General features: G+C 32.3%; 6 protein-coding genes across 6 annotated transcripts; 4 read left to right on the top strand and 2 right to left on the bottom strand.

The window, feature by feature from the left end:
- Positions 1 to 7,497: 7,497 nt before the first annotated feature.
- Positions 7,498 to 8,304, bottom strand: LOC125821815 (uncharacterized). Its single transcript, XM_049501179.1, has 2 exons — positions 8,213 to 8,304; positions 7,498 to 8,146 (listed from the first exon to the last, which is right to left on the bottom strand). The coding sequence occupies exons 1-2, from the start codon at positions 8,302 to 8,304 to the stop codon at positions 7,498 to 7,500; spliced, it is 741 nt and encodes a 246-aa protein (XP_049357136.1).
- Positions 8,305 to 15,321: 7,017 nt separating this feature from the next.
- LOC125822578 (uncharacterized) lies at positions 15,322 to 16,381 on the top strand. Its single transcript, XM_049501990.1, has one exon. The coding sequence runs from the start codon at positions 15,514 to 15,516 to the stop codon at positions 16,135 to 16,137; it is 624 nt and encodes a 207-aa protein (XP_049357947.1). The 5' UTR covers positions 15,322 to 15,513; the 3' UTR covers positions 16,138 to 16,381.
- Positions 16,382 to 28,218: 11,837 nt separating this feature from the next.
- LOC125822492 (uncharacterized GPI-anchored protein At1g61900-like) lies at positions 28,219 to 37,951 on the top strand. Its single transcript, XM_049501894.1, has 8 exons — positions 28,219 to 28,540; positions 30,627 to 30,806; positions 30,985 to 31,590; positions 32,749 to 32,994; positions 33,118 to 33,129; positions 33,710 to 33,853; positions 33,955 to 33,999; positions 37,426 to 37,951. The coding sequence occupies exons 1-8, from the start codon at positions 28,477 to 28,479 to the stop codon at positions 37,500 to 37,502; spliced, it is 1,374 nt and encodes a 457-aa protein (XP_049357851.1). The 5' UTR covers positions 28,219 to 28,476; the 3' UTR covers positions 37,503 to 37,951.
- A 1,474-nt stretch (positions 37,952 to 39,425) lies between these two features.
- On the top strand, positions 39,426 to 43,482 carry LOC125822595 (protein DETOXIFICATION 40-like). Its single transcript, XM_049502008.1, has 7 exons — positions 39,426 to 39,882; positions 40,246 to 40,877; positions 40,959 to 41,015; positions 41,334 to 41,572; positions 42,215 to 42,333; positions 42,531 to 42,617; positions 43,410 to 43,482. The coding sequence occupies exons 1-7, from the start codon at positions 39,565 to 39,567 to the stop codon at positions 43,479 to 43,481; spliced, it is 1,524 nt and encodes a 507-aa protein (XP_049357965.1). The 5' UTR covers positions 39,426 to 39,564; the 3' UTR covers position 43,482.
- Positions 43,483 to 49,216: 5,734 nt separating this feature from the next.
- Positions 49,217 to 53,339, top strand: LOC125822623 (protein DETOXIFICATION 40-like). The gene is made up of 7 exons (XM_049502045.1): positions 49,217 to 49,516; positions 49,735 to 50,366; positions 50,638 to 50,694; positions 50,811 to 51,049; positions 52,528 to 52,646; positions 52,761 to 52,847; positions 53,219 to 53,339. Exons 1-7 carry the CDS (start codon positions 49,217 to 49,219, stop codon positions 53,282 to 53,284), a joined length of 1,500 nt encoding a protein of 499 aa, XP_049358002.1. The 3' UTR covers positions 53,285 to 53,339.
- A 2,217-nt stretch (positions 53,340 to 55,556) lies between these two features.
- Positions 55,557 to 66,788, bottom strand: LOC125822615 (heat shock 70 kDa protein 16). The gene is made up of 9 exons (XM_049502035.1): positions 65,518 to 66,788; positions 63,746 to 63,958; positions 60,798 to 60,893; positions 60,611 to 60,679; positions 57,915 to 58,115; positions 57,253 to 57,399; positions 57,035 to 57,163; positions 56,829 to 56,959; positions 55,557 to 56,174 (listed from the first exon to the last, which is right to left on the bottom strand). The coding sequence occupies exons 1-9, from the start codon at positions 66,685 to 66,687 to the stop codon at positions 56,075 to 56,077; spliced, it is 2,256 nt and encodes a 751-aa protein (XP_049357992.1). The 5' UTR covers positions 66,688 to 66,788; the 3' UTR covers positions 55,557 to 56,074.
- Between the last annotated feature and the right edge of the window lie 5,301 nt (positions 66,789 to 72,089).

The raw sequence follows: 72,089 nt of genomic DNA, 5'->3' as shown, positions 1-72,089 counted from the left end.
TCGATATCAAATATTATATGTCATATTAGCAAAATCAAATTGGTTTCTCAATATTTGACGTTTTACAATAATAACAAGTCTTTCATTTTATTTTATTTCCAAGTCTACCATTTGCCTGATTCAATTTGTATTTAGTAGAGTGTTAATTAAGTAATTAATTTTATTTAAAAAAAAGAAAAAAGAAAGAATAGTTAGACAAATACTCATGTATTTATGGCTATTAATTTTTTTCTAAAATTAAAGAGTTCTGAAATATCTTAAACGACAAAATAATGTGGACATGAAGGAGTCTATAATCAAATTGATTTTTTATGTTGACAAATCAAAATAAGGTTCTAATGACTTGTGATTGACAAAACAAGAAAAAAGGACTTGAGATGAACAAATAAAAGAAGGAAAAAAAGGAAAACATTTGCGGTTCACATATGTAGTATCAAATAAATTCATTAACACTCAATTTGATCCTTAATCATCTTTTTGTAGTTAGACAGATGATGTTACTATATATATATATATATATACTAGACATCGGAGCCCGTGCTAGCACGGGTCCAATATGTATCATTTTGTTTTAATTTATGTGACACAGACAAAATTAAAGAGTTAATCAAACTTTAATATTGATTTAAAATAGTTTAAATTTCTAAATATTGTTAATTATGGTAAAAAAAATTTTTTTATGTCTTTTAACATTCTAAATTGCTAATTATTGTTGTATGATTTGTAATATCTTTTACACAATTTTCAAATAATAAAGGTTATTTCTTCTTTCTCAATTTATGTGGTACTAATAAAATTTTGAGATTCAATTAATTTTTTTTGTCTTTAAAATATTCTATTGTTAATTACTGTAAATTATTGTACTTTCTAAGTAGTTTTCAAATAATATATATTATTTCATTTGTCCAATTTATGTGTCACCGATAAAATTTGAAGAGTTAATAAGATCTTTTACATATTTTTATATCTTTTGAATATTTAAGTAAATAATTATTGTGATTTATAATATTTTATACAATTATTTAAAAAAAATGAAACAACAAACAAAATGAATTCATCATAGGAAAATTACCAAAGAATCCTTCAATACATCAATAATGGGTCCCACTTTTTGTTTAAAAAAATATGCATATTGGGAGGATATTTTTGTCCAAAGTGGAAATAAAATAAGTATAAAGCATTAAAGTCTTTCAAAATTTTAAATTGTTAATTCTTATTGTATGATTTATAATACTTTTACGTCATTTTCAAATAATAGAGGTCATTTCTTCTTTCTCAATTTATGTAGTACTAAAAAAATTTGAGATTCAATCAATTTTTTTTGTCTTTGAAATATTTCTAGCTGTTAATTACTGTAATTTATAGTACTTTCTAAGAAATTTTCAAATAATATATATTATTTCATTTGTCCCAATTTATGTGTCACCAGTAAAATTTGAAGAGTCAATCAGATCTTTTATATAATTTTATATATTTTAAATATTTAAGTAATTAATTATCGTGATTTATAATATTTTATACAATTATTTAGTATAGTAAAATAAATTTAAAAGAAACAAACAAAACGAATTCATCATAGGAAATTACCAAAGTGGAAATATTGTGTAAAAAATGTGTATTTATTGTGATTTTGAATGTTTTGTGGGGTAATAGGACGCACGCAAAGTTAAGGTGTCTTTTTGAAAATCTGGGACAACTTCAAGTATCACTTAATGTTTGTTCTCAAAATCTAATTTACTTTCATAAACTATGTGTCAGATGAAAATGAGATTAACAAATTCAAAAGGAATGAGTAATAAATAGCTCATACAATGACATATTTATTATTTAAAAGAAGTACTCCATTTGATTGAAAGCTAACAAAATAGTTACAATGTAAATAAATACTATAAATTTTTTTGCATTGTAGCTTATTATATATAGAATATGAAAAATTATATATAGTACTCCATGTGTAATCCATAATATCACATGGGAATCACTACTAGCTAGAGAGCTACAACAGCATTTCATGAGATTCTGTGCAAGAAATGCCAACCAAAATTTTGTCTTTCTATTTCTGGCCAAATTTTCGGGTCATTTAGCATTTCTCATTATATATATATAGGGAAAAAAAAAATTGGCTAGAAAATTTAATCAGAATGATATTTTTTCTATGTTATTTTAACTTTTTAAACATTTTTACCCTTTTAACTTAGATACATTTTAACTAAAAAATGGAAAAAAAATCTGTTTATTTAAAGTAAAAAAAATATTATAGTTTTTTTAAATTTTCTGGCCAAATTCTGGCCATATTTTCTAGTCATTTAGCATTTCTCATATATATATATATATACACTCATAAATCACAGAAAAAATGACAAATCAATGACGAAACTAAACATCCTTAGTTGGAATCATCTTTTAATTTTTTCATTATTAATAACTTAGTTGGTTGACTATTTGAAATTTCACCACTCTACTTGTGAGGGTTTGATTCCCCACATTGTTATTCTCTTCCTACCTTCGATTTGAAGGAAAAAAAAACTAAGAAATTAAGTGTTACTTATTACTAATAAGTTGTGATTTTTAGATCAAATATATGATTATATTGATTGGTGTACTTTTACTATATTTTTCTTTCTTTCTGAAAAGAAACAGAAAGAAAGATTTTTTTCAAAAGTTTCATGACCTTCAAATATAACAATCGATGGAGTCCAAATTTTCGTTAATTTTTCTTAAAATACAAAAAAGAAAGTCCATGAAAAAACTAAAAATACAAAAATTGACATATTTTGTATGTGTATGCATGATATTTCACCATATATATAATTTTCCAGTAAATAAAATTCGGATAAACTCCCTGCCCCGGCCTGGAGGAAGAGCTGGATTGTGGATGGGAAAGACGTACAACTCGATTATTATTGTCTTCCATCACTTAGGTGTAAAATTTTAATCCAACCAAAAATCATCCAACCGCACTCTTAATTTAATTACAATCTATTGTTTATTTTTCATTGGTGATCCAATATAAAAGAGATAAATAAATTGGTTAGAACATAGTTCACGTGCTTTATTCTTATAGGAAAAAGATAGACCATCAATTTTCCATATTTGAAAAATATGGTCCAAAATTCGTAGTCACGAGAGAATTTGTTGAAGCATAAATAACAATTGTCCAACGCAATGGATGATGTTAAATAAAAGGGAAAGCCATGAAAGTGAAAAACTAAATAAAAGTAGAATATCTTGTGAAATCCTCATCGACTTCATGTAAGGTTATAAAAACCAACAAATTCTGAACACCATCCATCTAATGTTGCTCCTTTAAAATAATATATTCACTTGCCTCTTTTAAAAGAGAACACGTGGAAAATAATTCATTAATTAAATCCAAGGGTGATTAAGGTTGCATTCATATCCAAAATTTTGAGTTTATAGAGTTACTTATTGTGTTGTGAATAAATTATTTATAGTATATATTAAGAATTTCCAATCATCGCTGAACAATAAATTGGAATGAGCTACTATGTAAAGATATAGTACATGAGCCTAACTTAACCTCAAAAACTAGCTCACGGGGAGGTTTGTCTAAGTCCTAATAAGAAGACCAATTTCTCATCCCTCTAGCAATGTGGGACTTTGTAACAAACTCTAACTTCGTTCTTTGTTGGAAATTAACAAGAATGCACAAGGATTTTAAAAAGAAAAAAACGAGAAGAAGAATAGGATGAAGGATTTTCTGTGTGTATTCTCTGTACAAAGTGTGTTTAAATAATACAATCAGAATCTACTTCTAACAAACTTCTACAGCTGTCCTATGCTAATTGGCTAATCTATAACAAACATGTAATTACAATTTTTCATAAAACAAAATAAGGAAAACTAATATTTAAAAATTAATATTATGGAACCTTCTGGATGGAAGAGCAGATGATGATCACATGTCTCATTTAAATCAAAGTTTCTTTCCAATTTTACTCTTCACCTTTTCTTTTCTGGTGACTGAATCTTACGGCGGGTCGTGTTCTTGTGATATTCCAACATCCCCCCTCAAATTGGAGGGGGAGGAACGAACACCCAATTTGTCCAATAGAAGACGATGAGAGGAACCAAGTAAAGGTTTCATAAAAATGTCGGCAATTTGAGAAGAGGAAGGAAGAAAAGTGAGGGAAATGAGTCATGTGAGAAACTGTTGCCGGACAAAATGGCAATCCAAATCAACATGCTTGGTCCGTTCATGAAAGATTGAATTTTTAGCAATGTGAATTGCAGCCTCACTGTCGAAATGAAGGGAGATGGGTAGAGTAGGAGGAAGAGAGAGATCAGAAAGGAGTCGGACAAGCCAAGTCAATTCTGCAACAACACATTGCATGGATCTGTACTCAGCCTCTGCAGAGAAAAGTGAAATAGAAGTTTGTTTCTTTGATTTCCAAGAAATAGGACTACCCCCAAGACTGATGTAGAAACCACTCATTGACCGACGAGAGTCGGGGCATGTAGCCCAATCAGAGTCGCAAAAAGCCAGCAAAGTGAAAGATGGGGAAAAATTGAGAAGAATTCCTAAGCCTGGCCGGAAAGGAGATAACGGAGAACATGGTGTGCAGCTGAAAGATGTGCCTGGTGATGTAGTTGCATATATTGTCTAAGGTGTTGGACAAAAAAATAAATATCTGGTCTAGTGTGAGTTAAAAAATTCAGTTGTCCAATCAAACGGCGCTAAACAGTGGCATCTGGAAGAGGAGAACCCGTATTGGCCTATAGCTTGTGAGTGGGATCTAAAGGTGAAGAAACAGGTTTGAGGCCAAGACAATTGTATTCCGACAAAAACTCTAGTACAAACTTACTTTGATTGAGTATCAAACCACGAGGCTCCCTGATGACCTTAATACCCAAAAAATAATGCAAGTCTCCTAAATCCTTGATTTTAAATTCAGAATCCAAAACACAATTTGAGGGCATCTAATCCTGCTTTGTCGTTGCCATTAAGGAGAATGTCATCCACGTAGATATCTAAAAATGAAACATAGGAATCATGGCATTTGTAGAAGAGGGAATACGCGTTTAAAAAATGAGTAAAACCCTTGAATTTGAGTTATGTTGTCAAACGAGCATACCATTGTCTCGAAGCTTGTTTCAAGCCGTAAAGAGACTTCTTTAGTCGACAAACTTTAGTAGGATTAGTGACTTCCAAACCTTCTGGAAACTTCATATAAACTTCCTCATCTAATTCACCATGAAGAAAAACATTGTTAACGTCTAATTGGTGTAAACCCTAGCCCTTCTTAATTGCAATAGCAAACACACAACGTATAGTAGTAATCTTCACAACAAGACTAAAAGTCTCGATAAAATCAACCCCTTCTTTATGAATTTCACCTCGAACAACCAAACGAGTCTTAAGTCATTCAACACTACCTGATGAGTTCAATTTAACTTTGTAAACCCATTTTGTAGGTAAGGCTTTCTTACTAGCAGGCAATGAAACCACTTCCCAAGTGTCATTAGTGATCAAGGCCTCAAGTTTTTTTGTCATAGCATCTCTCCAACCTGGGTATAAAATAGCTTGGGAACAAGAAGTAGGCTTAGTCACATGGGATAAAGAGGTGATGTAATCTTGATTGAATTGAGACAAGGCGGAAAAAGCAAAAGGAGACACATGAGTAGGAGAAGAAAAGAGAATATTAGAAACATTAAAGAGATAAACACTATTACAAACGTAATCCTCTAGGTAAGCAAGAGTCTTGACAGACTTAGTGGACTTCCTGAGAACAATAGGATTTGAAGGAGAACTGAAAGTGGAGAAGTAGGAATAAGAGATTCAGATGGGAGATCATGGATGTTAGGAGCACTGGAAAAGTTAGGATCAATAGGATGTGAATGATTGGTCAGAAAAACATAGTCATAAGATGCAGAAGTAGTAGGAGTATCAAGAGGAAAAATGGAAATAGTATGTTGAATTGTGGCAAAAAGATATATATCTTCAAAGAACTTAACATTTCTGGAAACAAAATGCTTCTGAGAAGGAAAAAACATCAACTTGTATCATTTCTTGCCAAAAGGATACCCAAGAAAGACACAAGGTTCAGCCCTGGGAGCTAACTTAGATCTACGATCTACCTTGAGTAGCAATAGAAGCAAAAACAAGACATCCGAAACATTTCAAATGAGAGTATTTAGGAGGATGCTGAAACAGTCTTTCATAAGGAGTTTTGAAAGAAAATAATTTAGTAAGACATCTGTTAATGAGATAAGTTACAATCATAAGAGCATCACCCCAAAATTTATGAGGAAGATGAGATTGAAACAAAAGAGGCCTACATAGTTCTAATAGATGTTTGTATTTTCTTTCAACTACAACAGTTTGTTGTGGTGTGGCTACACAAGAGGTTTGATGCATTATCCCTTGAGAATATAGAAATTTAGAATTTTCTTGACTGGACCCCAATTCCCAAGCATTATCTAATCTAATGACTTTAACCTTTTTGTTGAATTGTCTCTCCATCATAGCAAGAAAAGATTTGAGCATAGGAAAAACATTGCTTTTAATGGAAAGTAAAAATGTTCAGGTACCCCTACTACAATCATCTACAATGCTAAAAAAAAATACTTAAAACCATCATAAGTAGGTGCTTGAAAAGGCCCTCAAGTATCAATATAAATTAAGTCAAAAATTTGTTTAGATGCAATTTGACTGCTAGGAAAAGAGAGTTTGTGTTGCTTCGCCAAAGGACAAACCGAACAAAGAACAGAGAATTTAGAACAAAGTAAAACTGAAATTTCATTAATGTGGTGGATATTTGAAAGGGGAATATGCCCTAATCTTACATGCAATAACTTGCTCTTAATATCAGAAAAAGAAACACAAGATAAGCTGGATGTAACATCCTTTGAGGAATGAAAACTAGAGCTAGTATTTGTAGATGAAAGATCTGGAAGACTAGTCTTGAGAAGATAGAGACCATTCTGACTTTCACCAAAGAGCATTGGCCTCTTCATTGAAGGGCCTTGCATGAAACAATGAGAAGATGTGAAAATTAACATATTAGAAAACTTTTTGCATAATTTATGGGCAGACAAAAGATTGAAGTGAAAACTAGGTACAAACAACACACTGTGAATAATTAGATTAGGGGAAAGCTGGATAGATCCTGAGTAAGAAATTTGAACTTTCTGAGAATTAGAAAGATTAACATAAATAGGTTTAGGCAGAGGCTTGAAATAGAAGAAGAAATCCTTATTATAGCTCATGTGCTCTGTTGCACCTGAATCTATAATTCAAGTTTGTTTAGTGTAGCCCTTAGAATCAACATGTAAATTTAAGGAAAATGGACTAGAGCATAAAGTTATACCAACACAATTAATAGAAGCCATGACCTCAGAATTATTGGTGCCTTGATCACTATTTTTCACATGTTGAAGCATCTACATCACCTGAGCTAATTGTTCTGCAGTGAGTAACTTTGACTGATGACACTGTATCACTTATGAAAGAATCTCCAAAAATATCATTAGAGGTCACTGCATTTCCCTGAACGGAACTCTGAGAAGTTCTCTGCCTAGTGAATTTAAATTTGGTGAAAACCCATGCAACTTATAACATTTCTCAATAAGATGGCCTGGTTTCTTACGATACTTGCATACGAGAGGAGACTTCTTGTTCTCATAAGATCTTCTTTGTGCCCTAAAATCAGTAGAAAAAGACCTTGGTCCAACATTGGCTTGGTTAGCAACAACAAAAGAAGAAGATTCACCTGGAAATTTTGGTGTATTATGAACCTCTCTTTGTTTTTCTTCTTGGATTAAGAGTGCATATGAATTTGAAATAGAGGGTAAAGGTGAAATCATCTGGATATTACCTATAGGAGCACAGTAAGAGTCATTGAGACCCATTAGAAACTGAACTAAACGCTCATCTTGCTTGGCTTTAATATTCTTCTTCTTTGCTCCACATGTACAATCACAAGGACAAAAACTGAAGGTATCCAAAGTATCCAACTCATCCCAGAGTCGTTTGATTTTGGTGTAGTAACCAGCAATATCAGATGACCCTTGAACCAGGTCACTAAGTTCCTTTTGGAGCTGAAAGAGTTGTGGACCAGAACTCTGTCCAAACTTGTCCTCCAATTCTTCCCAGATGTCTTTAGCAGTAGAGTAATAGATAACACTTTCAGAAATTTCGAGAGAGAGAGAATTCAATAACTAAGAGATTACAATGTTGATAGATCTGGACCAAGATCTGTGAAGATCTGTTCCAACTTCAGGTTCTTTGGTGGATCCATCAATAAACCCAGATTTATTCTTCGCGGTTAAAGCTATCCACATGCCTCGTTTCCATCCACCTAAATCCTTGCTATCAAATACTATGTTCACCAACAAGGTACCTAGAGAATCAGAATGAGATATGAAGAAAGGTGAGCCAGATTAATTAGCTCAATGGGAGGTGCATTATCAGTTGGAAGAATGCCTTGAGTCCTAGTAGTAGTAGGTGTTGGATTATGTTTATCACCCATGAGAAATTAGAAGAAAAATGTTGAGGGTTTATATCAGTAGAGCCTATGCTCTGATACCATGAAAACAAAAAAAAATGAGAAGAAGAATAGGATGAAGGATTTTTTGTGTGTATTCTTAGTACAAAGTGTGTTTAAATAATACAATGAGAATCTACTTCTAACAAACTTCTACAGTTGTCCTATGCTAATTGGCTAATCTGTAACAAACATGTAATTACAATTTTTCATAAAACAAAATAAGGAAAACTAATATTTACAAATTAATATTATGGAACCTTCTGGATGGAAGAACAGATGATGATCACGTGTCTCATTTAAATCAAAGTTTCTTTCCAATTTTACTCTTCACCTTCTCTTTTCTGGTGACTGAATCTATCGGTGGGTCGTGTTCTTGTGATATTCCAACATGTTTGTCCTAATTTTCTACCATAGTTAAAATTAATTTTCTTCGGTGTAAAAGAACTCTTTCATATATATATGCTTTTTTGTCAGAAAAGTTTTTGACTTTAATAAATAGAAAACTTTTTCTTTCTCATACACAACACAATAGCATTCATAATGTAATCGTTAAAATAAAATTATTTAGCATCCACATTATAGTCATTAGAAAGGTTTTATTTAGGAGGAGATTGTTAATTTCTATGTCGTTTTTACATTAGTTTTCCTAACTATAAACCAATAGACCAAATCAGATTCTTATACATATTTTAGTATACTATTCTTGGTTTAATTTATCTTCATTCAAAAAATATAATTATTAACTTTTGCATGATTATGTCATATATATTATTTCAATCCCAAACACCAAAGGTGTAGCACATAGTTTAAGATGGTTAGTTGGACAACCTTTATTAAAATATTATAATATATATAAAGAGAAAATTATACGAAGCATATAGGTTAAAAATTATTTTTAAACATATATTTTAAATTTTAAATATTCTGAACGAAATTTTTGATTTCGCCACTGCCAACACGCTCGCGCACCGGGGACAATTAGTTATGAACTTTAGGACTTAGGAGGTTATGAAAATATGAAAAGATGACTTATATGAAATCACAAAAAAGAAAAAGGTGTAAATGAGGGATGGGGCCCATGTAACTAGAGCAAAGTACAGTACTTACTGGAGAAAGCACAATAAATCAAATCTACCATGTAAAAAAAAAAGGGTCCATTTTAGCACTATGAACAGTGTACAGCCCAACCCCAGCATAGGATACTTTTGTCAAGCCTAGCACCATCAAATTGGCATTTTTGAGGTATAGTAAAAAAAAAATTAAAAAAATGGGTCCACCCCCCACCCACCTTAGCTGAACCCAACAAGTTCATGTGGGTCTAGACAAGTAGTACGCTTGATGATGTTCAATCACTTTGAGCTAGGCTCCGAAAATTCTTATGAGTAAGAGAGTACTATACATATACATTTATTTGTTGAAAAATGATACATCAATCAGAGATATAAATAATCATTTGTATGTATCATTAGTAGTGTTTGAATTTATCTTTGTAACAGATCAAGAATTTAAAGATACAAAGACTTTTAAAGTGTTGAGCAAATTGAAACGCTTGAAGATGATAAAAGGTGAAAGAAATTTAAGTGCAAAAAGAACACAATTTACTTTGTTAGGAGATTTATTATTAAAAATGTTATCATATCATAATTTCGATTAGTGTAGCCACAAACATAGACCTTAAAAATTCTTTTGGATTGCAAGCTTCAATTCTTGAATATGTTATATTTCATTATTAAAATTCCTTACTTCTCCATGGTCAAAATCATGATAGCAATTATATTATTTTAAGCAATAAATATCTTAATCCAAGTCTATGTTGGCACACACATTACAAATAAGATGAAAGACTATTATTTTCTTTAAATTTATATTTTAGATCAACCTCTTTTTGCCATCAATTTCATTAACAGTAACATCAACTATAAAAAAATTATTTGAAGAGAGATGTTAACAAATAACTACCTCAAATGATCAATTGATTAGTTATGAAGAAATTAAGCTCTCAAAAGTCACATTTTTTTTTTGTAACAAATTAGGGTTCCCTATATGTTATTAGTGTTGGATGATGATGATGATAACGTTTTTTGCTTATTTCTTTAAAGACAATTTCTTTGTGGGGTTCCATTTTGTGTCCTCTATTGTATATATATATCCAAACACTTCTCAACCGTTCAATGTGCTCTTTAGTCTTTATTATGTAAGTTGTGAAGCCTTTGCTTTTATGCACTCCCTTGTTAATTTTTATTTGTTCATTTTAATTTATCTAATGAAAGAAGTTTTTTATTTTAACTTTTAATATTAATTATTTATTTTAAATTATCTTTTAGTCTATTAAAAAATCTACATCAATTAATATGAGTGTCATGATAAAATTTGCACTTTATTTGTTATTCCTTCTATCCTATTTTATTTGACACTCTTTCCGTTTTAATTTATCCCAAAAAGAATGTCATCTTATTATATTTTAATACAATTTAACTTTAAAATTTTCTTTTTAGCCTTAATGAAATGATTCTCCATCATAGAAAATATTTAAGAATTGTTTTAGACCACAAGTTTCAAATTTTTTCTTTTTTTTCTTTCAAAGGTGTCACATAAAATGAGACAAAGATCATATTTCTTATATATTTTCAATTTATTTTTCTAATTTTGATTTACTATGAAGTTTAAGAAAATAATTTGAGAATAAATTATTGTGAATTAATCTAAAGATATATAAAATGCACCAAAATATCATCTAATCTTCATAGTTTTATATATATAATGTGAAAAGTTAAAGTCAAAGAAGAAAAAACATTTTTTTTAAATAGAATGAAATAAAATAAAATAAACAATTGAAACCGAGGAAATTAAATATTAAATTGGTGATTCATTGTTTGGTATTTGGTTCAGAAATCAAAGAGTCCAAATTTTAGGGAAACCTTATCATACTTGAGGGCAAAAATTAATTTCTTGAAAGTGAAATGTACGAGACTTTTAAGTTTTGCTTACAACTTCTCACTAAATGAATGACATAACTTGTCCCAATATTATTGTCGTTTATAAGATTTTTACACACTGGATAAGAAAAAAAAAAAAATTCTTTTTGCCAGAAATTTTGACCAGAATGCTAAAATAACATATTTCACAGTTCACACTATGTTATAGTACTTTTTTTAATATTTTTATCATTTTTAACTTTAATATCTTTTAATTAAAAAATAAAAAAAAGATCAATTTATTTTAAAATAAAAAAGATATTACAAACTTTTTAAATTTCTAATCAAATTCTAACCAAATTTTCTGGTCATTTAACATTACCCTAAGAAAAAAAATATTAAAGTTATTAGAAACCTTTCAATATACAATTTGGGCTTCATGTACCAGATATTTAATAATAATAGATTTTTATTTTACTGATAATATTTATTGTCAGAGGCAATTGATTTAATGTCATTATATTCACAGTCGATAACGTTTTTAGCAGTATTTATATAAAGTATTGATTATAAATAATCATATTAACTATTATCGCTAAATATCAAACGTTGCAAAATCTTTTATTTCGTTGTAGTGATGTTATATACCAAATGCAGAAGAAGATGTGGTAGTATGTAATCGATGAGTTAGGTAGGACGATAAAGAACATATTGAAAAAGGTTGAAATTATCATATTCAAATTTGAATCATCTCCAACAAATTAAATATAACGTATAGAACTTATATATACATGTAACAAAAAATAATGCACAGGCAAAATAATTGTACGATTATAACATCAAATCAATCACCTTGCTCTCATACAATAATTTGCCCCCAAGCTAATTAAACACATTTTAAATGATTAGAGAAGGCAGACCGGCCGAGGATGACTATGAGCCTGTTTTAATTGACTTAAAAGTTGATGAAATATACTTTTAATTTACTTATAGTTTCTGAAAGTATTTGATAAAGTTAAAAATAATTTAAAATAAGTTAAAAATTACTTTTAAAAAGTTAAAAAACAAAAATAAGTCTCCCTCTACTTTTTATTATTTTTAACTTAAAAGCTATTTAAAAAATAAAAATAAGTCTAAACAATCTCTATATCAATCATAAGGACTAGCTATATGGTGTCTCCACGATTTTTGAGCTCTTGCTCTAATTTGTTTAAACATGAAATTAAATAATGAAGGATTATTATGTTTGAGTTCAAATACATTTTTGTACCAATATATATATATATATATATATATATATATACACACACACACTGACGGTAAATATTTTTATAATTGAAGAAATAACAAATTAAGGATTAGTCAGATGTAAAATAATTCTCTTGGTATAACTTGTCACCACTCACCATATGTAGCAGTACTTTCTCCCTTTCAAAATAACAAAGGGTTTTGGAGTACATACAAGAGTTTGAATCTTATTATTTTTTAATTTCATTTTGGATATCAAATTATTTATTTCTAAAAAATATACAAAATACATCATTAGAAATTAGATGAAAAGAACCACTCCAAAATTGACTTTTAATACACAAATAATTTTTTTAATGATTTAGAAATTTTTTTTATGGTAAAGCAAATTTTTCGCTCTCAAACTAATATATGTCATGTATAATATAATAAAATGGGGAAAGTATACATAATAACGAGCAACAAATGAATGCCATTTAGGTAAAAAATTATCCACAATCGATCGATACTTACTCTAGAATAATGAGTCATAACATATGTTAAATTAATATTGAACAAATAAAAATGAACGAAAAATAATAATGACAAATACTCCTTAAGTTATCAAAGAGTTATCTTAACATAGCTATCAACTTATCAATTATCACTAATCAATGTCCTTCAAAATATTTGCAATGTACACCAAATTTGGTATTATTGCACTAGTGCCTCATTAATGAATCCTCTAGGGATTAGGTGGCATAAGTACTACCTTAGGAACTCTAGACATGAAGAAAATTAAACCAAACATAATATAATCCAGAAATGTACGTACTAGCAAACAGATACTCCCTCCGTCCCTATTTAGTTGTCCACTTTAGAAATGACACACAGATTAAGGCAACAATGATTATCACAGTGAATTTATAATTTTACCCTTATAGTACAATTTACAATTCCAAAATAAATTAACTCAAGATAACTAATTAATGTTGGGAAGTTCATAAGTTTATTTACTTTATTTATGACAATTTTATTTAAATAAGGGTATAATAGGAAAAAATTTGTTGTCCTTTCTTGATTTGTCAAAATGGACAACTAAATAGGGACAACTAAAAATGGAAATATGGACAACTAAATAGGGACGGAGGGAGTATTATTAATGGAGTTAATATTAGTTATCCAGATCTTCATCTTAAAATAAACAGATGTGACCTTTTTAGTGTTAAGGTAAAAGATAACTTTTTCATTTGACATTTGCAAAAAGTGAACTTTATTTTTACTTTTACTGCAAAGTTTAGCACTGACAATCAGAATCCAACACTCTCAAATACTCATTAATCATTCCAATCTGACAAGACAGTTTTCCTTCAAGTAGTTGGCACGTGTACTCCACTCTCCTTCTTATGCGCGTGTATGTCACCACTCCCACAATCACTTCAGCCAATATTTTATTTTGCTCAAATTCTTTTTTAAAAAACTGTATAAATAATGTTTATAACTTTATATCATTGTGTCATTTTCGTATGTTATTTTAAATATTTTTTTAAAAAATACTTGTAAATTTTAATTTAAATGATCCTTTTTGAGCTTATTAGTTTACCTTCTTCACCTAAATGATTGAACTTACATCGAAGAAAGAACTGGCAATAGACCTAAAGTGGCAAAACTATTCATTTGGGCATTTAAATTCATAAGAGTGTCCAATTATCGTAATGAGATAAATAAAAATATTTTATAAATTGAGACATGACTTGTGATTAACTAATTTACTTTTTATAATACTCCTATGGAATGCTCATTCCTCAATACTTATAATCAAACACCAAAAAAAAAAAAAAAAAAAAAACATCTCAAAAACCTTATTCGGCTGACCAAACAATTCCTTAAATAATTATAGCCTATAGGTGAACTTTTGTTAAGCTTTAATAGGTACTCTTTCTATCTTATTTTAAGTGATGACACATTTCTTTTTCTTTGGGGTCAAAAAGAAATGAAACCTTTTCTATTTTTTAATTAAATTAAATGATTATAGCCATAAAAATAGCTAGACATATTCTAGACCATAATTTCAACTATTTTTTTTCTTCTTAAATTATGAAGATATTCGAACTAATTAACCTCAGAAAAAAGAAGTTTTCATTCACTAATAGATCGTTATCACATTTCTACAATTTTTAACACAATAAGATTTTAGTCTTTACAAAGGACATAAGAATATGATGAATAAATATAGAAATTCATACATCGAAAAGGAGTGGGAGAATAGATGATTTTACGCACAATCTTTCTCTTCTTATTAATTAATTTTGATTAGCTATATTGAAATCAGAAGCAAATTATTTAAAAAAACTTCTAAGTCTATGAAAATTGTTCGAACAGCATATTACATAATTTAATATTAAAGTAAATAAATTAGTCTAACCTGCTATCACAAAATAATATAGATTGGGTAAACACTTAAAATTCGCATATTCTTCTTTTTGGTTTTAAGTTTCGTGCTCATCATCAATTCTCTCCATACACTTTTTGTCGTTATTAATTCATTGATGAAATGCACACAAAATGAACTCCACATTCACATGAAATGTAAACCAATTTCTCAATCTCCCAATCATATCTATTATATATACTCTTCCTTCCTTCCAAGTTGTGTCTCCGTTAATTATAGCCCTTTTTTTTTCCCTACCATGGAGCTATAACAATAAATCACAATAATACAGTTTTATTTTATTTTTCTAAAAAATAACTTATTTGGGTCGCCGGAAAATCAAGATTCCGGTAACCCACAGTAATCATTTTGTTTATACATATAATTCTTTCTTTCCTGTCGCCGGGAGATAAAAAAAAGGTGATGATAAATGGCGAAGGGTCGGAAACTTGCCACTAGTCGCAGTGAAATGTTATTAGGAAACTACCCCAGCTATAGAAATGGAACTGCAACACTCAACGGTTCCTCAGAACTAGGAGAAGATGATATCTGGTCAACGGTTGATGACATGGATGATCACGATTCAAGGGGCGAGTGGAGTCCACGCGCCGCCGCTGAGAGTAATAACGGATATGTGAACCGTAAGCTGCCGGTCCAACAATCCGACCACCACCACAGCCACCGCGGGCGCCAGGTTGGGGGACTGTCATTGGCTTTTGATGATTCAGGTAAAACGGCATCTCCTCGGATCTTGCACCAGTTTCGCGGACAAGACGCGCCATCCACACGTGTGGCACACATGGCCACGTCAGCACCTGTGAATGTCCCTGATTGGTCTAAAATATATCGAGTTAACTCGGTTGAGTCATTGCATGACTCGGATGATGGTGTTGATGATCATGACTCGGAGATGGTTCCACCGCACGAATACATTGCTAGGAGCAGGAACTCGAACGCTCGCTCGGTGTTCGAAGGTGTGGGCCGTACGTTAAAGGGTCGGGACTTGAGCCGGGTTCGAGATGCTGTGTGGAGTCAGACCGGGTTCGATGGTTGAGTTCATCAAATGAACTAGCTATCGTTTTGTTAGAATTAAAGATTTTATAACTATTTTAGCTGTTTGGAGAATTAAAGAGGCAATTGATGATAATTATTTATTTTGCTAGATAAATTTTTGGTCTTGGGCAATTATTCAGGTTGAATGAATACAAACTCAGTGAGTCAACCAGCTCCTATGGAGCCTAAGTTTAATCTTTTTCGTTTTTCTATTAATATATTTTCACATATTTTATGAGTAAGTATGTACTTTTACTATGGTGGATTTTAGCAAAGTGTTCTTTTGTCATTTTCAGTTATCAATAATGGTGAAATTTTGGGTGCAAAGAATGTAGTCCCACTAAATAGTGTCTGGATAAAACTAGTACATTCAGTAGTCCCACAAAATTGTTGCAATCGTTGATGGAACTATTCAACTATCAACAATTGTTTCATAATTACCATTTATCAAAAATAATTTTTTATCCTATAAAAATGATGTAAATTTTGCATACATTCTATTATTCTCATATGTTATTTATAAGATTGTATTAATATGTTGTTGTTATTGTTATTATTATTATTATTATTATTATTATTATTACTTTTTCATAATAATCATATCTTAAAACTATTTTTCTCACAAGAAGCTTGATGAAAAAAAAATACTACCATGAAGGAAGAAAGACTCGTACATTTTCTTTTATAATTATGAAATATAGTTTTAAATTTTTTAAAGGAAATTTATTAATATGCTATTACTTGTCAAATGTTTGTGATCACCTTATTCACCTATTTATTAAAAGACATATCTACTTAAATTATATGCTAGTATTAGTAGTATATATAGGTAGAACGTCCTCATCATTTGGTTTAGATGTTGACTCAAGATTCCAAGTCATTTGGAGGGAACACTTGAATTTTTTAATTTTTAACACTTGATGGAATTTTCCCATGCCTGGATTGCTACTTTTTTAATTTTTATCTTGAGTGTTATCTTTATTCATGTTTAGTATGTCCAAGATATTATTAAAAAACAATTTTCATTTACATAAGGAAAATTAGTTGACCCCACCACTACCTCTAAACTTGTTGATCATATTATCAGCAAGAGCGATGGTCGAACATAAAACTAATTAATTAGTCTATGATGAACAAATTTGGATGTGTAATTAGTATCGAATAAGTTTTTTTTTAATCATATAAGAAGGTGTAATAATTGTAGAAGTTAGTTATCCTGGAATAAAAGAATGAAAATGACAAAAATATGGTTGAGATCCCTCAAACCTTATTCTACTGATTGATAAGAAAGAGAGTATTTTTGTAAACAAATAAGTTCTTCTGGAAACTATGTAATGCATGTTATTTTTAAAACAACAATTCAAACAGTTAATAAGAAATAATATCATAATAACTTATTTCAACACTATTAATCCCAATATAACTTGTCTTCATATCAAACGACTCCAAAAAAACAAAATGAAATAATTATAGAGTTTAAGGTTTACACAAGTGAACGTTCTTGCCAAATAAGACACATGTTTATGAAATAAATTGTGTGATTGTTTGATGTTTTATATATCAAATAAAAAATAATGTGAACGTAGTTTATTAGAGTTGGACTCAAAGAAAACTAAGACTATGTTTCCTCTATCATGATTAGAGATGTACAAAACATTTTCAAAGCATTAAAATCACAAAATCTCTAGTTTTTGCTAGACAAACATATATTGAAAATCTTATATAGGCATTTCCCATATCATAAGAAGATCGGAGAAGTTCTTTTTTTTTTAATTAAAAAATAAAAGAAAGAATATCAGGACATATGAATAAATTGGATCCACAAATATATTATTTATTTTTAAAAATAATTTTAGAGGCTAGAATATCTTAAATTAAGATATGAAAAGAGTAATAGAGACATTTAATGTGGAGGGGTCCAAATCCAAAGCCCAGAATATTAGGATCCAATTACTTTTTAGAGAAGATGATAGGTAGGATTCTAGCTACGTCATTATTTTTTTTAATATATATAAAAAGAATTTAGATAACAAACAAATAAGAGATTTAAAATTCATTCAAATAATTATATTAGATATGTAATTGCGTGTATATGTAACAAGAAAAAAATATGAATTTGCGACTGCATATTTATATATTTTCTAGTCTGGTCCTTGATTTCTTTTATATTTTTCTGTACATTATTCAATTTATGATATTCGCAATAATATTAAGAATTGTACTATTGAAAAACACAAATGGAGAAAAAAGGAAAAAAAAAACAAGTGAAAAGATACCCTATTGCTATATAGTACCTTTTTATAGAAAGGAACACGAGTCAATTCAATGGGCTCATGAATTCTGTGAGCCACTGGTTTTTTTCTTCCTTTCTATTCTGTCAACAACGCAAAAGATTGATTTTTTTTATACGGTAAAGGGTCAAATATACCTCTGTACTATAGGAAATAGTTTATATATGTTCTTCGTTATATTTTTGGGCCAAATATACCCCTTCCATTATACTTTGGGCCAAATATACCCCTAATTTTAACGGGAGGACACTTGTTAACATAGAATCAAATAACTCACCTCCAATTTTAAATACCCAATTCCCTTAAGAAACCCACCCATTTAACCTATTCCCAACCCGTTTTCATAGTCATCTTCTCCACTTGAGATTTTCATTAAAATCAACACTTAATCACTACGGAAACTTCAACACTTAACTGTGTGCTGGACCTTTCGTAGTTGAGTATTGATTTTAATGGAAGCTTTAGCTAGAGAAGATGATTATGAAATGGGTTTGGTTCAAATTGGGTATTTACAATTGTGGGTGGGTTATTTGATTCCTATGTTGATTAGTGTCCTTCCGTTAAAATTAGGGGTATATTTGGCTCAAAGTATAACAGGAGGGGTATATTTGGCCCAAAAATATAACGAAGGGCATATATAAACTATTTCCTATAGTACGGAATATATTTGACCCTTTTCACTTGGGACCCATATCTTAAGATAAATATTTCCAATAATAATTTTAAACCAATGAGAATCATTGATAAGATTTTAACTTCTTGTAAATTTGGCAATATAATTTTTTAATTGTATCTTTCGTCTTAAGCATTTCGTGTTTACAGGTTCATATACAAAGAAAATGTGAGATGTAGGTAATTAATTAATATATCCTGACATAGATATTAGTTATTGATTTCACAATAAAATGTGTATCGATAAGTTATATATAATAATTTGATCGTCACTCAAGAGACCTGATATATTGATGATTGGTATAAAAATAATTATATTATATTGAGTGTTTAAACATTGAATTCCTCAAAATATGCTCACCTAACCATATGCTATATTGAAATAATAAAAAATTGGGTAGGAGTTACTTCATCACTCACCTTGGTCTGAGAGACTATTAATAGCGGATGAAGAAGTTAGTTCTTCGATATGGATCGAAATGAATATAAGAACTAAGAAATTCATATACCATTTTGACTAGTTTAAGATAAAAATATATTTTATGGACAAAAACTTAATATCAATATAGTTTAAAGGGAAAAGGTCTAAAATTACTCCGGAAATACACGAAATGATACATTTTTACCTTCCATTATATTATAGTCGGGGGGAATAGAATATACATAAAATTAACTCGTGGCATCAATTTATTTCTTTAATAGTTCTATTAAGTTGAATTTGAAAATAAGTATAAATCATAAATATATGACATGTTGTAACGATGAGGGTGCATATGATCTCAATTATTCACGAAGAGCTAGTAAAAGTATATCATTTCTTATAGTTCAGAAACAATTTTTGACACAGTGAGCCTAATAATATAAACTACATTATAGTATACGAAGGTTGATATAAATACTTACCTAAAGATCAAAACAAAAAAAGAAGCTAAGCAATTGATTAGAGTAATTGACACTATACAATAATGTTAGTGGATGTATAAAAATAAGATAAAATAGTACTAATAGTAGTAGTTACGATTGTGGTGGATATTGCAGCAGATGGAGGAATCGTCCATTTTGGTGAAGCTGGTGCATTCAAACCCCACTATCCTTTATTTTTGTTTGTTTTCCACTCAATTTTTGGTATTCATTTTTTAGGTATGATTAATTTGAATTTGTGCTAAAAAGTGTCATTCAGGATAAAAATACTTTTTATCAACTTTCAACATTAACTTCATACCTAAAACTCAAATTTGAAACCTCTCAAGTCGGAAGAGTGCTTACCACACTAGCATTACCTTAGGTGGTACTCCCACTATCCATTATTACTATGAATGGATGAGCAACTTAATTTCCATCACAACTTTTCTCTAAATAAATGCAAAAGCTAAAAGATAAATTAAAAAATTGGCACGTCCTTGATAATATGGTTGAAAAAGTACTGCAGTTCCTTTATTGTAAAAGATAAAATTTACTAGTATATAAGAGGAAATGCACTTCATTTATTCAATTGTTGGAGGCATGTGACACGTAACGTATTAAGAGAAGAAAAAAAAAGTTGTGACCACAAAGTTGAGTACATGAGAGTTCACCATCAAGGTATTTGTTTGAGATAGTGATTTTTTTTTTTTTTGGATGAATCTAACAATAATTGTGATTGTGCTTCTGAGATTTATAGTAGCTCAATTGATTGATTAGTTAAATTTTTTATGAGAATTTAATGCTCGATCACTATGTAATAAAAGAATTTTTTTGTCTTATATCTATTTGACTGAACCTCCACAATTAATAACCTCTGATTTTGAGAATAATTGAGAAACCACCATTAAAGAATCATTTGAAGTTTCAATTCGAATTTTGAAAATTCTTGCTGGTTATTTTTCGATTTGATGTGGTTGGAATTCGTTGGAAACACATGAACAAAGTAATATACAAAATTTGTGGAAGATAGGAAGTTGGGTGTGGTTTGAGTTCAAAGTTCAAAATTGGAATCAACCTAAAAACATTAGTGTTACAATGTATAACAAGTGTATATATTTAAATTATATCGTATCATATCATATTTTATATATGTCAGATTTTCATGGATGTACACATGAGTTACACGGACACACATGAGAAATAGAGAGTAGAGACATATATATATAGGTGGAATATTATTTTTGCACTTAGTTACTGTATATAAAAATGGAATATAGCTAAACAGATAGATAACTAATAATTAGAACAAATTGATAGTAATTTTATTTGTGCTGACAAAGAGTGGTACTTGGAGTATCTTGTTGGAGAAAATTTGAGAAATAGCAAACATAATAAGGCTTTATAGCTATAGTTTCGATAATTATTATAGTTGTAGCTTCGTTTGCTACGGACGTTGCGGTTTGTATATTTCTATCCGTTTGTATATTTTGCTTGCGAATATACAAATATGGTATGTATATACAAATTCTATATTTTTACATTTTAAGAAATTTTTCAGAACTTTGTTTGTATATTTCGCTTGCCAAAATACAAAGAGGGTAATTTATTATGAATTTTCATAAATCGTATACAAATAGCTAGAGTTGTCAATATGGGCTAGCCCACCCCATCCGGACAACCATATAGACTTTGAAATTTGACGGGTCAGGCCGGGCTATCCCATTTTTGTGTGGGCCAGAAAATGGTTGGCCCAACCCACAAGTACGTGGGCTACGGGATTTGCCAGGTCAGCCCTCTTTTCTTAAAAGTACATTTTTTAATAATATTTTAAAGTAAATTATAATTTTAAAATATTATCATAAATATCGACAAGACAATATTACATGGTGTTTGTGTTACTAGTTGTTAATCAAATACACAAATAAAATTATCTTTTTAATATTTGTTAAGTTTGATTTCAAGTAAAAGCATAAATAGGTAAATAGAAATATTAACCTAATTATTTTCCAATGATCATAATAAAACACAAAAACTATGACAATATTCCATAGGCTATGGCCTATGTAGTGATTCCTTAGAAATTTTAGGGAATTTTTATTTTATGTGGTACATATTTGATAAACATAATTTGTATTTAAATTGTAATATTTCAAACTTTAAATAGATTTTGAGTTTAGACTCTTATTATATTTAATAATCTATTTTATTTTTAATTTTTAATTGGCCCACGGGCCAGCCCTATCCATATTTCTCAAGCCCCACAAATTGGCTGGCTTATTCAGGCCGGGCTAAAAAGCATTTTCTTAAATGGGCTCCAAAAATCATAGCTCAGCCCTATCAAATCACGGGTTAGGCTAGGTTGGCCCAACGAGCCTAACCCATATTGACGGCTTTAAAATAGTTAGGGTATGTATATACAAAATTCTGAATTTATACAATCGGTATTGAATTATACAAATTCTGAATTTATACAATCAGACGAATTATATAAATCAAGTGAATAACAAGAATTAATAAAACTGTAGCCACAAATCATAATTTTCTTAAACTATAGCTACAGTACCTAATATAGGCTAAATGTTTGCTATTCTACGTAATTTTCCATCTTGTTTGGCTTTACGAAATGATATCATATTTAATTATGGGAAAATTGTATATAATAGCAAACTATTAAATCAAATTAAATGCTATAACTATAGTTTGATTTAATTGTACCCCATAGCAAACTGTTGTTATTTTGCCTCTCTCCCTGGTGAATCTCGTTCTCGCTGGGCAGTCTCCCTCGCCTCTCTCACTTTTATACAAACACAAATGTATAAAATGTGTTTGTGTTTGTATAAAGTGAGAGAAAATTGTATATATACATATATTTTCGTTCCCCTCTCTCCTCTCCCAGATCTAGCTCGCCATTCTCACTCGCCTCTCTTACTTTATACGAATACAAATATATACATTGCGTTTGTGTTTGTATAAAACGAGAGGAAATTGTATATACAAATACAAATGCATATATTTCCATTCTATACACTTATGATTATACAAATACGATCTTCCCCTGCCCAGTTTTCTTTTGTCTTTCTCTCTTTCTCGCTTTCTACAAACACATATTATACAATTGATTCTTTTGTATATGTATACCGAAACAGATTATACAACTGCTTTCTTTTGTATATATATAGCGAAATATACATATAAAGTTTGCTATAGAGCGTAATTATGCAAACTATAGCTATAAAATACAAATATGATTTTTATGTTTGCTATCTTTGAAAGTTACTCTTTAATTATTTATGTGGGTTCTTATGAAAGGCCCAAGAAAAGTAAGACTCTTGTTTGGGTCCCAAATAAACCCAATAAAACTTCTATGCATTTGGACCGACCTACTTTGGACCCTTACTAGAACCCATAATAATAAATCTTGCTGTTATGAAATAATAATAATAATAATAATAATAATAATAATAATAATAATAAAAAAATAAAATAATAATATTAAGACACAAGAGGCATAGTCAAAGAAGTGAGAGGGAGAAAAATCATTTTCTCTTCAAATTGATATACACATGAACTGAATGGAGTTTTTATTAATTAAAAAAAGAAAGTCGCGAGGTTTTTTAGACAATGCAGACTAACCGTTTACTTTAGCTACTTAGAAGTTGTCTGCTTGATTCCAAATCTGAGAAAACTATTTCAATATTTTTCTGACAAACTGCCTGCCCAAATTACTTTGCAAGATGGTTGCTTGGTTTCAAATTTATTGAAATTGAGCAACTAAAATTTAGACATACACATTCACAATACGATATATTTATAACATTTTCTATTTATAAATGGCATGGATTTCTTTCCCAGGTTTACCCTGTCAATATTTTACTCGTAATGCTCTGTTTTCAATGGCTTCGGCAGTTGGACAACCTCTTGATGTGGATCGAGCTACCTATGATAAAACACGACCTAGTACTACAAGGGTAACAGTCGAGGTGAATCTTTTAAGGATTCTTCCAAATAGAATTAGACTTCAATTCAACGATTTAGTCACTGGCGAAATTACAAACGTATGGCAAAAAATCAGGTATGATTATGTACCATATTATTGTAAGAGATGTAAGCATCAGGGGCATAGAGAAGCTGATTGTCGAACTCTCACCGATGGTCAAGTTGATGCCATGGTCAGTGAAAATCATATTGAAGGAGAAAAATTTCAAGGAGATCTTCGTGATCATCTCAATGCTAAAAAAACTAATTTAAATAGGCTGGAAATTGGTGAAACGGATGAAAACTGTTAAAGATTTAGATGTAGGGGCTGAAAATAGTGGTGTTCAAGATCAAAATTTGGTGCGCCAATATTCTGGCCAGCGCCTAAGCAAAGCAATGTTGGATGACTATTCTTCAGGGAATCAAATGTTATCCTTAATTCCTCAAACTGGTGAGTCTTTGTGGCAAAGTTGTAATTCAATTGATCGTGTTGGAGTTGAAGAGCAACCCGTTGTGCATTTAAATCAGCAAAAACAACAAATCCAAGGATACACAATTTGCACAAAAAATTAATGAGGTAAAAGATAATGAAATGGTTGCTGAAAATTCAAGTATGAGGCAAAGTGATAAGCTCACTCTTGGGGAACTTCATGATGCTATACAAGCGATAAAATCTGATGTGCAACTTGAGAATTTGGCAATTGATGGAAAGGAAAAAAATGCAAAATCTGAGTGTGGTAATTTGAAACCTTTGGAAATATCGATTTGCAAGTTGAAATTTCGAGTTGTGATGAGAATGCAACTGGGAATTGGAACACAATTGCACAAAAAAAATATTAATTTCTATGTGTATTGGTTCCTCGACAAGTCGAAATAAATCTCCACGTCTTGAAAATAAGTAACAAGTAACTACTAATCTAATAGTGCAATCTAATGGATCAAAGGACATTGTTTGTACAAATCCGTTTGAAGTACTCGGAGTGGAGAAAGAATTTGAGTTAATTGATTCTAATCCCTCAAAGGAGAAAAATTTTGTTCGAGTCGATCCTGATAGTAATATACAATTAGTTAGCACACCAGTTGGAGTATGTAGCATGCAGACTGAAAAATATGGTAATGTTATGAGTCCTACAATAGCTAAGGCTATTCAAGAAAGTCAGGCTGCCATGTTACTCAAACCCAATTCAGCGATCAAGTCACCCATGGTCACATTGAGCATCTTTGCTCAGGAGGTCGCTCCCCAAAATTTGGATTCACCTGATGAACATCATGGTAAATTTGGACATCTTTTATCATCCACAAGGAATGATAAAATTTTAGCGAAAGGTATGTCACCACTCTCTCAAGCTAATTTTACAAATGATTTGTTAATTTCGAAAGAAAAACAACAAGGGGAAATGAGTACTCATAAGTGGGTTGATTTGGTTGATGAAGAAGAGCATGTTTCACCTCCTCTTTTGAATAGAAAATTGAGTTCACAAGCTCTAGAGTTTGTACCTAAAAGTACAATTGCAAAGAAGAATGAACAAGAGGCCTTAACATCAGGATTTAGTCCAATTAATGCTTATGCTAGTGATTTGGGCGATGATTCTTTTGATGAGGATGAGGATGAGGATATGTTGGACATATGCTTTGATACAGTGGCTAGAAATGGGGATATCTCACCTAGGCATCAAAGAAGTGGAAGCAACAAAAACAAAAAGAAGACACATGAAAGACAACACAGTTGGGATGGTAAAGTGACAAGAGAGTTTGTTCCAAGGCACCTGCCGATGCAACTGGCAAAGCAAAATCATATGACAGTGTCAATAGCTTCAACAAGATCCAATACATTTAAAAAACAATGATGAAGTATCAAATTTTGTTTGACATATTTGAAGAAGAAGACAAGAAGAAAATATTTCAGGTTACTTTAGATGAACTATCTATCATTTTAAATTCACACATTTGTAAAAGTAAGTTTGAGATTGATAACTCAATTTTCTTCTTGGATTTTATATTTGTGCATTATTTAAGCATTCTCATTTGTAATATCATCATAAAGTGTATTACGAATTCTGTGATGATCATAAAATATCTAGTTCTCTCTAGCTCTTATTTTCTTCATGTTTGTTAATTAGTAGAGATCTGTTACCTCGTAGGATTGACAAGGTAAGGTCTAGCCCCCCTTGCTTGTACTTATTTCTGTTGAGGATTTTCGTTTTAATAAAAAACTGCTAGACACTCTGTCTAGTGGTATAAATTTTAAAAAAATAAAATAATAAAAAGTTATAACATTTTCTATTAATTTATTTTTCCTCCCTAACATTGTACTGAATGTCTAAATTCTAAATTGAACTCGACAGTATACTATACTGAAAAGATTGTCTAAATTGCTAACTAGTATGCTACCAAAGTTGGGCCTTAATTTACAAAGCAACGCCTGTCCTTAAATCGAACTATTTGCACCATATAACCATTTCGAGAAAACTTTAAATCATGTCCCTATTGTTTGTATTTTAAATTATAGAAACAAGATATCACAAGGGACAATTTTGAGACTTTTTATCTCCTACTTAACAAAATATTTAAGAAATGACTAAATAAAAAGCAGTATGTTGCACTGATTTAAGAAATGGGTCAAAAATAACCTTAATAAAGTTTATTGGAAAAAGTTTTTGTTATATATCAGGTAAAGTTTTTTTTCTCATATTGGGCACATAAATTAATTTTGCCTATAAGGTAGAAGCTCAATACATTCAATAAGTTACAGGTAACAAAAACGCTTTAATGTATTATCTATTGGACATGAGTTTTAGTTATATTAACTGACTTGCTTTTTTGTAAAAAGAATTGATTGATTAAAATTGATCAAATTTAATTGTATTTTCCAATAATAATTTGACATCCGCGTTTAGTTTGGAGATTCATAATATTATTTTGTGACCTATTAGAATTACTCTTATAATTTGGAGGAAAAAGTTGTAAAATATTGAAGAGTATAAATAATTTCCGTATCATAACTTATGATCAAGTTAACACACTACGTAGAATAAATAGTAATAAGTCTTGCTAGATCGTCATGATTTTTTAATAACACATGAAATTTTTGCGGTTGTAACATAACTTATAGACTATTAAACATGTTATTATCTATGATATGTTAAAATATTGCAAAGTTCTCCCTAGATAGAGAAATCACTTGTGATTATATGCCCAATAGACGATATAAATTTTGCTCATGGAGGTCACTCTTATGATTTGTGAATCATCCCTATAATTTAGTACGTTAAAATTCACAATTGAAGTAGTTGGACCACTTCCTTTGTTGCAGGAAATTTTTTAGCTAAGGGCAACAAAATTTCAATAGTGATGACATCACTGAAGACAAGTTGTGCAAATTAATATCTTAAAAAGTATTTATATATTAGGGATGGAGCCTGCGAGAATAGGGATGATAATAGGGCGGTGCAGGAAAAGGCGGGTTGAGCTTAACTTGCAAATTTTTTAATTCGCCCCGTCTTGTATAACATTTTTTTTTTCATTTTTAACCCTCCCCGCCTCGCCCCACATAGACCCGCTATGCATGAATCCACCCCGCGTAATTTTTTTAATATTTTTTTTCTAAATAAAATCATTTTTTAATTAAGTTGTATTAATTTAATAGGATAGTGACTTAAGTTTTATTTTTTAGAGGTCAATTGGGAAACATGTAAGAAATTGAATTATTTTTTATTGAACCATTATTTACTATCTTGAATATTTTAGAAGCTTTAAAGAAATTATCTTGATAAATAATGTTCTATAACTCTTATAATATGTAATAATTAAAATTAAGTTTAAACCCACATAAAATCACATGTACCCGCAAACCGCCCCGTCCCACATTAGTTTTAAAAAAACTCACTTCAATCCACCCACACAACCTTAAACACTCCCCGCTCCATTGTCATTCCTATACAAAATGAAATTAAAAATGACATATATTTGAAAATGAGGCACTTTTAACAAGATTTTTTTTATGTCAAGGTATAAATCAAATACCTCTAATTAAAATAAAACAATTTCATCACTGTACCATTATTCATGTTCAATAAGAATTGCTAGAGTATTTTCTAACATCGGAAGTAATAGAGAAAAAAAAAAAAGGAAAGGCGGTTGATGGATTTTAATGCTCAATATCTCAGTTTTCACACACAAATTTTCTTTACAATGTGAAATTAAATACAAGTAGGGTCATTTGTCCAGCTATACCTTTATTTACTGCTTTTTGTCCCCACACAACTAAGCAACCTCATTCATGGCTGCCCCAGTTCTCCACTCTCCCACTACTATACTTCTCTCTTTCTTCACATTAATTAACTAACAACCATCATCATTTCTCACCTTAAAGACTTTCACAATTTTTATTCTCTTTCTACTTCTACTTCTACTTCTACTTCTTTTGGGGGTTTTCTTGAATCTACTGACTCATTACACATTTGGGTCTATTTCGGTTTTTGGTTCAAAAACTGGCAAGGATGAGAGGTGGGGTTTCTCAAAGTTTCAAGCTTTACCTTCTCCATGTGTTTCTACTGCTGCTTTGTAAGTATTCTTGCTATTTTTTCACTTGATTTCTTGTTTTTTGGATGATTTGTAGCTATTGTAATTATTATTGCTCAATTTTGATAAAAATCTATTTGGGTTTTGTGTTAATTTTTCTACTTTATGTGGGTGTTGGGTAATTTCTGTTTATTATTTTTAGTAAGAAAATGCTGTTAGTTGGAGCTAAAAATACAATTTTTATTCGAGTTCACTGATTACTGTAATGTGAAATTGGGACTTTCCAGTAGAGGGAATTGTTATCTTGCTGCTATGTCAGTGCTTTTTTTGTGTAAAGGGATGGAAGATGTATGGACTCTAAGAACTGCACTTCTTTAGGTCTGCTCTAGGGTTTGAGTTGATACGCTGGAGGTTAAATTCTTTTTTATGTATTTTCAATTTGAATGCTCGTCTGTGGAATTGTTACCAAATGAAATGTTTTCAGCTCCTCGGTTAATGTTTCGAAGCAGCTGATTTTCTTTTTCAGCTGATCAAATATATTTAGGTGATCTACAACAATGTATTTAGGCTATCATACATAATTGTCATATAATTCTAGTCTACTCTTCCACAAAAGCCATAAGTAAGTACATGCACCTTCCAAACAAATACATTAATCTTTCTAATTCATGAACTAAGGAAATGAAATTCATGTACTTTAGATGAATTAAGTGTATGAACTCTCTTCTTTTTTTTTCGTGATAAGTGAATTAAGTCTAAGTTGTTTTGGGTGTGGTTATCTGATATGAGTGCGGATTTAGAGGTAGGTTCCTTAATGATCTAAATTTTAAGATATGGGGACACAGATCCAGATTAGGATACAAGCGCATTTCTTTTTAGTGTAACATCTTCGAGGTCTTTGTGATACTAGAGTGTTCAGTGTTTCACATCTCACTATGATTATATTATTTTGCTCGTCCCGATCCGTGGTTTTTCCTTAGTCCAGAAGGGAGTTTCATGTAGAAAATCTTGGTGTTCTTATTTCTTTTTTTACTCGTTATTCTACCATGATAATTTCTGTGGATATTTCATGGTTCCCAACATTTTTTCGGATAATTGGCATTGAAATTGAGAAGGAGTGACGAGGCATAGAAAACACGATTAAAAATAAAAAAAATCCTATTCTCTGTTGTTACATTCAGATGTTTTGCAGACAATGAAGTTTCTGCATTGCATTTAGGTTGCTAAGAGTTAAGATCACTATTATAAATGTACCAAAGCCTACATTACTTATTGATTATCAAAAAGCAATCCGGGGACCACTCTTCATAGATGAATGCCGACTCAATCCGCTCCTATTGTGCAGGAGTATGAGGGGATTGATGTTGGGCATGCTTTGGAGTAATTTGTCCATCAAGCTATTCTGGGGGTAGGGAAGCAATCTAGTAGTTGTTCTGGTTGTTGTTTTCAGGGAATGTGACACCCCACAAATCGACTAATGATGAGCCAACAGATTTCCTTTTGGGATGATGCTAATCTTCCATAGGCTTCCACTTCAGTAAGACGAGAATCCCTTTCCTCTCTTTGTATTTAAATCAATTAAAGACTTGTGAATCACAACAATATTAGGAAAGGGATTATTTAAAAATTAAAACTAGGAATTTCAACCCCTACATTCCATGGTGGAAATCTTTAATGAATGAGAGCATATAATGTGGCTAAAAGCAAGTATAGAATGGTTTGATGGGTTAAATTTTGACAAAGTGAAATGTGAGGCAGTTTCTGTTGCGGACAGTAAGATTTAGCCAGCTCAGTGACACAAAGTGAAACATGAAGTTCTGGAAATACTGGTTTCTCTAGGTATAGAACTTTTCTAAATCTTCAAGATCCCATTTGACATTGAAGATGTCAAGTTACATCACTACTGTTTCCTTTGGGTGACTATTATCTGAGATTCTAGTGGTTTCTTGTTGCCATTTAACTTGTTTTCCATTTGGTGCATGGGAGCACAAGCCCCAATGGTGCTTGTAGCTTTGATCCATATGTAACTGTATTTATGCCTTCGCTGGCTGTAAGTGTTTTTAGTTGGTCATCTCCTAAAAGGAATCAATGCTATTTCTTATTTCTGATGGAATTTCTGATTGTCCAGACCTCCAGGACTCCAGTTGCAGTTCAGTGAATTCTCTCAAGGGTTCTTTAAACATGGACAGAAAGGAGGACACTTTGTTGCCTGAGATCTCCCCAACTGCTTCTCCTCAGCCCTTTCTCCCTCTTCTGGCACCTTCTCCGTGGGCACCTTTTACAAACAGCACTTTACCAAAATTATCGGGTCTGGTTCAGTATTTAATTAAAATGATAATCTCTTAGGTCTGAGCAAGATCAAAATTTTAAAATTTGGGGCTACTTCAAATTTTAGAGCAATTTAGAGTTGATAAACTAAATACAGCTCAGATAGATCTTGATTTGCTGTCACCTCAGTCAGTGACTCTTCCTTTCATACTCTTCAGGACTCTGTACGCTGAAATTTGATGCTGTGGAAAGAATGATGGGTGTGACATCAATTGATTGTGTTGCTCCATTTGCGCAGTATCTGGCTAATGTCATGTGTTGCCCACAACTGGAAGCAACTCTTGTTATTCTTATTGGGCAGTCTAGTAAATTCACAAATATGCTTGCTTTAAATGGCACACTTGCAAAGCATTGCCTTTCAGATTTTCAGCAAATTCTGGTGAGCCAGGGTGCCAATGATACTTTACAGCACATATGCTCTCTCCATCCATCAAATCTGACAGAAGGTTCTTGCCCAGTCAAAGATGTTCATGAGTTTGAAACCACAGTGGACTCATCTAGCCTACTTGCTGCCTGTGGGAAGATTGACCTTGTGAATGAATGTTGTGAGCAAACTTGCCAAAATGCTATATCAGAAGCTGCTAAAAAACTTGCACTAAAAGCATATGATCTTCTGAGCACGGAAGGTGCTGAGGTGCTGACTGACCACTCAACTAGGGTTAATGATTGCAGAAGTATTGTACACCGTTGGCTGGCAAGTAAACTTGACCCTAATGGTGCAAAAGATGTTCTTAGAGGACTATCTAATTGCAAAAATAATAAAGGTGAGGAATACATACAAGTCCTTTTTCTTATGCTCATTGCTTATTCATTCTTCATTATATATGTTAAGTTTTTCATTGATGATGAAAAGGATCATATGAGGAAGCATGTACAGTAGCTTGAGATGGTTTTCTATTTTCTACTGACCTTTTGCTATGAATGTGCTAACAGGAGAATAGGCATATTTTTCACGTGTTGGAAACATAATTAGTAAATAAAGGGTGTCTCTTGAATAGCTTAAACTTTTAGTTGAGATGATCACACACTTCAACATGTTATCAATAGTACCAGAGCAGATAGACGTCCTCGGTTTGAGTCTCACCACCATCCATTATTGAAAAAAGAATTTCCACATGTAAAAGAATCAGGCTCACACATGAAGTGGTGTATTGTAAACATAACTAAATAGCCACTCCAGCTAATTTGGGTTGAGGTATAGTTGATTGAACATGGTTTCAATTTTCAAAACGGGGCTATGGTGGACATCTGTTTTTATCAATTTAGTTGGGATGGTTTCAAAGGGGAATATGCTGGACATCTGTTTTTATCAATTTAGTTGGGAGCTTTTTCTAAGAAAATAACCTTCTTAGGATGTCTATAATATGTAGTCTAGAATTGGTATTTGTTATAAATCAATGGAATTACACTTTCCTATTAACGACTATAAATCTTTTTATCATTAATTTTCTTTGGTAATTAATGGTGAATAGTTCTTCAGTAGTTTGGGCTCTAGGAGAGAGAGAGAGCGAATGCCGCTGACTGTGTACTTCCTAGTCAAATGTTAATTGCCCTTCATGCTGTTTGAAGGAGAAAAAATGGAGAAGGAAGGCATATTTTTGCTTTCCTGTCATTTCTTACTTGGAATGTTCTCTAAGTTAGTTTTAAGCCACTCCATTTTAATCCTAAACCAGGTTGGACAAGTACCTGTTCATTTAGTTAATCTCTTCATGTCCTTCAAGTGTCCCACCAACCAAGCATGTTTGTACTTATATGATTATCCTTGTAATCACTTGTGTTAGCTACTCATCTTACCAAAATTGTCATGGACTCATGCCTCATGCTTACTAAAGGGACTAGAATCTCTTGTATTGTTTTTTGTCATTTTCTATCCTGGGTATAATATAGTTATAAAATTAGCAATCTGTTTTCCTCCCCTTCAGTGTGCCCTCTGGTATTCCCAAATACAAGCCATGTTACAAAAGCTTGTGGAGATGGGATGAATAACCAAACAGCATGCTGTAGTACCATTGAGAGCTATGTCTCTCACTTACAAAGACAGAGTTTTGTAACCAACTTGCAAGCTTTGGATTGTGCTGCTTCACTTGGACTCAAGTTACAGAAAGCCAATGTTAGCAAAAATATATACAAACTTTGTCACATTAGCCTCAAGGACTTTTCTGTGCAAGGTAAGTTATTATTTAAATGCCACTTTTTGAGCATTTTGCTGCCTTCAAATCTACCAAGCTAACTTGGGATTTCTCTTTTGTCATATCCATCCGTTCTGGGTTCTCTTCATATGACTGGAACAGTCGCACCCGAAGGTAATTTACGTACTTGTGTATTTTTTTATTCATCTCCATGCCCTGTGTTTTCTTCCGTCCTTTATTTATCACTAGAATTCCAAGCATCTGCTATACCGAAAGAGATATAATTTTGAAACTCCCCCACCTCCTGCTTCCTCTAAATGACTTGTGTTGAAGTAACAGGTATTCAATTATGGGACGTGGAAAAAAGTTGGTTAAGAATTAAGATATTCAATTACATGATAATGGATTAAAATAATACTATTAGTTAATATTGCACTGGATGTATTTTATTGAAGATCAATGTCTTGGACAAAGGAGGCAACTTTTGAACGTAAAGTAGTCCACAGTGACTGTGTCTATTGGGTTTGGAAATTACAATACTGTCGTTTCATGCCTGAGAGAAGAAATCTACATTTTTTCTTGGAAAACATTGTTTTTGTCATATTACTACATGCATCAAACTGTCAAATTAGTACATGGTAATTTTCCTCCTTTGGATGAGGTTCCTTGTGTGTATCATGTATTTTGCCTATGTCAGTTTCTTTGTGATGGTCTTAATTAATTAGTTTTTTTCTTGCTCTTCTTGTGGGAGTAGTTTCTGGGTGTCTTTTGCCTAGTCTACCATCAGATGCTGTACTTGACCAAAGTTCGGGGATCAGCTTCGTCTGTGATTTAAACGATAACATTCCAGCCCCTTGGCCATCTCTCTCTCACTTACCAGTTTCGTCATGCAATAAAAGTATGTCAGATCTCTTGCTTTTTCTTATATCTAGTGACCAAAGTTTATCTTCTTACATAACTAACTGCTGATCTTTATTACGATTTTCTCTGCTATTGCAGCTATGAAAATTCCTGCGCTTCCTGCGGCAGCATCTGGCCAGATATGTAAGACTATCTTACCTGTCTCATTTACAGTTTCATAGTATGCTGGTTTCTTTTTGTGCTTCTATTAATAATAATAATAATAAGTTTAGACTTCTCCAGATATGAACATGAGGGGTTAAAGAAAATTTGGAAGCTAAAATAGTTTTCAGTTTCACATCATATTTCTTGATGGATTCATTTATCATTGTTAAGTCCCTCATTGGCTGTGGAATGAATTGTGGTCTCCTTATATGACTTTTGACAATCCTTTTCTTATGAGCTTGCTTTGGGATTAGGTTAGGCCAGTTACCATATCTTGACATGGTATGAGAGCCAGATCCATCGATCCTTGTTGTGTTTCTCAATGTTGTGCCTCCGTGATCCATGTTCTACTTGAATCTTGAGCTTGTAGGGGAGTGTTAGCTCCCATATCGGTTGAGAGAATGAGTTGTTGTCTCCTTATATTGTTTGGGGCAATCCTCCCTTCATGAAATAGTTTTTGGGGTTGAGTTATATGTGTAGTTGTATAAGATACAAGGATCGTGATTGGGCAATATTTTTGAGTATTAGAAGTTGCAACTATAGCTAAATGTTGATTGAAGCAAGTGATTGGAGTAAGAATTGGAATATTTGTAAAGAAAAGTGAACTTATGCTCACAAGTTACGGGACACTAGAATATTTTTTCCACATAATATTTCTGGCTATACAAGTGGAAAATCATTATCTTGCATATTTTAGTTGAAAGAAACATGAAGATTTACTCTCCGTTTCAATTTATTTGTTTTACTTTCCTTTTTAGTCCCTTTTTTTAAAAGAATGTCTCTTTTCCTTTTTGGCACTCTTCAATTCTAACTATCCACGTGGCATTTTTAAGACCTTAAGATTGCAGGGTATTTTAGTACATTCAACATATCTTTACTTTAAGACCACAATATTCAAAAGCTTCTTTAATTTCATAAACTATTGTCAAGTCAAAACCAGAAAAACTAATAGAAATGGAGGGAGTAACTTCTTTGAAATACCCTGGTGTGAGATCAAGAATTTCGTTGGCCAATGGTAATTAATATGTTTACATGGATGCATAAGGGAAGAAGGATGGATATGTAGAACATCATGAAGCATCATTTTATTAGTGAAGATACACCAGGCCTCCACTCCCATTGAGTTACTTTTTACTCCCTCTGTCCCTAATTATTTGTCCACTTTTGAATTGGTACACTTATTAAGAAAACAATGATTGGTGTAGTGAGTTTACCATTTTATCCCTATTAATTATGAAGTGGATGAATTAAAAAGTTAAGATTTTCAAGAAGTTCTACCTTTTCATAATTAATTAATTGAGGGTATAATAGGTAAATTTATTTTATCATTTGTTGATTTGTCAAAATGGACAAGTAAAAAGAGAAAATTGGACAAGTAATTAGGGACAGAAGGATACCATTTTTTAATATGTACTCCCTCCGTCCCATATTAGATGTGCATCTTACTAAAGTCTAAAAGTATTTGTCCCATATTACTTGACCACTTACTAAATTAAGATAGAATTAATTAATTTTTTTCCATTTTACCCCTACAATTACTATGGCCTTGGGAAGCTTATACTAATTTTGAAGGTCAAGAATTTCTTTTTTCAAGAGGCTAATTAATATGAACAAAGGGTAAAATAGTAAAGTTGATCAATCTATTAATTACCATGTAAAATGGAAAGTGCCCATCTAATATGGGACAGAGGGAGTACTATTTATAAATAAATAAAAAAACTATTTATAGTACGTCCTGAGCAAGGAAGAGAGACCTACACATGGTATTCATTGACCTCGAAAAGGCCTATGACAAAGTACCGAGGAAGGTCCTCTGGAGGTGCTTGGAGGCTAAAGGTGTCCCGATGATTTATATTAGGGCGATAAAGGACATGTATGGTGGAGCCAAGACTCGGGTTAGGACGGTTGGAGGAGACTCGGAACACTTTCCAGTTGAGATGGGGTTGCATCAGGGATCAGTCCTTAGCCCTTTTCTATTTGCTGTGGTGATGGATGAGTTGACGCGGTCTATTCAGGAGAAGGTACCATGGTGTATGTTATTTGCGGATGACATAGTACTGATTGATGAGACGCGGGACAGAGTTAATGCGAGGCTGGAGGTGTGGAGACAAACGCTGGAGTCCAAAGGGTTCAGGTTGAGTAGGACCAAAACTGAATATTTGGGATGCAAATTCAGTGATGCGGTGGATGAGGCAGATGGGGAAGTGAGACTGGACACACAGATTATTCCCAAGAAAGAAAGTTTTAAGTATCTTGGGGCTGTAATCCAAAGAAGTGGTGACATAGACGGTGATGTCACACATCGCATTGGGGCGGCTTGGTTGAAATGGAGGCTTGCCTCTGGAGTCTTGTGTGATAAGAAAGTTCCACCGAAACTTAAAGGTAAGTTCTACAGAGTGGTAGTTAGACCGGCCTTGTTGTATGGAGCGGAGTGTTGGCCAGTCAGGAACTCACATGTTCAAAAACTGCATGTTGCGGAGATGAGGATGTTGAGATGGATGTGTGGGCACACTAGGAGCGATAAGATTAGGAATGAGGTTATCCGAGAGAAGGTGGGAGTGGCCTCTGTGGTGGACAAGCTGAGGGAAGTGAGACTGAGATGGTTTGGGCATGTGAAGAGACGGTGCACAGACGCCCCAGTGAGGAGGTGCGAGGGGTTGGTTGTAGAGGGTACGTGGAGGGGTAGAGGTAGGCCTAAGAAGTATTGGGGAGAGGTGATTAGACAGGACTTAGCTCAGCTTCGCATTACCGAGGACATGACTCTAGATAGGAAGGAGTGGAGGTCGTGTATTAAGGTTGAAGGTTAGTAGGGCTAGCGTGTTGTCTTCCCGTGCGAGGGTTTTGGTTGGTAAAGTTTGTAGTAGTCCTAGCCTTGATCTTGTAGTTCTTGTCTGTGATCATATAGTCTTGTGTCGTTTACTGAGTTTCACCTCTCACTTTATTTTCTTGATGTTATTGTCTCCGTTGTTGACTATGCACTTCTCTCTTATTGGGTACTATGTCATATATAATGTTTCCTCTTATTTTTCTTGGGTTGTTGTACTTGAGCTGAGGGTCCTCCGGAAACAGCCTCTCTACCTCCACGAGGTAGTGGTAAGGTCTGCGTACACTCTACCCTCCCCAGACCCCACTTAGTGGGATTTCACTGGGTATGTTGTTGTTGTTGTTGTTGTATAGTACGTCCTGAGCACTGTTGTCTTAAAGCAAAATTAAAGCTACTTTGGAGGATCAAGGAAAAGGTTTGACAAACAAATAAGACTTCAAATGGCACCTATCTCTACTCTAAATGAATCTGTACTTAGTTGCAGATTCACTTGAATTTGTCAGTTGGAAAAGGCATCATTGTTTTATCTTTTTATTAAGGTTGATGTACTTCTCATTGATATGTTCTTGCTAATTTGTCAGGTCTGAACAGCTTAAGCATCGGGTCTCATCTGCGTCTCTTGGCCTTGACGGCTCTTGGAAGCCTCTTTTATACTTAATGCTGCCATTCCTGCTCAATTAAACCTTTATTGCGAGCAAATCTCATGAAATGATGATACAAGTAACGAATATCTTTAAGTTAATAGTGCTGAAGGTTCTGATTTTCCTCTAGTACTCTAATATGTACAAAAGCAGCTGGAAAATCATGATCCGGAGTAAGAATCCCACTCGGAGAAGATTCCAAGTTTGAGTTTTCCGACCCTATTTGTTCCTCATTCTTGCGTAATGAGGAAATTTTGTAAAAGTAATTCAGGAGGAGGTTGAATTCCATGTAATTATTTATTTCCACTTAGAAAAAACCTGTCTTGTATTGTATATGTCTGAAATTCAAAGTCCTGAGAAATTATTGTGTCATTAGCTAATGCATTAGGTAGGTCTCTAGGGGTTGGGATGTTTTGTTTGTCATTTTTCTTTTGTTTTCAGTTATGCATCAGAACTAATACAATATATCACAATTGTACCATCTATTTCTGTTCAGTAGATAAAGGTATTGCAAATTGCAGCACCTTCCAAGTGATAATGCAAGTGCTCTTCTTATTTAATTGCCTAGACAGAGTTGCCAATGTGAGATCTATTACACTATCTTTGTAAATTATCTTGTAATAAAGTGTCAATTACTACCATTTTCTTGAGATAGTTAACTATGCTAATGTGGATATTTACTTGTGTTTTACCTTATAAATGATCTTAATGTAGGTATATGAGATAAGGGTAAGGTTTGCATAGACTCTACCGTCTACACTGAGAATGTTGTTGTAGTATTACTTTGTACAAGTTTTAATGATTTAGTTTTAATAAGAAAATGCTCTGATGCTTTATTTTTTAATCTCGATATTGCATTGGTAATCTACAAGGAATAAGAATCTTTGTTTTACTTTTACAATGCAACAAGAGTGCATGACAATGTTCTTTTTACAGTAATGCACATTTAATTTAGGGAGTCCGAATTTTATTTCTCATATTTTATTGATCAAAATAATTGTCACTTGGTTAAGATCAGTAGTGTACAGTGCATCTTTTTATATTTATTTGTTCATTCTATCCCGGATTATATTGCGCATACTTAGGGTTGCTGATTGATTTCTTATTTAATTATATTTAACAGAATTCCAATGACACGAGTCAAATTTCTGCAGCTAGTTTTTTTTAAAAAACAAATGGCTGCAGCATAGTAGGTTGATTTTGTTTGGGTGACAAATGAGCGAGTTGGATTAAATTTTCGTCCAAATCTTCTTCTTTTCGACCAAAAAAAGTGCCATTGCTCTGCTCAGCTAGAATTGCTGCATGTTGAAATAGAGAACCCAATAATTAACGGGTACTATTCCTCTGTTCAATTTCCTTTCAAAATGATTCATATAGTCAATTTCAAAATAATATTAAACTTTTATCCCTTTTCCCTGAATAAATATTAATGGTGTTTTACTTTACTTTCTTCTTTTGTGTATTCACCTTCTAAGGGAAATGCGCCTTTAGTCTTTGCTGTGATACACAATTTTTCTACATTCATAATCATTTTAATAATTTATTGCATTCATATTCTCTTCCTTTGAATTTTCTTTCCCTACTTACAAGGAAGGAGAAGATAATATATTTCGAAATTTAAAAAGTGTAATGGCATACTATTATTATTACTTGCAATTAAAGTGATTGAGGCAGGGCAAATATATTACTAGTAATTGAAGTGAGACAAACTATTAATATGTCATGATTGTCGCTATTCTTTTGGTACATACATATCCCATTCCTTTCATCGGTACGTGCTATTAAAATAATAAAATAGTACTAATATGTGTAATAAGCTCAGTGCATATAAAAAGTAAAATAAATAAATTAATTTAAGAAAGATTTTAAACTTTTGACCGTATAGTTCAATGATTTACCTTTAGACTTTAATGTAAAACTATTTGTTATGTCAAATCAGATAACGCCTAACAGTCTAGTGAAGTTGTTAGTGGGTCGCTTCGAGCAAGAGATTGCTTAGACCAACGGATTTCATCGTTTAGTTTTTCACCTATTGAGTTGGTAGATAAGCATCTTGATTCGTATTGATTTATTGAAAACATGGATGAGTGTTTTCAAGATAAGGGGCCAAGTGAACCTTTACTAGAACAGAAAGAAGCAGCAGTGGAACATGTAAGCTCTGAGCTTGAAGACATATTGTCCGACACAAGATTGTCGCATTTTCAGCGGCTTGGACGGGCATCTGCCGTTGAATTCAGAAATCTGTTTCGACTAGCAGCTCCAGCAATCATTGTTTATTTGCTCAATAATGTTACTTCTATGTCTACTCAAATATTCTGTGGTCATCTTGGTAATCTTGAACTTGCTGCTGCTTCACTTGGCAATGAAGGTATTCAACTCTTGGCCTATGGCGTCATGGTAAGATTTGTGTCAACTTTATACTTTACATGGTACTTGCTGTACTATTTTTACTAACTTGTACAAATTGCAGTAGGATTACCTTTTCTGGTACATATGAGCAGAGCTTCTTTGGATTGCTCGAATTTCATATACTCAATTTATGTCATATATATATTGTTCAGATTTTTGAGATTGACAATGAATTCGTACATAGAATCTTTGGTTTCTCGAATAAAATTCACATAACTACATAAAAAGTATCTAAGCAAAACTGTTTGAAAGTTAACCCACAAATTGGGATGGATAGAGTTATAGTTTTCAATTTTAATTTACTGAATGTAAGACGTAATGATGTGTTATTTATCAATTTTGTTGGAGCAGTTAGGGATGGGGAGTGCAGTGGAGACACTATGTGGACAAGCATATGGAGCTCACAAGTATGAAACATTGGGAATATATCTTCAAAGATCGACAATTCTGCTTATGTTATCTGGAATACCGATTATGGTGGCTTACTTATTTTCAAAGCCAATTTTAATCTTACTAGGAGAATCAGAGAAAGTTGCATCAGCAGCTGCATTATTCGTTTATGGTTTAATTCCTCAAATATTTGCTTACGCTGCCAATTTCCCCATACAAAAGTTCTTGCAAGCCCAGAGCATCGTGAATCCTAGTGCATATATAGCAGCAGCCGCATTAGTCCTACATCTTTTCCTAACATGGATTGTACTTTATGTATTCAAGTGGGGATTATTCGGAGGAGCAATGGTTCTAAGTATTTCATGGTGGATAGTAGTCGTTGCGCAATTTATGTACATATTGCAGAGCGATAAATGTAAGAAAACGTGGAATGGATTTAGTTCGCAAGCGTTTTCAGGGCTGTGGGATTTTTATAAGTTGTCAGCTGCTTCATCTGTGATGTTGTGCTTGGAGACTTGGTACTTTCAGATTTTAGTTTTAGTTGCTGGTTTGCTTCCAAATCCTGAAGTGGCATTAGACTCTCTAGCTGTTTGGTTAGTGAATATCTTGTTATCAATTAATTTTATTTTCCTCTCTTGGATTAATGTCCTGATGAAATGGAATTTGTTTTGCAGTAATACAATTCTTGGATGGGTGTTCATGATAGCTGCTGGGTTCAATGCGGCAGCAAGGTTAGTTATCTATTACTGAACTACTGCATAATCATCGGCGGATTCAGGAATTTTGCTTTATGAGTTTAACTTTCGAGATATTTGTATTAAATCCATTATATTTTTAAAGTTATGCGTTCATACCTATTATTTATTGCAATTTCGTTATTTTTAGCATTGAACTTGTTAGCTTTAAACTGCATCCGCCCCTGTGATAAAAAGGCATTCAAAATCATAGTTAGGCCTTTTTTCTCCTTTTCAATTACATTAGGTCCACCACAGTATTCCAAGAGTGATGAGGCGAATTTGGTTAAATTTATAAATTTTTAAAAATTGCAGTGTGAGGGTGAGCAATGAGTTGGGAGCAGGGCATCCGAAATCGGCCTCATTTTCAGTTTTGGTGGTGACATTAAGCTCATTTGTGATTGCTGTAGTGGCAGCCATAATAGTGATGATGTTTCGCGATGTGATGAGTTATGCATTCACTGGAGGCGAAACTATTGCTAAAGCAACTTCAGAACTTGCACCACTCTTGGCTGCCTCTATAATTCTTAATGGCATTCAGCCTGTTTTATCTGGTCAGTCCTTCATCAACCTTTTCTTCTGTTTTCGGCATTAATTTCAAGTCTCAAGAATAGTACTAATTTAATTTTTATTTTACTACATCAGAGTCACTAAACTACTTTTCGTTACATAAAAAATATTTCAACTTTGTTAGACTATTAATTGGAATATCCTCATTTATAGTAATTAAGAAATCATGTTTTAGGCCAAAAAATATGTACTCTCTACTTTTTTTGTGAAAACAACTCAACGAAATAGAGGTTGCACAGTTTTTTTGCAAAATTTCAAACAAAAACTACTGTAGATATATTGGACGCAGACATGTAAGGACAAACAACACGTATTCAATAGAAAGAAGAAAGAACACTGCATGTGCCTTTTGTTTGGATATATATGCTAAACACAACAGATTTTAAAAAATTGATTTGACAAGGAGAACAGGACAAATATTTTATGGAAGACGGTACCCTGTGTAGTATTTTTTTTAAATTAAAACTATTTAGAACTAGACAAATAATAGAGAGGAGGGAAAGATTTAGTTGAAATTAATTAGAAAAACGAATTTTTGAATAGAAGGTGAAAAATGGTATTAGAGATGAATTTCATTTGATTCTGACTTAGTTCGAGCGTCTAAACAAAATATTTTCACACCGAAGGGGTGGCTGTTGGGTGTGGATGGCAAGGTTTTGTGGCATACGTTAACGTGGGATGTTACTACGTAGTTGGTATTCCATTGGGTGCTCTTCTTGGGTTTCACTTCAAACTCGAAGCTAAGGTATGTCTATTCTTCTCCTCACTATACTTTCTTTTTTGTTTTCGTAGAAATATTTTATTTATCTGATATTCGATATTAGCTTATTTCGTAAAATCATTTGAAAAAACGTGGACAAATGAATAAAAGGTTATTCAGAATTTAGTTTCCATTATTGAAATTAAAACAAATTTGTTTAATTAACTTGGGCAAATATGTAGGGATTATGGCTGGGCATGTTTGGTGGAACAGCAATGCAAACTCTTATCTTAGTATGGGCCACTTGTACAACCAATTGGGAAGAAGAGGTGCGTTTTTCACAAGACTTTTTTTTATTTGAGATTCAAACTTGAGATAGTTGATTAAGTTAACATTCTCGAAACAAAAAAAATTCAAATACTTAATACTTATTAATTAATAATATACAACATTTCATACATAAAAGAAATACTAGTATAAAATTATTAGGCAATTAAGGCCGGTGTTCCCTTTTACTTCAAGTATCTTCTGAATATTGTTGTGGTAAAAGCTTGATTTTATTATGAATTACTGTAATTTAAATGTATGCAAGTTTTATTTTTAAAGTTATTAAGAAATTGATTTTTTAAAATTTACTTATAAAATTAAATGTTTGGAGTCATTTATTAATGTTTGGGATAAGGGTCTGAAAAATACCTCAACTTTGGTTGAATTTGTTGTTGCGATACTAAACTTTCATGAGGACCTATTACCTCCCTAGACTATTTAATACCGTATTTTAAACATATATATTTGCCCACGTGGACATAAAAAATAATGCAAAATTATAAATAGTAATGAGTCCACGTGGGCACATATATACATTTAAAATACACTATTAAATAGTTCAGGGGGTAAAAAATACGGTAATAACTAGTCTAAGGAGATAATAGGTCCTTATGAAAGTTTAGTATCGCAACAGCAAATCCGACCAAAGTTGGGGTATTTTTCAGACCCTTGTCCCTTAATGTTTAGAACATTGAACAGTTTTCTGTTAAAATCAGCCTCATTTTGTTTTCCTTGTTATGTTTTAGCTCAATTTCTATTAATACTGCATAACTGAGCAATCCTTTTTTTTTCAGGTGGAGAAAGCAAAAAATCGATTAGTTAAGTGGCAAGACAGCAGTAAAAAACCATTATTAAATGAATCATAAGAAAAAATCCATACGAATTATACATTACCGGATTTTATTTTATTTTCCAATTCATATTCATGCAAGTTCTACTCCCTTCGTCCATTTTTACTAGTACATATTTGACTTGACGCGCTCCTTAAGAAATAATAAATAAAATGATAATTATACAAGTAAAGATCGATAGAGGGAGTGAATTATAATACATGTATCGTAGATATACAACTTCAGGCATTGGTTTTATAAAAGCTTTCTTTCGATTAATTACGGCTACTTCCGTTGGCCTTAATTATTACTGTACTTGTTTATAATCACTAATAATAAATAACATATGAATAATTAGGTTCTCTATTGCTTGTTGTAACTTACAAAATTCAACATTTTTTTTATTTTATTTGATTTGAGAATCCACCTCAAACAACAGCTAAGTTGAATAATTTTTCCACACATATATATAAACTGATGTCGATATTGTTGATCAAAATTGTAAACCAGGTGACTAAGTTAGTGGAGCAAAAATGCAAAAAATATGCTTTATCTTCAAGCAAAGAAAGAATCAATCAGTAAAAGATAAACTAGCAGTGTCCAAGAAAAAGATTATGCGCAGAATAAGTTTCAAAGTTTCAAGATTGGAACCCTAGGAGAACCGGCACTTGTTATCCTTGGAACATGTACGTGTAAATTCTCTCTTATACAATATATAGCTTATAAATCGCGCAAAAAATTAAACCACACTAAATAAGTTGTGCAACGAAAATAGATTTGACAGGGAATCGAACACTGATAACTGGAAAAAGGAGAATGAAGAATCGAAGGGATAAAATTATATTGATGCGCATCTACTTAATTTCCAATGATCACATAGCACTGAAAGATGGCTATTAAAATCTTTTGGAGTAATAAGAATATAAATGAGTTATACCCAATTAATCGACACAATCTTTGATCAATCTAACAAACCACCAAAAAGAAAAGATTCCAGCTTCAATATATATGTATGGTATGGAGGATATTTTTAAGTCAAAAATATTATGTTAGAAAATGTTTTTCTGAAAACGTATGTAATTTTTCTTTATTTATTTTTTAGTGTTTGATTAGTATGAATAAATTACTCCCTGAGAATTTATACATAATTAATTAATATAGAAATTTAAACGTTAGGGTGTGAGGATGGGTTAGGAGGTGGGGTTCATGGTCCGAGTGAGGGGTGGAGATAATACTATCAGACTATCAGTGTGGAATGTCATTTGTGAAATATGTGCATTTTCACTTGTGAAACTTGCTTTCTTAGAAAAAAAATATTTAAAACATTTTAACTGACCAATTTTTTTATTTTTCTAAGAAAGTAAAAATATATATTTTCCTTTCCCACCAAACACATTGTTAAGCAATATGTACACTGTTGGGCAATGTAAGTTGGGCTTTGTTTCCAATCGTTAACACATCAAGGATATGAAGTGAATTGGACGATCCCCTCTCAAAGAAAAATGGGACAAGCCCATTAAGCCCATCTGGTTATATGGTAGAGAAAATAATTTCATTAATTTAGGAGCTAATTACTTAGATACAATATGGTTTGCAATATTACAAATATTATAAGATTTTGGTGAGTCTCTAGATATGTCCAATATCTTGGGTTACATGAGACAAAATTAGGTGAAATTTATTCTAAATACATTATATCCAAGTGGATTTGCATGTATCTGGAATACATAGACAAGTCGCGCTCGCCACTCTCATATGTATCTGATATCCCAAATACATGTAAATTATACCAAATAAGAGTCTGAGATACATAACTATCTCCCTCTCCATCTCGTTTGCCTCTCTCCCTATTATTTTAGTGTATCTGATAGCAAAGATAATCTCATCCAATGTAGTTTTCTTGGTTGTAAAGCTTCTTACCCAAAGATAATCTTCTCAATTACTCATAATTTATTTATTCAATTGATGTCATAATTGGATTTGTAGTCTAAATTATATAGGAATAATATGTTTTTAAAATTTTGAATAGTCATGATAAGAGAATTTCAGAAATCTTTAAGAAATGTGTTGAGATCTTAGTAGACTATTTTTTGGATTTTTGTATCCTTCCAATTTCATCAACCAATAGTAAAATAATCGACTAGATTTGGAAAAGCAATGGCTCAAAGAATTCAAGTATTGCGGTACACATAACAAGCAAAATTGGCAAATATAATAGAGGAGTGTGGGATCTCTGCATTCATTCATTATGGCCAATTATGGTAGGTAATAAAACTGAAAGTACCATATATTAGGAGCATTTATTCCGACTCAACTACTCAAGGGACCATATATAAGATTTTTAAGTGTTATTTATCAATTAAATCTTACGAGATACCCCCTACTCATCATTGTTAAACCTATAAAAACGTGTATGAAAAAGATTGAAGATTTGTGAATGATTTATTTTCAATCTTTTTCACTTTGGTTTTGTAAAAACAAGTACTAAATATTGAGAAATAAAATAATCTGATTATGGAAGTCCCATTGAGATGTATAAATGCTGCTTGGCCAATTACTCGGCTAACATAATATGGTGCAATGGATGAAATTGCGTGAGAAATCAAAAAAGACGTGAACGTTTCATTGGGCAGTTCATTAGATCAATCAAAATGTTTTCTTGGAAAGCTGTTTTCTTTTTCTTTTTTTGGGGGGGGCAAAATATTTTCTTGAATTATATCTCCACACAGTCCCTTTCCTCTCCACAAACATTTGCAGGAGGGTGGGGTTATATTAAGTGGAAAAAAAAAACAAAGCAATTTATGAGAAACGATGGCTGAGTTTTTAGAGCAACCAATCACAATTCAAAAAAAAAAAAGTTCATAAAATGCATTTATTATTGACAATTTTTATATCAATTATTTATTGATTAAGCGTCAATAATAATAATAATGGAGAAATATAGATGTATAGATAAATAATAAGAAACAAAGAAAAAAGAAATTAAAAAGTAGTTCGTCGTGACGCCTTAGGGATTATTTATTTCATTTTAAAGTAGTTCAGACTCCACTACTTTAAGGTGCATTTGACTATTTTTTTGGTCTTAATTATAAAGAGATATTATTTTTGGCTCAAATTAAAAGGAAATTATATTTTCGTCGTGACGCCTTAGGGAGCATCTGATATGTTACTTCATTTGATAATGTGTAATAATATAGTATTTATTTTCCAAAAGATGTTATCTGCAATTATTAATTACTTAATTATTTTGCTTTATCTCGTGAGGCTTTAGCATGAGACAATGACCCAAATACAAATAATTCAGGCTTAAGATAGATATTTATGACTCAGATCCCATGATGAATATTCTTAACAAGTTTTCTTTTTAATCAAATAATATTATAGAACCTTAGTTTGTCATTCTTTAATTTGGCAGCTGATTGAGGATTGCGTTATTAACTTTTTTCCCTTTTCAATCCCAAGTATTAAAATAAGGGAAATTTGTATAATTTTACATATTAATACACTACAAAAAATAATTGAGTAGTAATAAAGGGGTAAAACACCAATTATATATAGTAAAAAATAATAAAAAATGAACACCAAATATAGTTTTAAAAAAAGTCGAAAAGAGTTTATGCAGATACACTACTTGGGAATGGACGTTTGATACTTTGTGCAACAATGAATTATTGACATTAATCGATCTTTTGACTTTTTTTTTTTTTTTTTTAACCTTTTCCCCACTCCTATACATTCCGAGGCGGAGCTAGGTGGGGGTTCATGGGTTCGGACGAACCCACTAGCTTTTTCGTAGATCATATATTTGTATTAGAAAATTAAATAAATATATGTATATTAACATGTGAACCCTCAAATAAAATTGATTTAGAACCCCCAAACTCCTAATATTGGCTTCGCCTCTGTAATAAATAATACAGTCCATTTTTGCTCCTTTAATTTGGATTTGATTTAGTGTTATTGCTACTTTAATTTCTCATTCAAGTAGTGGCTCCAAAAGTAGGTATCAAAAGCATGTGTTGTGCATGGAAAGTTTATATTTACTACTAGCAACCAATCTGTCAAACTAGGCAGTAAATACATATAGCATGAACCATTCTTTTGTATTAAGCTTTTTTCACTTAAACTTGATGAAGCAAGATGTTATTTGCGCATAGTGTTGAATAAAAATTTATGCATATAAAGGTTGTGTTTGGTAAGGAATTTTTTTTAGTTTGATCGTAATATTTTCTCTAAAAAACTAATTTCGTTATAAATCGAGAAATTTCTTCAGAAAAATATCTTGAAGAAATTTCTGATTTCGCCGCTGATTTTGGAGAATATATTTCTGTCAATAATTATCACTGTGGAATGTGATTCTTCAATATGAGGGCCAGTAACTTCACTTTTTCTTTGAAGATTACAGGTTCCTTCTAGCTAAATTGGAGACCAAACCTGAAAAGTGTTGCTTTCGTGATTAAAAAAGATACTGATATTTATGTCTTTTAATATTTGGTGTATACCTATAGCCTTTTGTTGTTTACTGCGTTTCACTTCTCTCATTGTTTTATTGATGTTACTGTCTCCTTTGTTGATTATATACTATCTTTCTTATTGGCTGTTATGTTTTATACACTGTTTTCCTCGCCTTCTACTTGGTTTTGATGTACTTGAGCTGAGGGTCTCTCGGAAACAGCCTCTCTACCTCTACGAGGTAGTGGCAAGGTCTGCGTACACTCTACCCTCCCCAGACCCCACCTAGTGGGATTTCACTGGGTATGTTGTTGTTGTTGTTGTTTGTAATACTTGGTGTATACAAGTAGACATTTAAATTTGTATAAAGTTGAACAAGTAAACACACATTATCTATGTGGCATAAGACACATAGGACATCAAATTGCCACGTAGGACGTACGTGTCTACTTGTTCAACTCTATATAACTTATAAGTTTAACTTCCTACCTATCCACACCCAAAGTTGATGGGCATAGATGCCAACAAAAACGTTTATATATTATGCCTTTAAAAAGAACACTTTACAAGCATTGCCTGAACCCCATAATCGAAAACTCAAAACGTGAATGTAGTGTTTTCACAAATATTTATCTCTTATTTATATTTAGTTTCTTAAACTTTATATTGAGTCAAATACACTAAAATAAAATGGAAAGAATGAAGCAGTATTTAGCGGAAAGGAAGTTAGAAAAAAAAAAGGGGTAAATAATTTCATAATTGAGTTAATTATTCATTTCTTATCTTCCTCTTAATAAAGTGCATCTGATCTCTGTGATATATATCAACAAGTCCTGTACAAATAGTTATCTTTAATGATTCCATCTAACAACTCCAACAATACTGATTAAGACATGCCATGCATTTATTTATATTATATGCCAAAACGATACGATATTTTTATTCTACATGCTCATTAGGGTATGGTATTGATTCTACAGCTGATCTAAAAACAGTCGATTGATTAATTAAAAGGCGTTTCACTGTATTAGTGCATTATACGTCCAAGATTTTCTTAGTTTAATTTGTAGCAGATGATAAGAGAAAAAGGATGTAATTTTTAGTAATCCATTTGTTCTGTTTTGATATAAGTACTGCAAAAGACAGATTCCATCTAACAACTCCAACTATCTACTGATTGTTACATACTATGTATTAGTTACATTCTTTCACAAAATGACAATACATTATATACCTTTCATTAAACGTCGAGACGACAGCTTCATCTATTATTTATATGGGTAGAAGCTACTCTCATTTCATTCAACTTGCTCATTAGTATGGGAAAAGTCCTGGAGTCTGAAGCTGAGCAGCCTTTGTTGCCTGCTCATGGGGCTAGCTCTGAGCTCGAGGAGGTGCTATCCGATTTCCAATTACCTTACTTTCAACGCCTTAGGTCCGCCTTTTGGATCGAATTCCAGTTACTTTTTCGACTTGCAGCACCTGCAGTAGCTGTGTACATGATCAATAATGCTATGTCCATGTCTACTCGAATCTTTTCGGGTCAACTTGGGAACCTTCAGCTTGCTGCAGCCTCTCTTGGCAATCAAGGCATCCAATTATGTGCTTATGGACTTATGGTATATTTTTATCATCTGACCTGAACATCAATTAAATGCTTGTGGCAATATGTTGGTTATATTTGTTCATTATGGTTGAGGAATTTTTTAAATTTTCCCCTTTTTAGTTAGTTGAGAACTTGAGGATGCTAAACAGGGGAAACAGAGGACTTTTTTATGACAAAAAAATATCACGTGTATAACTTTTCAAGCCTTTTTTTTTCCTTTTTTGATTGCAGCTAGGAATGGGAAGTGCAGTGGAAACTCTTTGTGGACAAGCATATGGAGCTAACAGATATGACATGCTAGGAGTCTACCTACAAAGATCAACAATAGTACTTTCCATAACAGGCATCCCACTAGCTGTAGTATATTTATTTTCCAAGAACATACTGCTCGCGCTTGGTGAATCGAAACAAGTTGCATCAGAAGCAGCAGTATTTGTGTATGGTCTAATCCCTCAAATATTCGCTTACGCGGTGAACTTCCCTATACAGAAGTTCTTGCAATCTCAGAGTATTGTAGCCCCTAGTGCCTATATTTCACTAGGGACTTTGTTTGTACACTTATTGCTGAGTTGGATTGTTGTATACAAAATTGGACTGGGATTGATAGGGGCATCACTGGTGCTGAGTCTTTCTTGGTGGATTATTGTGTTAGCACAGTTTATATACATATTGAGAAGTGAAAGATGTAAGACTACTTGGACAGGTTTTCGATGGGAGGCCTTTAGTGGATTATGGGAATTCGTGAAGTTATCAGCTGCTTCAGCTGTTATGTTGTGTTTGGAGACATGGTATTTTCAAATTCTAGTGTTGCTTTCAGGTTTACTCAAGAATCCTGAGCTTGCATTGGATTCTATCTCAGTTTGGTGAGATTTTGTACTTGCTGTTTATTTGTGTGCTACCAAAAAACTACATTCTATTCATATTATTAATACCACTCTAAAAAGTTTAGGTTTTTAAATTACTATGACTTCGTCGTGGATTCTCACCTGTTGTCTTATACTCCAACTATATATTATTATATACAGAGTCTTGATCCTTAATTCGTCATTAAGGAGAAATAATTGCAATTGTACTCTACACGGATCCACTTCTGTTGTCCTGAAAAGTTAATGTTTTTTATATTTATTTTTGTAGCATGGCAGTGAATGGGCTGATGTTCATGGTTTCAGTGGGATTCAATGCTGCTGCTAGGTACAATTTTACCTGTTATAATAGATTACTAATTATCAAGTTACCAAACCATATATACTTGTAGCAAGACATTTTTATACTGTCGTCGGTTTATAAAAGTTAAACTCTTTGATCAGTGTGAGAGTGAGCAATGAGCTAGGAGCAGCACATCCAAAGTCAGCAGCATTCTCAGTGTTTGTGGTGACATTAATTTCATTTCTCATAGCTGTGGTGGAAGCTATAATTGTGCTATGTTTGCGCAATGTTATCAGCTATGCATTCACTGAGGGTGAAATTGTGGCCAATGCAGTTTCTGATTTGTGCCCTTTTTTAGCTGTCACACTTATTCTTAATGGCGTTCAACCAGTCTTGTCTGGTAAGATATTTCTCGTCATTATTCTCCTTAATTATAGGATATATACATATTGCTATATACGCTGAAAAGATAAATTATTTTTTATACTACCTGTATAATCTAACATGTTATAGCAAGTTATTCGTCTTATTCTCCATGTACTAATCATGTTTGTTATGAGTTGTCTTCGATTACGATGTCACAATATAAAAGTTAAAACTCAAAAGTCATTAAATGTCTGAAGAATAACTTTTTTGTTGTTTGTTCTCAAGAGGTTGATATCACATCCTTGTTTGAGAGACGAATCGGAGAAAAAGAGACCCCATAATAACCTATCATGCGCATGCACGTGTCACTCTTAGATAGTCCCATTTGGAAAGACAAAAAAAAGTTGTTTTCTTCTTATATTTTTTTGTATAGCCATCGTATTGTAAATTAATTTTCAAAGTTAGAGTTACGTTTCTGAGGCCTACTTTCTTTAAGAGTTGAGTACCGTCAAAATTTGTGATGTGGTATAGTGATAGTAAGTACCTTTTTTTCTTATCCAAAGATTTTGAGTTTAAGCTTTCAAAATTAAGTCACTTTTGATCAGAAACATTTTTATCTCCAACATGACACTCCATCGTAAATCCAAATAAGTTAAACCTAAAATGGGTACTAAACAAAGAGTGGGAAACTCATCACTCATATTGAGTTAAATTTAAGATCCATTTTCTGATTACAGAAAATGGATCAAAGACATAGCCAAAGGCAATCTTGCCTGATTAATGAGAATAATAAAAGTGATGCCATGAAGGGACGTATAACCCTCTATCTCATCATTATGAAGTGCATTAATTATTATCGTGTCCCTCTAATACAAGCTTTTTTTCATTCTAACTTGTTCTCCTTTGGCTATCAACTTTAACAGTTTATTTGACTTCCATAACAAACAAAGTCAATGCTATGATTTGAAGTATATGAATTTTAAATATGATATTGAATCTATAGCTTGTTTTAGTTATTGCGTTCACAATTAAATATAAGATTTAAATAAAAGTTATTGAGTTCATCTAAACTCATACCTAGCATGGTACCTCAAGGAGCGGATCTAGAGGATTTGTAATGAATTCATGACATGAACTTAATAGTTTTTGTCTAGATCTAATATTTTTTTTATAAATTTAATTATTATTATTATTATTATAATATTTACTTAAAATTATAAATTTTAAATCTCGCATCCACCTGTCTATAACAAACCTAATCACCATCTTGCATGTGGAAAATGTTTCACCTACGTCCTAATTGTTAGTACTAGGGGTGTTAGGTGCAGTCCATATTGTGCACATGTCCTTAGATACCCCTACCAATTAATATTTTCCTTTTGACAAGTTCATTTGAACATATTTTATTCTTTGTAGATAAATTAAAGTGGTAGTAATTAATTACCATATTTACTTCACACAAAAAATCTGTAAAAGCTTATACAATAATTTTGTTTCTTTGTGAATTTTCAGGTGTTGCTGTTGGTTGTGGATGGCAGGCATTTGTTGCATACGTGAATGTAGGGTGTTATTATGGTGTAGGAATTCCATTGGGATGTCTTCTTGGCTTCAAATATGACCTTGGTGCTAAGGTTTTTCAATTACACACAACCTTATATATCTCTAAATATTTTATAACACACACACACACACACATATATATATATATATATACGTGTATTAATTAATTGGATATAAATTGGCAGGGAATATGGACTGGGATGATTGGAGGGACTGTATTGCAAACCTTCATTCTGATTTGGTTCACATTCCGTGCAGATTGGAACAAAGAGGTGCCTAACTCACTTCTTTTCAACTACTCCCTTTCTGTGACTCCGTCCATTTTTACTTGTCCAGTATTAACTTGACATACCCCTAAGGAATAATAAATAGAATGACAATTTTACTTTATCACTCTTGAAATATAATAAATTCAACATTGAGAAATAACTATAGTTAATAACAAGAGTAAATTAGGAAATAAGTGGTAAATTATCTCTTGATTTTTAAATTGAACAATTAATAGTGGACATCTGTTTTTAATATGATGGACAGATGAAAGTGGACGACGGAGTACTATAACTTCTAAAGTTATAAGTCAATAGTTCTTGGGATGCAAAAAGAAGTTTGTAAATTAATTTGGATTCTTTTTTAAAATTTTCAGGTAGAGAAAGCTAAAAAACATTTGGACAAATGGGAAAATGTAAAAGAAACTCTAAGCAAGGAATGAAGATGGCGAAGAAGTCATCAACAGTTCACATCAAGGGTTTTCTGGCGTATCTACCAAAAGAGAGTCGAAACCCATTATGAAATAACTTGCTATTTCTGAATTTCGAAAAAACAGATAAAAATAATTTCAGATATTATGTGATTTATTAGTATTCTATTTTAGCTGGTATTCAAAATATTCGATTCAAGTAGACAGAGATGGTTGAAAAAAATTGGTTTGAGGTTTACTTTCAATGAATCATATCACATATGTAAAAGGATAAACTACCTTATTAGACATACATCACTGCTATATATACTAATATTATCTTTACTTTCAAATAATTACATATATTACCACTTTTAATATTTTATACCATATATTAATATATTATTTGAAGATACAATTAGATTATTAGATACCCACATACCTTAAAATTAGGATTGATTAATTATCTGCTTAATTAACTCTTTCACTCCAAATCAATCACTATCTCTTAATTCTCCCCTCCCATATTTATCACTCAATTATGTCTCCTCCTTTATGATTCAGGAATTTCATCATACAATTTCATTCCAACAATAGTTAATCTACTCTCTTCTTCTCAAGATATCATCACCATGACCGACAAATTCTCCTGAACCCAAATATTATTCTGTATTGTTCATTTATAACTAGATCAAATCAAAGCAACTGCTACAGAGAAAACTTTAATTCAGAGCGAGTCTTGATTGTTTGTCTCCGGAAGAAATGGATCTTAGTTTTGATTATGTTATGCCACAACGCAAAAGGATCAAAGGGAGTATTGTAGAGAGTTTTTGTTTGCTGGTGTTCTTCTAAGGCTTTCTTTGATTACCGTGACATGAATTTGGTAGTATCAATATTACTTTGATATAGCCCTTGAAACATGTGTATCCAATAAGTAGTAATCTTAATTAAGATCTGAATTGTATTTTTAGTAATGGAGTGTCTGACCATGTATATGTATCCACCATTAAATTTCGGATACATGATTTTTAACAACACGATGATATTAATGATACGACAGATACTCTACAGTCGTGATTTGTTCCTAAATTCATGTGATTCAACTACATTTCATATTTAGATACACATAATTAAATGTATATGCTTATTATGTATTCGAGATACATGTTTTTGGATATAATGTATGAAATTTAAATACACATAATTAGATGTATATGCTTCTTATTTTTGTATATTTCATATTTAGATACACATAATTAGATGTATATGCTTACTATGTATTCGAGATACATGTTTTTGGATATAACATATGCAATTGATACTTGATACATCAAATTAGTACTAGATACATATAAAAGACACATGAAATTAATATAATATATATATATATATAAATAGATACATAAAATTAATACTAGATACCTATAACAAATACATGAAATTAATGCTAGATACTTCTATGATACATATGAATGTACTTGCAGGACACTCATGTATCCAAGTGTTTAGTTTGTTGGATACATCATATATTGATATAGATACATCTAATGAATTTATTATTTTAAGAGTAATAATTTGAAATTAATCAAATTGCATTACCAAGATATACATGTTTTTATCTTATATTAATAATATTAATGAATTTACTATTTCAAAGAATAATAAAATGAAATTAATTATCTATGTATTTTGAAAATCCTCAATTACTCCTCTAATTAAGAAAATCAGTTCCAACCAATTAATTTAAATAAATAAATTTTGTATCTCAATTTTAAAATTCGGCAGATACTGCATGTATCTCATGGATTCAAACTCATGTATCCTAAGCATAAAATATGGTATAGGAAGTAATATTTGAAACTATTGAGAATCTTAATAATTAAGACCTAAACTAGTGGGATTTATGTGGTTTAGTAAAAAACCATCGTTTGTATCTGCACGTTTCTTGGTTGATTGTGTTATAAAGGGTGATGTCAACTTCAATTCTGCAATTACGCAAACAATGTGCAATCAAATTGATACGATAAGTATCTGAGAAAAAATGAGAGCATAATAGGAGAATAAAAATAGCAACTGCATTTGCATATGCTAAAGGGTCATGCGTTTGGTTACCAGAATTAGAAAAGCATTGCCTAATATAAACTTTGGTATTATTTTATCATGCGTTTGGCTAGCATTTTACTCCCAATATACCTAAAAGATAGTATAATTTATACAGCAATTCCAGTACTATTTATATACCAGGTCCAACAAGGGATAACTTGTAAGGAACTTATCTTTACGGGTATAAAACAACTCAGATAACTTGCCAAAAATTATGAATACGTATGCACCAGATAATCAAATGATTATTTATCCATGTGTTACAATTGTTGCAATACAATTCCTATCTAACTTTATCCGCAACCAAAACAACCACTAAGGCTATTGCGCTACTCACAATAGAAAACAATCAGAACAAAACGGATGAAAAATCTTTAGTTTTTTCTTAATATCCAAGTACAGAATGTTTCCAGCATGTGTTGCCTCCTATATAAGCAGTCAAAAACTACAATAGCAGCAGAAACTCTGCACATAATCAATTTATATTTTTGAGGCCACAAGATAACACAATGACCTGAGGAAGTGAATCCACATTATGAGAAACGTGAAATTTGCATAGATAATAAATGATTCTACCCAAAATAGAGAATGTGATTTGATTTAAGTACCGGAGATAACTCGCAATAAGCCTCTAGTGGCTGGTGTTTCCTCAGCCTCAATAACAACTAATCTGATCATTTGTCATGCCTGCTATCATACTTGTCTCTGATGCAGTTTAATCTACATCCATCCCATCTTCCCTTTTATTTCTGGGGTTTGAACCTGAGCCATCCTCAGTCTTTGGGGAGATGACTTGTGCCTCATTACATGCTTACACATCCTGAAATGTGTTACACAAAATTGTTGCCCATCAGGCAAAGAAAAAGTTGATGCTCGAAAACACGAGATGCAGCAAAACTAATAAGCTGCAGTTCTCTCAAGAGACACTTATTAGGATCTTCTAATTTTGGTCTTAACCATAATTCAATAACCAATCAGTAGTAAATTCTAACTACTTTGTTAAGGAGTAAGGCTAGAATTGCTTTGCTTTCAGGGAAGTGATGCCTCTTCTATGTGTATGTGTAAGTGTAGGCAGTTTAAAATGAGGAATATGTTCTCTAAGTCTGAAAAACATGTGGAATTATATACGTGTGTGTGGATGGGTGTGTATACCTATGTAATACTCACACGCACACACATATCTACGATTACAACCTTTATCATGTAAAACTACTAACAGGAATTTTGGTTGAGTGTTTTTACACCGAAATTAGAGATAAATTCAAAAGTCACTCGCATCTAGTTCTTTAGGGATTGAAATGGATGTTGAAGGGATTCAGACTTAGTAGTTCTTGTATAATTTTGTAGACAGTGCAAAAATCTAATTTTGTGGGTGAGTGAAGTACAGAAAACATGCAACCATAAGATGTCTAACAACCGTGTGGGGAAACAAGATTCATGTTAATTAGGCAGGTTTTTAAGATGACGAACATACGCTTCAAAAGCCTCAGTCTTTCTCTTGATTTCAGTAGACCACAATACTGGATCAGCACTTCTGGGCAATGTCTCCTGCTGGTGGGATTTATCTCGAAGCCACTGCTCTGCTTTATGGCATTCATTAATGACCTGCAAAGAAAAAATTTCAGGTTAATCACAATGTCACAAGGACCTGTAGCATGTTATATATAGACAAGGTCATACAGCTTCTTTCTCACTGGCTGGAAGTGATCCTGCAGCCATTCGATGTTCCACAATGGTGTTTAATAGATGCCGTGTTGCTTGTGCCCGCGCCTCTTCTTCCTTATATCGATGCTCCACAGGGTCCACCATCTAATAACATAAGGTTGATTGCGTCACTTTCAAAATAAGCATTGGAAAAGAAAAACTAAATTCTGCAACTAATACCAAATGACAAGAACCTTTTTAAGATCCTCTAGCTTCTCTGCATAAACCTGTTCAGACTCATCATCTCCATCTTCATAGAGCCATTCTTCAGTCTGTTGTAGATTACAAGAGATACCCTCCCTCTCCGAATCCGTAGCAAAGCTCCGGTAGGTATTCAAAAGCTATTCAAATAGATGCATAAAGTAAAGGAAATGGGGCAGATACTGATAACAATAACTAAACCAAAACCAAAACCAAAATTTAAGAAATGGTGTATTTGAAACTATCTGGAAAAGGACACAAACTTCCGTAACAAAATGACAAGGTACCAAATAATGATAAAGAAGTACTATCAACTCCAACATGCGTTTAAAAGTTATGAGTGTCACATAGTGGTATTTGCAAAACAAAATTACTCAGAAGGACGACTTAAAAATGCAAGTGATACTGCCAAATTCAACAGTCCACCGAAACCTGAAAGAACGTGACTTGTAAAGGAAAGGATAATGAGAAAGCAAAATTTCACATTGATGCATTCATCACTCCTAAACCTTCTGCTTCAGTTTGAAATTTTATATTTTAAAGATTAAAATGTTATATCCTCAAAAGATGTATTCTTAACTTAAAAGTGTGAAACAAATCAGTTGAATTGAAGTCTTTCAAGCAAAGACAATTATGAGAATTAAAATTGTCATACCTTATTACGAGTTTCATAGACGTATGCCTCCAGGGTGTTTTTCTTGTCTTTAGTTCGCTCCACCTTTATGTCTTGCTCAGCTAACTGGCATTCCTTTTCCTGAGCTTGGGATAGCTCCACGAGGGTCATTCCACCATCAACACTTTCACTGACAGGAATATCCTGTCTCTTAACGGCCTTACTTTTCCTTATATCATCTCCCTGCATAAAGAACCACAGGATTCCATTCACAAGTAGCCAAGTACACATTTGAAATAGGCAAAAGGCTTTTAACCAAAGAACAATAGCACACAAATGGAATAACAACTCATTGATGTCCTAGTGTAGGGTCCTAGTTTATGACCAAGTTATAATCAGCTGACATCGGATAAGTATATTCAAGGAAAATAAATAATCAATTACCCTAGAGTATGCCCTAACTAAAGTAATGGCAACACTGCAACATCAATAAGAAAGAGAAGGAGTGAATATGCAGTTTCACCACTTCCATAAATGCAGATTCCATACATGATTCCTCCATGGTCTTCCGGACCAGCACAAAAGCTCTCGGAAACTTTTTCCACTCCATCATTAATCTTGCCTAGTTGTTCAAAGTCCAAGCCCATTTAATTACTAGAGATGAGAAGAAGCAACATGAACCACACTGATCCCTTAGTTCTAAATAATTTAAAAACAGAATCTGTCAAGCTACCGTGACAAAAAGTAAAAACAAAGTGTGTACTGTGTAAATAATTCAGTCATAAAAGTTCAAAACCTCTATCTAAAACATGGTTACTGATTGAGTACGATGGTCAATCATCAAAATAACTATATATATTTTTCAAAATGCACTAGCCTGAATCCTTTTGTTTTTATATTTGAAAATCATTATCTTCGTTAAAAAAAATTGTATTGTTTTTTAAAAGTTTTTTGTTTTTTTGAGAAAGTAAAAAAAAAAATTGTATGTATTGCCCAAAAATATAAAAATGTCAAGAAGAGCACTTAAATTGATCAGCATCTTGTATCTTGTTGAACGAATCACAAAAACATATACTCTACTAGCACTAATGACTTCAAATTTATAAGTATGCGACCTTTGGGGATCTTATTTCTTGATAGAGCCTTTCTAAAACAGTCTCTGAGTTAGGAACGTTTCCTACTTGGTATCAGTGTCTTTTAATAATACTTACCTTGATACAGATACTTTGATTTATTTCAATTTTAGGCCTGGTTATTTTCTGACAAACTTTGAGTAAAACAAATTGAGTTATGGTCTTCATTAAATATTTTCTGAAAAAAATAATAAGGTTATCGCACAACTTTCAGATACCTACCACCCCCATCCACCTAGTCCTCCGTTCCATTCTAAATCTTAACTTAGCCCATCCAATCTTGAGGACTCTTTCTTTTAACAGAAAAGTCTACAACCTCCAAAGAGACAAACTAACAACTATATACTAGTTTATATTAATTATTTTGAATACGAAGTGCTATTCTTTGAGTTATATGACTATCTAATCTAAAAGTTTAAAAGGATGGTTTTATTTATTAGTTTATTTAGGTCTACAACACGCCACCTCACATGCAGATCTGATTCTTTTATGTGAGTCGAGCACATGGAAATATTTTCCTTAAGGGGTGGCAGTGCGACTCCAATGTATGATACTATGATTTCAGCCTGCTCTAATGGCATGTTGAATTATGCAAACCGCCTCATTTAAAAGCTTAAGCAATTAGAGAGGTGATGCTTTATTTATTAATTTATTTAGGTCTACGGCTATATGGTTTCTTCAAAATTTTCTACCAATTATCTAAAGATTCTTTAGCAAATTCAAGTATAGAAGTATAGTCAGGTATTAGACTGAGGTTGATCGAGCCACTTGTTGCTATCTTTGAGGATTTGTTCCCTGGGTCCTGATTGTTGTCGACCATTTGAAGTCACACAAGCCTAACGTCCTAGAGGAGGACTACTTTTTTTTGATAAAGGTAACTTTATATTCACGTCAAAACTCATCAGCAGAGCATGATGAGGAGGACTACTTCGTTTGGCTAGGAAAAACAAAGAACAAGATGAATCTATCTTTTATACGCTACTTCTGACGATGGTGCTGAAACCAGCTTCACACCTCGACTAAATCACAGAACAACCTATGATAGCCTACAAGCATAATTGTAGGGTAGTCCTGCTCAGTGCTCACACAGGCTAGAACAGATGGGCTCATGTTGAGTGTTACAGCTTGAATCCGAATCTAGAATATTCAGGTTGTTACTCTTATGCCTTAACAACTCAACCAACAATCTCCATGGGACAAAGTGCAAGATTAATCTCTTTTAAATAAAATTATATATTTAAAAAGTACATAAATAGTATTATGATCTACAATTTTTATAGTTAAAAAATATTTTAAATGTTTGACAAAATTGTAACAAAAGAAAGAAATGCTCAAGTCCCAAATAGTAATTGTGTCATTCTTTTTAGAGAGAAGGAACTAGTAACTTTGAGTGCCCAACAAACAACAAGAAGAAAACCACCAGTCCTCTTAAGTCTTAAAACTGAGGTCCAAACAGAACCCAAAAAAGGACGCAAATTAAGCAGTGATTTCAAGAAGTACCAGAAGATACTATAAGTTCTAACTAATCAGTAATCATACAGCAAAATGTGCAGAGTAACTATCATCAGTACTATGCATGACACCAGAAGCTTCATGAGTGCTTACCTCCATATTTTCTGCATGAGTATCAATATTATTTTCTGACGTAGAATGACTTGATTGATCTTTGATCAGCTGAAGAGATGACAAAATGCAGTAACAACATTGGGTTACATCTTCAAGTAAGTTTGATCAGCTGAAGGGATGACAAAATGCAGTGATGAATTTCCATACTATGAAAATTGGCACTTACCCAGGCCGATTCTACTGTAACAACACCATGGAGGTTTAATTGAATTTTGACTTTGACCTTTGCTTTTTCAGAATGAGGAACCTGGAATGGGCCAATCTGAAAAAAGAAAGAAGTACAGAGTGAGATTAACTGACAAATTGATGGAGTCAACTTGGTATTAAAGATGAGAGCATTAATTTCAAATTCTTAAGACACTTAGCAACGGCATATCTCTGGCATTAAATCGAGTTTCTAGAACTGCTGAAATTAAATTATTTTAGCACTCTCCTCAAACTGTTGCACATTGAGATTCAGCAAGGAAGCAGAAGGTGGATAACCTGCCTTCTAAAGCAAGGAAAGAAATAAAGTTAATGCTACAAATATCCTCAACTTCTAGACTCACCGACCAGAGAGATTCAAAAAGACACAGACATTGGATAACTCCTTTTACAGCATAAGATTAGATCCCGGTAGATGCTTGACAGCATAATAAGACCAAATAAAAGGCGTCCTTTGATCATTTACAAACATGAGAATAACATTTAACATGCAACACGTTAGTGTGCTTTCAGGGAAATAGGCTAGCGGAAAGCCATCTTCCTGTCCTTCAATTGAAAATTTTGAAACCTTTATAACAATTATGGTCTCTTTTCTTTTGTTATTGTTGTTTTTTCTGTGTAGAAAAATAATATAACTAAATAACTAAAAATATGTTTTCCTAAACAACTTAAGCTTTTAAACAATAAGGTCACACAATTCAACCTGGTATAGACTCATCTCTACTCCTGGTTTACCTAGTGTTGGACCCCTATATTATGTTGATCACGCTCCAAATGTCCAAGACAGTGTGCAAAGGGACTTTAAGGCATCCCACATTGGTTGAGAGAACTGGTTGTCTCATTATATGGCTTTAGGCAGTCCTCACCATAAGAATCAAAAATAATCCTCACCTCATGAGCTATCTTTGGGAACGAGTTAGACCCAAGAGCATTTTCTTAGCATGCTTAAAAGACTATCACAAACATTGACTGTAACTTGCCAGTTCTCATGTAACACTAACAAAAATCAATAAGAACTCGGTATTAGACAGTCTCTCAGACGTCCAGAAACTTTCCTGAAAGCAAAAGGCCCAAATGACCTTATCTAAAACCCTGAATGCCACTTCCCTTCTCTTATTTTAAACCTTGAAACTATCCAAGTTAGACAACGAGAGAATCTAACTGATATTTGAAAGGGTATATAAGGGCAACCAAAAAGGGTGTTTCGCAACTTTATCACTTTTTATAATGTACAGTAATAAATTTTATGAACATTTTGGCAGAAAAGGGTGTTTCACAAGTTTTCATTGTGAGCCCACGAAATTGCAAGGGCAGAACAATAGGCCTTGAGAACATATTTCAATTATAGGATAAGTATAATATTTGAAGGTAGTAAACCAATAACGCTCATGGTCAAAGAGTTAATAGTGAAACTTACAAAAGCCAAATATTTAAGAAAATAGGGAGGTTGCATCACTGCTACAATTAACACCAATACATCCTTTTGCATCGTCCCTCAATACCATGTTAATTTAAACACTGCTCACAATATTCCATCAAAATTATGATTTCCAATTTACTGCACTTTTCTTTAATGTCACAGAAACCACCTAAATGTGTTTTTTTCTGGGATACAAAAGTCATTCTTGGACAGATGTACACATACGTTTGTTTGCATAATAAATCATGATACAACATTTTCTGGTATTTGAGCAACTATATATTATTCAACCAATTAGAAAAGTGAATGTACTACCAGAACTTAATCCTCCAAAATATCAAAAGATAATTTTTTTCTCGTTTAATGATAAATCATCACAGCTGCAGATATTCAGTCACAGTAAAGGTTATCAAAATTATATTTCCTTCATACCAATGACATCTCTTTTTTCTTTACCTTCTCATGCATGATACTTAGATAATAACAGCAGATATGAAAGTTCCTTTCAAGTAAACAGGAGAAATTGAAACCCAGAAAATTATCGTTGACTCTGTAGCTCATCTGCAATGAAAAAGACTGAAGTAGCAGTCCAAACTGTGCAACAGATCAGAGGTTTACGTAGTGTCTCACCAGCAATGTCTAGTTTTGAAAATCTTGAATCTCAAAATTGGTTGATGTACATTAGCTATGAACACATGTGGTCTAGTGTTATACCATAGATTGCCCAAATATAGCAGAGATATTAAGTTCAATTTTTTCTGTCCTATTTATAGGGCACACATTGGAGGGCAAAAGTCTACCAGAAACAATCTGTGTACACATTACCCTGCCAGACCCCACTCGTGAGATTACACTGGGTATGTTGTTGTACGTTGGAAGGTAAAACTGCTACTGGGAGTGGTTCAGGGAGGACCTTCTCAAGCGGGCTTATTCGATAGAGAAGATCACCAAGATTTTGCAACATAAAATATGCAAAGCTATTGGGTAGTGCATGTAGCTATTTAAACATACAATGAAATAGTACAATATCTAATACTCCCTGTAGACATAGTTGACTTATTGAATTTTTCCTTCTCTTTTGATGTCTACTTACCTTTTCGGAAATATGATATACAGACAAATTGAGATATCCATCAAGAGAAAACTTCTCTTTCAAGGGATGGATTACTGGAAACAAGCCAAAAAGAAAAGTGGGCAACTAGTTGGGTTAGAAGAACAAGTATGTGACAAATGATACAACTGTATGCTGTAGTAAGTTCTCAAAGGTGGTTCCATGGGCTACGACAAACTCAAATGCGTAGAGATCTTAAGTCGTAATCTCAACAACTAAAACTTTAGTTATGACTAGTTAGAGTAATCCAATTATCAAGAATCATTCCTAACATAATCAAGAAAATTAGATCAAATGTGATATAATACATCTAGAAATCCCAAACAAAACTTGAGGATAGAAGTTCTCATATTAGTTAAAAGGGACAAATGAACTGTACCGTAGATTTGCTTATTTTATCGGATACACCAGGTGGCAACTCATTCTGGTTAGTGTAGAATGCTTCCAAGTGGAAACTGTTGCTCCTTTGCAATGTGAGCACTTTCATGCTCGGAAAACTATGGCCCTTTGGAAACAATACGCCATTTGATAGGGTGCAAACTGGGCCCTCATCGGATGCAAACCCAATGGAGAAAGGAAATGAATCCTGAATCTGCAAATAAAAGATTTTCGAACTCAATATAATGATGAAAACAACAACCACACCTCAATAAAACGTCATGCACTAAACAATGTTCATGCCAGAGTTAGGACTTGGTATACTTATGTTCTGTTCCTATTATCCTCTGGACATTGTTTTGTAGTGTTTTTTTTTTTTTTTATGAAGTAGATTCATTTAAAGGCATCAAGAAGATGCAAGCTTTACAAGAATAGATCAGTTAAGCTCACAAAAACATTGTTTTGTATTGTTTCTTTTCAAGTTAGTGGTTGTGAGATAAATTTTAGGCTTTGGGTGCATGCCAACTATTTAAGCAGTAAAACTGTAAAAGGCATAATTTTGACACAGATGTACTAAGCTATCCCAACGCACAATAATTCTTTCTCATGTTTGTACAACAACAGCAACATGAGCAGCCTTGCCCCTACCCGAAAAATCCTCTTTGTACTTCTTTCAAATGTACTTCTAGTTTATGACAAGAAAGAAACACTAAAATTAGCAACAGAATGATTGTAGTGAAGTAAAAGAGGGTTAACACATAGTAAAGAGTGTAGTCTATTATTTCGATATCAACAGGTTTCGCTCATATGGTTGATCTAGCTATTCATTTTTCCTTTTCAAAGACTTCTGTGGTCAACCTGCCTGGCTCCAACTTCGAAAGAATGACCAAGTCAAAAAAATTTGCTAGGTCATGTCCTCATTTCATGCAATTTAATCTCTCTAGAATGCTCTCTGCCACGATGAATATTGCAAACTCTGATTTATCAATTATTAACATGTACGGTTCTCATAACTCAATAAATTATTTCTTTTGATTTTATACATCTTTTAACACTCAACTATGTTGCTCCCCGGAGTAATATTTGGGCTTTCTAAAGTAGTGTATTAGCATCATGATCTGGTGGAGTGGTCATTGCAATAGAAAAGTTTCTTAATTTCTCCATGGTCTTCGAAGTCTAATGAATTTTGCAATGCTTCATGTCTTCTGAAGTAGTTTATTAGCATCATGATCTTCATCTGCTGAAGTGGCCATTTCAATAGTAAAGTCACTTAATTTCTCCATGGTCTTTTAGTCTAATGAACTTTTCATTTATTCATGTTTTCATTCATTACTCGAGGTTGTTTTTCTGATATTTGTTCTATTAACTGCAGGAATTCTATTTCAGCAACGAATATTCTAGAATGGTCTATAGCCATAGAAGAGATTGTTTTTACAAATAGAGTTTTTACATCATAGAACTTCAAACTCACGATAAAAAGAGAAGTAAATTGAAAAACAAAGAGAGGAAAAAGAGAGAAAAACTTGAGTCATTTAACATCATAACCATATTCACAATAATTGAGAAAGTAAAGTAAAACCAGCCAATGAGAGCATAGAAGGCCTTGTATCTCGGGCACTAAAACTAAACACCCCATAGAAGAAGGAATAAACCTATCCATATTGGACTTTGAATCTAATTTTGGTAAATTAAATGAAAATAGGACTAAGAAATAGAAAGAAATTCACAGCCATATTGATCACAAGTATTACTGTAGTAGTTCACATCACAAACCTCGTACTCTCTAACACGAAATATAGGGCTGAGCATCGCACATTGAAGAGCACATCCACGTGCAACACACTCACTAGCATTTATTGTCCTCCCCGGTTCTTTTCTGAAAACAGAATTTAAAATTCTTCCCATAGCTGGAATTCGAGAGCCTGATCCTACAAGCTCAAGAGTATGAATCCTTTCAGCAGTCAAACCAGAATCAAGTAAAGCTTTACGACAAGGAATGCTTATCTTCTCCAACAAATCTGATGAAAGCTTCTCAAAGTCCTCTCTTTTGATGAAACCTTTTACATCTTTCTCATCCATTAAGCACTCAATATTAAGTGGAGCCTCTGGATTTGCACTTAAAACTTTCTTCAGTTTCTCACATGCAGCCCTCAATCTTATAGAAGCCCGAGCATTTGAATAAACATCAATATTGTACTGTTCCTTGAAATTTGCAGCAAAATGTCTGAATAAAACTTCATCAAAGTCTCTCCCGCCCAAGTCGCTATCAAAAGCATGAGACAATATCTTCATATGACCAGGTTCAAATGACGCTACAACAACTTGAGTATCACAATGACCAACATCAACAAACACAACATTTGTTGGACCCCCAGCTGAAAAATCAGTCTTGTATATACCATAACCCAGTGCAGTTGCAGTGCCATCATGCATCAATCGCAATGGCTTCAACCCAGCGATTTCTGCTGCATACAAATAAGCACGTCTCTGTAAATCTGTGAAGTACGAAGGTATGCCAATAACACAATCTGAAACATCCGTTTCAAGATTCTTCTCAGCAATTTGCTTCAAATGTGCAAATAGCATCGCCATAATTTGAACAGGAGTGAAACTCTGCTTCTCATCCATGTAGTGCAAATTAATCAAAATGCCACCATCCTGTCCCTCAGAGGTCGCAAACGGAAGCAATTTCATGTCCTTCTGAACAGCAGGCTCCCTATATTTCCTACCAATCAACCTCTTTACCTGTGAAATAGTTGATTTCGGGTTCATAGTAGCCGATGCAGCTCCAGCCGCACCAATGAACCTTTGTTTATCACCAAACGACACCACTGCTGGTGTCTCTCGATTCGATTCATCATTTAATATTACATCAATTCCTCGTTGCTTTGCAACTCCTATAACACAGTTCTCATTTCCCACATCAAACCCAATTACACTCATTTCCAGCAAAACTTAGCTATACAACCTTCCAAAATTCCAACCACAAACAACAAAGCTCTATCCACAAATCGAGCCAGCACCTAATACCTATCTCTAAATCATCACATACCACGACACATTTTTCCAAAGTAGACCAATCAAACCTGGAAAAAAAATCAAAAAATAACAATAAACCAAATTCAACGTGAAATTCACCAAAATTACATCGATTCCATCAATAAACAAAGCATTTGAAGCTGAAAATCAATCGAGCAACCAAATAAAAAGAAAATCAGCAAATATAATACGTATTAACTTGTTAGACTTGGTAATTTCAAATCATAACATGGATACGGAAGTTAAGAATGTTGGAAAACTATGAAATGAAGGTACCTGATTTGAGAGAAGAAACAGAGGAAACCCTAACAATGGAGAAAATGGTGGTCTTCTATGGATGAAATTTAAAAAAAAAAAAAAAAAGTGAAAGTCTCCGAATAGCTTGTTATTAGTTTAGATGAAAGAATGCGGATTTTTTGAAAATATATTCCTTTCTTCGTTGTCTACACATTACGCTTTTCACTCCCACATTTTTATTTTCGGAAATAACTTTGGTAAAAAGAAACAATGTATATCAACCTTTCATATTCATTTTGTATTTGAGTTACAACTTACAAGTATTAATTATTCTCCTTTTTAAACCCAAAATAAAAATCAAAAATCTCATTCCCTTTGTCGTAATCTTTATTTTATTTTACCCCTTCTTCTTTTTTGTCGTTTTTCCCCCCTTTTCTCAAGTGGAAAGTCAAAGGTGAAAATGAAAAACTAAGAAGTATAAAAATAAATATGATTGTCTTAGAAAATGTGTTTTCTGAAAATTAAAAATTAATTTTTAATCTAATTTAATTTATCTAGTAAAATTAAAGAATATTTTATTGATATATGATAACGTAATTCAAATCTAAAAAATTAGTTGTTGATAGTATGGTGAATTGCGTAAATCACCTATTGTTAGAGGTGGTTTAATCCCTTCTATCCTTGGGAAATGTTAATTAAAATATTGTTTAGATTGACAACTTGACAAGTTACTTATTCTTTTTATTTTAAATTGTGGAATCTAACTAATTTTAGATATTGTTATTGTGAGAAGTAATTCTTTCCAACTAACAAATCTTATTATTTAATGTATATGTCAAACTTTAATTACAAATTATAGATCTAACCTTGCATTACATAAATTATTCTAATATCACAATCTTACTAAAAGAGTGATAGAATTCACATCTTTTTGCGCATATTCAAAGCTAAAATGATGGTCTTTTTGGTCTTATGATCACTACAATTTGAGTGGACTTCTCCTCCACTTTATGCAGAAAAAGCACTTCATTAATAGAAAAAAATATCAAACTGCTCATTTTGCAATTTGTTGAGATAGAAAACTAGAAAAAATTGAGCAAGTAAGATCCCTAACTATTTACAATAGAAAAAAGTGATCTTTAAAATGTTATGTGTAAAAATAAAATAAATATTATTAGAAAAAAGTGATCTTTCATATATGACATTTATTAGACTAATATTTTCACATTATAGCAGTAAAATAAAACTTTCAAGTTGTAACAATAAAAAATATCAGGTTATAACATTTTATTAAAAAAAAATGTTTTTTTAATTAATTGTAAAAAATTGTTTTGAAAAAAAAAAGATAAAAAAGGAAAATAAATCGACTTTGAAGAAAAAAATAAAAAAACGGAAATAGGTGCATTAATTAAATTTGAATTGATTGATGATAATTATTAATTAGCATAAATTTAGGATATTCAAACTAATTAGGAATATTTGTTTTCCTTAATTCACTCTAATCTGTTAAAATAAATTAAAATGTCTTATTTTATCCATTTTATACATTTTTAAAAATACTTAATCCACGCTTGTTAAGACAATATAATTTACAATTAGGTTGTAAATTGTCCAGGATGAAAAAATGTAAAACAAAAATGTAATTGAGGTTGTTACAAAATACAATTATCACTATTTTACATTGGCATAATCGTTTATACATGTTGGATACCAACTTCATTCATTTTTTATTTTTTTATTTTTTTGTGTTAGAATATGAATTTGGATGCCAAAGGCGTATAGTTTGGATACCAATTATAAGTCAGAGTTAGTTCATGAACTCTAAATTAGTAGTGTGATTTCTTTCTAGTTAATAAGACATTGTAAAATCATAAACTCTAAATGTTGAATCCAATTTGTATGCATTTTGTATATAATTGTTATCCCGAGAATTATTATAGTCAATGTGTAATTTATCTTTAGAATGGTGTATCCATTTGGAATGCAGTTTGTATATAACTAGTATCTTGCGATTACAATAGTTAATCTATAATTCATATGTAGTTGGTATATATCTTTTTGGAAAAAAACAGTGGATATTATATATATCAAATACTTAAAGTTGTAACAAACACAAAAATATAGTCCAAAAGTTTTAAAAAACTTGTAATTCTAAAAAGTCTAAGGTGCAAGCAACTATCTCAAATTTGATCTCCGTGGTCTTGGTGTGGGATAATTGCAGGTATCCGGAACATGTTCTTTTGCTATGCGGGGTCCACCAATTTGCTAGCAACAGTGCCAGTTACTTCACTCTCACTGATCGCGCCATCATCATTCTTTGCTTTTCGATAATGCCATATGATTGTGGCATACCTTTGACGATGGTACTTTGCATTGATATCAACAGAACGCATATCAAAAACTTCATTACTGATGTATTCAGCAAGTAGACATGTGTACAACTGAAGAAAAATCATTTTATACCACTTTCATACCAATGTTAAAAATTTAAATACATTAATGAATAAATTGAAAAAGAAACCTTCCTATTAGAAAAAAAATCCCAATTTCATATCAATATTAGTCGTAATTCATACAAAACAGAGTAATTTAACAATCCATACAATTGGGCTACTGATATCATACCAATGTCCATACCAATATTATATCACATTTCATATAATATCCCAAAATCATCTATTAAAGTCAGATTCATACAAATATTATTCACATTTCGTACAAGTTTCACCCAAACAAAAGTTTCGAAACAACAATAAGCATAATGTGATATTTTTAGCAAAAAAATCACTAATTTGAATAATATGTAAATAAATTAAATATAATACTTACCCTAACAATTTTTTTGCCTTTTTTGGATACTGAGATTTCTAATTCCTTATTTTTTGTTGTTCTTGTTGTTGATGGTTTTGAAGATTGAGCAACTTCTACATTTTTTTTTTGTTTTTTTCCTTTTTATTTCACTAACAAAATCATAATTCGAATCAAAAGGGGTTTCTTCAATTTTCTCTTTCCTCTTCTTTTCCTTTTGATTTGCCGGACTCACCCTTTTCTTTGCTTCGTTTTTTTTTCTCTTTTTGATCCTTCGACTGAGAGGAACCACATTTGCAGGAATTTCAACATTCTTCGTGTGCAGATCTCATTCCACCATTAAATCATATAAATGTGGAAGAGTTCTATTGATTTTCTTTTTGAATGAAGAAGACGAACATTGAAGATGGTGAGAGAGAAAAAGTTTGTTCTCTGTAAAAGAGAAACGTGGGGTTGGGGGTGTGGGGTTTGCGTGTGGGTAAAAGAGGAAGGTGGGGTTGCTGTGTGAAATTTAGAAAAAAATCCCTAAAATGGTATAAGAGATAATGACAATTGATTCTCTAATATTAATGTTATCCCTAAAATGGTGTAAGAGATAATGACAATTGATTCTCTAATATTAATGTTATTTCTCTTACTTATTAATTATAATGTAATTATAAAAATAATAACTAATTAATAAAATAAAAATAAATTAAATTATAAATTAAAACTAATTTGTTAATACTTGTAATTAAACTGATATAAGTAATAATATTAAAAAAAGTACATCTAAAGGCTATAATATTAAGCCTTAAATAGATAATATGTCCATAGCAGTCACCCAAGAAAGGCATTGATAAGCTAAAGCCCATTGGAAGAATTATGGGTTACGAATCTAAGCGGCCCAATGAGAATTATAGGGCTAGAAACATAAAGTAGTCAGTTAGGGCATACATCGGCTTGATCCTAATAAATTGTGATAGTTGATACTTGATCGTGTAGATCGCACTGCATGGCCTATTGGGGAGTGGTGCTTCAAACAAATTTTATTTTATTTTCAAACTTAACTTGAAATATCTGATTAAGAATGAAACAGTCTCATTCCAATATCACTAGTGATCGTAATCGGTTTATTAACTGAGTAAATAGTCTCAAACTACTTGACCAGTCGGTCCATTTAATATTCCCTAATCATTAAATGCTTAGTTAGTGTGAAGTCCAATTAAAATAAACGACGAGTAAATTGATGAAGCAGCCTACAATACTGTAACAACTCACAACTCATGGAGTGCTAGGAAGCTGTTAGTTGGGTTCAAAATGAGAGAAACAATTCAACAAATCAAGAAAGAAAATACAAAATTCTTAAACGATTCGGTGCCAGTTTTAACATTAATATTAAAACCAATTAAACCCATGTGGCACATGATTTTAGTTAAGGGGGAAATAAAAGTTGGTTTAATTAATTATTTCTCATCATTTATTTATGCACATGACGGAGAATTTTAGAACATGGATTATGGATAGTTTTGGCAAAGGCTGTAGTATTTTTTTTTAAAAACTAAAGAGAGTAGTATTAATGGGGTTTGATAGAAATAAATGTGTAAGGGGTAGGTAAATAATGAGAAATGTGTACGGCTGTACCCACTAGGCCAAAATTAATGTAGGAGGGGACATACCAACATGGCTTGTAATACGGTGATGAAATTGTTTCATCTTTAATCTGAGATTTTGAATTTGAGTATTGGATATAAATTTTTTTTTTTATTGAAAGCATCACCTCGAATAAGCCGTATAATGCATGATCCTAATTTAATCGTGGACAGTGAGCGTGGAGGGGACAATCCCTGCCCCAAATGTGTTGGAAGAGGAACACTCATGAAAGGCCAAAAACTTAGCTGGAAGGTTTGTTGCCCTTGCAGCTTTTTGGTCATATTGGCTACTGCTAGTGTGAACTGTGGAAGTTGATCTATCAACTTTCTTGGATGCCCACGTTGTTCATGTTAATTATGCAAATGAAAGAGGTCTTCAAAGTCCCATCGATAAGTTAGGCCAAGGTGTAACACTCGTTTGGTTAGTAAACAAGTTATATTGAGATTATAATATGAGTAATGAAATTATTTAGTAGATATATTTTTATTAATAAGTATTTAATTCTTTGAGCTAATAAAGGAGTATACTGGTATAATTTAAATCATATGTTTGGTTTTACACGAGATATGTTTGAATAAATTTTCATTTCAAATTTAACATTTATGAGAAAAGGGCATCTTGATATTCTA

Source organism: Solanum verrucosum, unplaced genomic scaffold, assembly GCF_900185275.1.
Source record: "Solanum verrucosum unplaced genomic scaffold, falcon-dt-bn FXZP01000103.1, whole genome shotgun sequence".
Lineage (NCBI taxonomy): Eukaryota > Viridiplantae > Streptophyta > Magnoliopsida > Solanales > Solanaceae > Solanum > Solanum verrucosum.
The sequence above is the reverse complement of the archived record's forward strand: the minus strand, read 5'-3'. Positions and strand labels throughout refer to the sequence as shown.

Excerpts from the sequence above, each read along its gene's own strand:
- LOC125822492 (XM_049501894.1), top strand. The coding sequence starts at position 28,477 with ATGAGAGGTGGGGTTTCTCAAAGTTTCAAGCTTTACCTTCTCCATGTG. Across the intron at positions 28,541-30,626 it reads TGTGTTTCTACTGCTGCTTT|ACCTCCAGGACTCCAGTTGC; the intron begins GTAAGTATTCTT and ends CTGATTGTCCAG. Across the intron at positions 34,000-37,425 it reads GGCAGCATCTGGCCAGATAT|GTCTGAACAGCTTAAGCATC; the intron begins GTAAGACTATCT and ends CTAATTTGTCAG.
- LOC125822623 (XM_049502045.1), top strand. The coding sequence starts at position 49,217 with ATGGGAAAAGTCCTGGAGTCTGAAGCTGAGCAGCCTTTGTTGCCTGCT. Across the intron at positions 50,695-50,810 it reads GGATTCAATGCTGCTGCTAG|TGTGAGAGTGAGCAATGAGC; the intron begins GTACAATTTTAC and ends CTCTTTGATCAG. Across the intron at positions 51,050-52,527 it reads CGTTCAACCAGTCTTGTCTG|GTGTTGCTGTTGGTTGTGGA; the intron begins GTAAGATATTTC and ends GTGAATTTTCAG.
- LOC125822578 (XM_049501990.1), top strand. The coding sequence starts at position 15,514 with ATGGCGAAGGGTCGGAAACTTGCCACTAGTCGCAGTGAAATGTTATTA.
- LOC125822615 (XM_049502035.1), bottom strand. The coding sequence starts at position 66,687 with ATGAGTGTAATTGGGTTTGATGTGGGAAATGAGAACTGTGTTATAGGA. Across the intron at positions 57,400-57,914 it reads TCTATGAAACTCGTAATAAG|CTTTTGAATACCTACCGGAG; the intron begins GTATGACAATTT and ends CTATTTGAATAG. Across the intron at positions 56,175-56,828 it reads AAGACTGAGGCTTTTGAAGC|GATGTGTAAGCATGTAATGA; the intron begins GTATGTTCGTCA and ends AACACATTTCAG.
- LOC125822595 (XM_049502008.1), top strand. The coding sequence starts at position 39,565 with ATGGATGAGTGTTTTCAAGATAAGGGGCCAAGTGAACCTTTACTAGAA. Across the intron at positions 39,883-40,245 it reads TCTTGGCCTATGGCGTCATG|TTAGGGATGGGGAGTGCAGT; the intron begins GTAAGATTTGTG and ends TTGTTGGAGCAG. Across the intron at positions 42,334-42,530 it reads ACTTCAAACTCGAAGCTAAG|GGATTATGGCTGGGCATGTT; the intron begins GTATGTCTATTC and ends GCAAATATGTAG.
- LOC125821815 (XM_049501179.1), bottom strand. The coding sequence starts at position 8,304 with ATGTGGATAGCTTTAACCGCGAAGAATAAATCTGGGTTTATTGATGGA. Across the intron at positions 8,147-8,212 it reads ACAGATCTTCACAGATCTTG|TGTTATCTATTACTCTACTG; the intron begins GTCCAGATCTAT and ends AATTTCTGAAAG.